General features: G+C 46.5%; 4 protein-coding genes, 2 long non-coding RNA genes and 1 pseudogene across 6 annotated transcripts; 5 read left to right on the forward strand and 2 right to left on the reverse strand.

Annotated features, from left to right (window-relative positions):
- Nucleotides 1–2,644: 2,644 nt before the first annotated feature.
- On the forward strand, nucleotides 2,645–5,698 carry LOC123072071 (protein FAR-RED IMPAIRED RESPONSE 1-like). The gene is made up of 4 exons (XM_044495628.1): nucleotides 2,645–2,883; nucleotides 2,971–3,078; nucleotides 3,366–3,514; nucleotides 3,661–5,698. The coding sequence occupies exon 4, from the start codon at nucleotides 4,248–4,250 to the stop codon at nucleotides 5,172–5,174; it is 927 nt and encodes a 308-aa protein (XP_044351563.1). The 5' UTR covers nucleotides 2,645–2,883; nucleotides 2,971–3,078; nucleotides 3,366–3,514; nucleotides 3,661–4,247; the 3' UTR covers nucleotides 5,175–5,698.
- A 1,885-nt stretch (nucleotides 5,699–7,583) lies between these two features.
- On the forward strand, nucleotides 7,584–12,571 carry LOC123072070 (uncharacterized). Its single transcript, XM_044495627.1, has one exon. It carries the CDS (start codon nucleotides 7,760–7,762, stop codon nucleotides 12,215–12,217), a length of 4,458 nt encoding a protein of 1,485 aa, XP_044351562.1. The 5' UTR covers nucleotides 7,584–7,759; the 3' UTR covers nucleotides 12,218–12,571.
- Nucleotides 12,572–14,423: 1,852 nt separating this feature from the next.
- On the forward strand, nucleotides 14,424–19,394 carry LOC123072069 (uncharacterized; annotated as a pseudogene).
- A 61-nt stretch (nucleotides 19,395–19,455) lies between these two features.
- LOC123072073 (uncharacterized) lies at nucleotides 19,456–20,174 on the reverse strand. Its single transcript, XR_006434827.1, has 2 exons — nucleotides 19,964–20,174; nucleotides 19,456–19,844 (listed from the first exon to the last, which is right to left on the reverse strand). It is a non-coding gene; the product is annotated as an uncharacterized lncRNA (long non-coding RNA).
- A 648-nt stretch (nucleotides 20,175–20,822) lies between these two features.
- Nucleotides 20,823–22,503, forward strand: LOC123066251 (uncharacterized). The gene is made up of 2 exons (XR_006431285.1): nucleotides 20,823–21,383; nucleotides 21,474–22,503. It is a non-coding gene; the product is annotated as an uncharacterized lncRNA (long non-coding RNA).
- Nucleotides 22,504–23,956: 1,453 nt separating this feature from the next.
- Nucleotides 23,957–27,453, reverse strand: LOC123072074 (probable protein S-acyltransferase 7). The gene is made up of 5 exons (XM_044495629.1): nucleotides 27,161–27,453; nucleotides 26,366–26,548; nucleotides 25,365–25,661; nucleotides 24,811–25,044; nucleotides 23,957–24,717 (listed from the first exon to the last, which is right to left on the reverse strand). The coding sequence occupies exons 1-5, from the start codon at nucleotides 27,233–27,235 to the stop codon at nucleotides 24,286–24,288; spliced, it is 1,221 nt and encodes a 406-aa protein (XP_044351564.1). The 5' UTR covers nucleotides 27,236–27,453; the 3' UTR covers nucleotides 23,957–24,285.
- A 12,071-nt stretch (nucleotides 27,454–39,524) lies between these two features.
- On the forward strand, nucleotides 39,525–41,516 carry LOC123066252 (uncharacterized). Its single transcript, XM_044489372.1, has 2 exons — nucleotides 39,525–39,667; nucleotides 40,066–41,516. Exon 2 carries the CDS (start codon nucleotides 40,073–40,075, stop codon nucleotides 41,339–41,341), a length of 1,269 nt encoding a protein of 422 aa, XP_044345307.1. The 5' UTR covers nucleotides 39,525–39,667; nucleotides 40,066–40,072; the 3' UTR covers nucleotides 41,342–41,516.
- Nucleotides 41,517–71,313: the final 29,797 nt, after the last annotated feature.

Raw genomic sequence — 71,313 nt, forward strand, 5'->3', positions numbered from 1 at the left:
GTAGCTCTTGATGCCCAATATATAAGCAGCTTCACCAAGGTCTTTCATTGAAAAATTCTTATTCAAGTATCATTTTATGCTATCTAGAAATTTTGTATTATTTCCAATCAACAATATGTCATCCACATATAATATTAGAAATGCTACAGAGCTCCCACTCACTTTCTTGTAAATACAGGCTTCTCCAAAAGTCTGTATAAAACCATATGATCTGATCACATTATCAAAGCGTATATTCCAACTCCGAGAGGCTTGCACTAGTCCATAAATGGATCGCTGGATCTTGCACACTTTGTTAGCACCTTTTGGATCGACAAAACTTTCTGGTTGCATCATATACAACTCTTCTTTAAGAAATCCATTAAGGAATGCAGTTTTGACATCCATTTGCCAAATTTCATAATCATAAAACGCGACAATTGCTAACATGATTCAGATAGACTTAAGCATCGCTACGGATAAGAATGTCTCATCGTAGTCAACTCCTTGAATTTGTCGAAAACCTTTCGCAACAAGTCGAGCTTTATAGACAGTAACATTATCGTCAATGTCAATCTTCTTCTTGAAGATCCATTTATTTTCTATTGCTTGCCGATCATCAGGCAAGTCCACTAAAGCCACACTTTGTTCTCATACATGGATCCCATCTCAGATTTCATGGCCTCAAGCCATTTCGCGGAATCTGGGCTCATCATCGCTTCCTCATAGTTTGTAGGTTCATCATGGTCTAGTAACATGACTTCCAGAATAGGATTATCGTACCACTCTGGTGCGGACCGTACTCTGGTTAACCTACAAGGTTTGGTAGTAACTTGATCTGAAGTTTCATGATCATCATCATGAGCTTCTTCACTAATTGGTGTAGGAATCATTGGAACTAATTTCTGTGATGAACTACTTTCCAATTCGGAAGAAGGTACAATTACCTCATCAAGTTCTACTTTCCTCCCACTCACTTCTTTCGAGAGAAACTCCTTTTCTAAAAAGGATCCATTCTTAGCAACGAATATCTTGCCTTCGGATCTGTGATAGAAGATGTGCCCAACAGTTTCTTTTGGGTATCCTATGAAGACGCATTTCTCCTATTTGGATTCGAGTTTATCAGGTTGAAGCTTTTTCACATAAGCACCGCAGCCCCAAACTTTAAGAAACGACAGCTTAGGTTTCTTGCCAAAACACAGTTCATATGGTGTCGTCTCAACGGATTTAGATGGTGCCCTATTTAACGTGAGTGTAGCCGTCTCTAAAGCATAACCCCAAAATGATAGCGGTAATCAGTAAGAGACACCATAGATCGCACCATATCTAATAAAGTATGGTTACGACACCATTACGCTGTGGTGTTCCAAGTGGCGTGAGTTGCGAAACTATTCCGCATTGTTTCAAATGAAGACCAAACTCATAACTCAAATATTCGCCTGCGCGATTAGATCGTAGAAAACCTTATTTTCTTGTTACGATGATTTTTCACTTCACTCTGAAATTCTTTGAACTTTTCAAATGTTTCAGGCATGTTTCATTAAGTAGACATACCCATATCTGCTCAAATCATCTGTGAAGGTCATAAAATAATGACACCCGCCGCGAGCCTCAACACTCATCGCCCGCAAGCGCAGGAATGACGACGAGGCAGGCGGCTCTAGCTTCCGCCCTGCCATGTCGGACATGCAGAGGGAGGCGGCGCGCAAGCGCGACTCCAAGTCCCGCAACGCTGGCGCTCCAGCTTGGGCCAGCTTCCATCACCTCGACGACATCTTCGATCCGGCCCTGCAGCGTCGTAGGGAGGCGGAGGTTGTGTGGTTCAACGCGAAGGAGGCCACCACAGCCGGAGATAGCTGCGGCTGCGCGTGTGCCATCACTCCTAGAGGAGTTCCAACTGCAAGCGACCATCTGCTCCACGCTAATCTACAACACTCTGCACGGCAACTAGCCTCCGCCCAATCACGGCAGCGACAGCAGCTCCGACGAGGCCTCCGGTGACGAGTAGATCTTTAAAACTATGTGTTTTTAAATTTTGGTTATGTTTAATTATGGTTTGTACTAAAAATTCCGCTATGCTATGCGTGTGAACTCCCGTATGCGTGTGAATTCGGGTTGTGCATCAGAAGCATCGGAGCAAACATGGAAAATAAGCTTGTAGTATTGTTCAAGAAGCAATTACTTTGGCCAAGTGGAATGGTATAGCGCAAATTAATTAAACCCATTAAGAGCATGGCTAATAACATAGTCGGGTGCTGGCTATATACTAATGCCATGTCACTTAAAGCTTTCTTAAAAGCCCACTAGTATAATAGATTGACTACTACTATAAGCTAGCTATTAGATTGAATGTAGCAATTAATGCTTGCATGCAAAGGAATGCAATGAAACACATCTGATTGGAAGAGAGGAAGTAACGCCGGCCTTTTAGCTCTCACGCCGCTACATGCAACGAGTACATATCTGGTGGAAACCGTATATTCAGCGAAAACATGGAAACTTGGTCTTGTGCCGTTGGATAGAAAATGTGTGCTGCGAGATGGAAGGATGTACAAATTGCAAATATAACCCCGCAAGAATTCTGCACCTCGGTACAGACCCTGAGCCCTTATGTACCTTTCCCCGTAGCAGTAATGCCAATCCCCATTCTATTTCCTACCGTGAGAAGCTAGGGTTAGGAGACGAGCCGGCCAGACCCTTTCTTTTGGCGCTGGGCGGCGGGCGACGAGCGGCGCCGGTGATTTCTCTACTCCTGGTGATTATCCCGCTAACAGTGGCGGCCCTATTCCGAGCGTTCCGTGCTGGGCCGGCGGTCAGCGAGCGCCACGGCTGATTCCTCTCCGGCGATTGTGCAGCCAACCGTGCTCAATCCCCAACTATCCCCAATTGGATTTGGGTCCCTAGGTATGAGGATTTGTACCCTTCATATTTTCTTCTTTGCCCCATTCTCCTTTGTCCCAATTGCTCATCTAGTGGGTTCCTCTACTCTAGATTGGACTAGATTTGCAAAGCAAACAGAGGAGGCGACTAGCTCGTGGCTCATTGGGTTGTCTCCTCCAAGTTCAGCACATCTAAAAAGGAAATAGGAGAGGGGATGAGGTAGTGGCATCTTGCCAGCAACTGCTTATTTTCTTAGAGGTCACTGTCCAGATTTTTGTCTTGAAGAAATTGGCAAGATATAATGTACTTGCTCCTAATTAAGTGTTATATACATCTATGACTATACGTGTGTTGCTGCTTGGCATGTGTGCTGTGTGTGACAGTAATCTAATCAAAATTGATATCTGTATAAACTGCTACTGCTACTGTATAGATGGAATTTAGATGACGATAAGTATGTCCGTCCTATGATTCCACTTACAAACTGTATATCTTGTTTTGTGCAGTAACTATGGAATGCCAAAGTGAAGTGAGCAAGGCTCCTTTTTTGGCTATTTGTGATATCCAGTCTGATGCAGAATCAGCCGTCCACACTAGGCCAACTCTGGACATTGGGTTTACTACACCACAGAAATCTTATAGTGCACCTTTCTGTGTAAGTACTTGCCTAACTAATATGTACTCCCTCACTAATTTAGTGATCTATAAACGATCTTATATTTCTTTACAGAGAGAGTACATCTCTACAATTTCCTGTATTCCAACAAAGTAAATCTGTTCTGCCTTTCGTTCAAATTGTAGGGCTCATATTGTACTCCAGAGTGTGATGATGCCATCAGACTAGCCATAGGGATGACTTTTGCTGATTTGAACGCAGCCAAGGAGTTCTATGAAGCTTATGCACATCATGTTGGTTTTTCAGTACGTGTGGGGCACCAAAAGACTGTCAATGGTGTCGTTACTCACAAGTGTTTCTGCTGTGACCGTGAAGGTTTCCGTGAAGAGCGGAAAGGTAAGGAAACTTTGGTAGCTAGCACTGGTAGTAAGAGGAGATATGAGAGGAAAATCACTAGATGTGGGTGTGAAGCTAAACTTGCGGTCAAACGCACGGTCGAGAATAAGTACGTTGTGACACTTTTCACAAAGGAGCACACACACACACACTTGTATCGCCCAGTAAAAAATAATTCATTAGATCAAACAGGAAAGTCAGCCAACAAGCAAAAACTACATTATGGAACTGTCATAAAGCTAGCATTGGCACATCCCTAGCATACAGGTTCCTTTGTGTAGACTTGGGGGGGTTTGAGAATGTTGGCTGTACAAAGAGAGACTTGCAAAATCACCACCGAAACCTTAGGTGCCTCATCAAGTCATCCGATGCTCAAATGTTTGTTGACCAGCTTGCTAGAAAACATCTTGCAAATTCAGGATTTTATTTTGATTATGTTCTTGATGATAAGGGCAGACTAGTACATGTGTTCTGGGCGGATGCCACATGTAGGAAAAATTATGCTTTATTTGGAGAGCTTGTGTCCTTTGACTCAACGTATAGCACCAATCAATATAACATGATATTCACCCCCTTTACTGGAATCAATCACCATAAGGCAAGTGTTTGTTTTGGTGCTGCAATGTTACATGATGAGAAGGCAGATTCCTATAAGTGGTTGTTTTGCACTTTCTTGAAAGCTATGGGAGGGGCTGCACCTAGGTTTATAATAACCGACGAATGTAGTAGCATGGACAATGCAATAAGGGAAGTTTTCCCAGCAGCCGCACATAGGCTATGCATGTGGCATATTATGAATAAGATTCCGCAGAAGGTTGGCCCTGATTTGAAGACCGATGAGGATTTCCATGAACGATTAGGTCGGTGCGTGTGGTCTTCTGAAACTCCTACTGAATTTGAGGAACGATGGAAAGAAATTATGTCAGAGTATGGGTTGGAAGATGATGAATGGTTCAGTAAAAGATTCAACCTTCGAGAATCATGGATACCAGCTTATTTCAAAGAAATAGCTTTGTCAGGGCTTATGCGGACCACCTCAAGGTCAGAGAGTGCCAATTCTTTTTTCTCACGTATTATTGGTTACAAACATGCTTTGCTTGAGTTTTGGCTTAGATTTGACACGGCTTTGGAAGAACAACATCATAAGGAGTTGCAAGAGGACCATGTGAGCCTACATACGATGCCTGTGTTGAAGACATCGTGGGCGATTGAAAAGCATGGCAGCGAGGTGTTCACGCATGAGATATTCAGGATTTTCAACATGAGTTGCTTGCTGATAGGGATCGTTGCCTTGTTGAGATGATGGCACATGATGGTGAGGTTAAAACAGTAACTATACATGATGGCTATAAGAAATTAAGGGTGGTAACTTACAACACAACAACCATGGTAGGTTCTTGCACATGTAAGTTGTTTGAGACGCATGGTATCCCATGTCGTCATCTGATCCATGTCCTAAGAACAGCCCAGCTAAATGAACTACCAAAGCATTATGTACTCAAAAGGTTTAGAAAGGATTGCAAAACCGAGCCAGTCTTTGACGAGGATGGCATTCTATTGGAAGGCAATGAGAGCAGTTCAGTTGATCCGGAGATACAAAAATTAGCTTCAGAAACATTTAAGAAGATGGAAGACCTTTTAGTACAAGCGAAGCAATCTCAGGTCAGCATGCAATTCTTGAGAGATCACATTTTTGCACTTGGAGAGCAATTGTCTACCCAAGTTCCAGCGAAAAAACAAACTCAAACAGAAGAATTTGAGGAATTTTTAGGTTGTTCTATTCCAAGTGAGGTTCATATCCATCCTCCAAATGATATTCGATCAAGGGGTAGAATCAAAAGACTAAAGGGGTACAGGGATAAGGGTGGAAAGCAAAGACAGAAAGAGAAGAACAAGAACAAGGACAAGCAAATGCAGCAGAAATGATCACGGTACATTCCTCTGGACTTAGTTTAGAGAATAGTTCTAAAATTGTGCTTGATAATAAATATAACACACACTGATGTAACTATATTCATAGATTAGTATTAAAAATTTGTTTATAAAATTTTTGTATAATTTCCAGTGATGTTTCCTACTGCTTGACCAATTAAACTTTTTTGTTTCAGGTTGCTTGGTGGCCCTACCGACTTCTGCAAGTTATTAGGAATAATGGAGGTATTAGCTAGTGTACTGGAGCTATGTGCTAAATGACTGATGTATATAAAGGTGTAGATCTGCTATCACTATTAATGATGCGTCTATTTTGTAAGTGCGTACTGGAGTGAGGCATTATCTCTGAGTGACTGAATCAGATTGATATTGCATAATCACACTATGTGCAGCTATACTATTTGCCTTACTTAAGTCTATTCTAGGCAATGGTTTCAATTGCTAGAAGAGAATGTGCTATGTGAAGCGCAGGAGTTCTTGAACTGGGCAATGGTTTGGTTGTGGTTTCGGCATTGATCTAGGCAATGGTTTAAGCTGTTCTATTTAAATTTACAAGGAACTGGGCAGACTTCGATGTTTATGGCAGAGCTTTGTTGGACATGGACGAGGAGCTAGCTGTGACACTTGTAAGCATCAGGGGGTTATGTGTAGAACAACTTCACTGGGAGCGGGCGTTTTTCTGCAAAACTGCATGTAGCAGTTATGGGTGAATCTTGTCTATACATACAAGATCCAACAGCCTGTGGTAGGGTTTCCACGCTTCCACTGAAAGCTGGGTTTTCACCTGATATTGTCTCACATGCAACTTCCTTTTTCTCTTTTGTTGCGCTGCAGCCCGGCGACTAGAGAAGCGCCCGCTGCCTTCTCTTTCATGCTTTCTCTCTCCTCCACCTGGGATTTTGATGACCTGTGATGTCTTATAGCCTGCTGACTGTGTACTATTGTACTTGCTCTAAGAGGCGCTAGAATGATGGCCAACCAGCCACACCATGTGGCACATACTGGTTGGTCACGATGAGAAAGGTATTTTTAGAGTTTTTTAAATAGTAGGGAGACTTTTCTCTCTAGAAAAGTTTTTCTAGTTTTTTTTTTCTTTTGAGATGGTTGTGATGTCCACGTAAGGCGAAAGTATTTTTTAAAATTTTTTACATGATGATGAGATACGCATAGCTTCCTCTCAAGCGGCCCGCAATGGCGGCCCCAACCACTAGTGATCCTCAAAAGAGGTGCCCATGGCAGCCCCAACTGCTCATTGTCAGTGATCATCATGAATTCATGTGCCAGGGTCCCAGATCATTGCAAACCCCATCAATTTCTCTGTCCACCGACAAGATTTGTCGCGTACTATATCTTGGGTACCTTTGGGCTACGGAGGCAGCAAATGCAACTAGCTACAATGTTCATCACGATGCATGCTAGTTGGTGACGGTGAGAAAGGTATTTTTAGATTTTTTTAAATAGTAGGGAGACTTTTCTTTTTACAAAAGTTTTTTTAGGTTTTTTTTAAGATGATTGTGATGTCCACGTGATGCGAAATATTTTTAAAAAAATTTAACATGATGGTGAGGTGCGCATAGCTTCCTATCAAACGGCCCTGTAATGGGGGCCCCAACCACTAGTGATTGTCAAAAGAGGTGCCCATGGCAGCCTCAACTGCTCATTGTCATTGATTTACATCAGTGACAGAAGGTGCCCACCGTTCGTCAAGTCAAGTCAAGATTTACATCAGTGCGTGACCCGTGAGGGCATCAGGCCATCTTGAAACCTGTTCGGCTCGTGCACTGAACCCCATCAATTACAGAGGCGCGCCCTATTCCTTTGAACCGATTCAACACTCGTACATCCTCCTCTGGCCCTCCCAGACGAGAAGAATATGTGCGTCCTCGCCACCACCCTCACCCAGCTCAGCTAGCCTCCACCAGAACCACTAGCCGGCCGGCGCAAGGAGAGGGAGCCATGTCCGAGCTCGCGGCGGGCGCCGTGAGCTCCCTGCTGGTTGTCATCCGCAGCGAGGCGCTGCTGCTGCGCGGCGTCCGGGACGACGTGCAGTTCATCAAGGAGGAGATGGAGAGCATGAAGAGCTTCCTGACGCACCTGACCAGGTGGGCGCCCCCTGGCGGCGAGCACGACGACCAGGTACGCACCTGGATGAACCAGGTGCGGCTGCTCGCCCAGGACTGCAACAACTCCATCGGCCTCTACCTCTACAGGGGGAACCCCGACATCCGCCGCGCCAGGGGCGGACTCCGAGGCTACCTCTGGTGGGCAACATGGTTCTTCCACAAGTTGGCCGCGCAGCACCGCGCGGCCGAGGAGCTGCGCCTGCTCAAGGAGCGGGCGCGCGACGTCGGCGAGCGGCGGTTGAGGTACGGCGTGGAGGTCCCGACCATGTCAGGCAAGGGGCAATCGCCTTCAAGGGCATCGTCGTCGTCCTCCTGGGCTGCTGCGGCAGGTGGCTATGCTGCTGCTGGGGACGACGAAGAAGAAGAAGAAGGTGACGATCAACTCGTGGGGGTGATGGCGGTCCGCGGCCATTCTGCTAGAAGAGCCTTCACCGAATCTCGCAGCCTGGACGACTACGCCAAGGCAAAGCTATGGAAATGGGCAGAAGGAGTTCCTGCAGGTGCTGGAGAAACTTTGTCCATGGTCGTTGTGGCACCCTACAAACATCAGGACTTCCTCGCACTTGTACAAGAAATTTGGGTTTTGAAAAGGCCAGAGGACTTAGGGTACCATCGCATTGTCTTGGTCGACATCCTGGCCTTGCACCATGATTCCATGCCGCTACGGCCCAAGGAAGTTCTCTTCTACATTCTGCGCGAGCTCAAGCAGGCCAAATCCAACCCCCAGGAGCAAGGCACGGAAGGCCAAGTGGATCTTGACTCTTGGGAAGTTTATCTAAGAAGATGGCAAATTTACCGTGAAAAGAAAAGGGCTATTGCTCTTCTTGATATCGAGGAGAATATCAAAGAGATGAAGATTTATGAAAAGCTTGACAAAATCAAAAGTGGTATTCAAAGTCGACTAGCAAAGGGCGACGGACTACCCAAGGGCGACAAGCTGCAGGGTGATTTTGACCAGTTGGACCTAGACGTGCAACTTCAGCTGCTGCTCCAGACAGCGTCTCAACAAGATCAAAATGGAAAGAACAAAGACATGCATAGATTACCGGCATGGGACAAGAAGAACATCATCGTCAAGAAGCTTAAGGAGCATATGGAAGCAGAGGAAAAGGGCAAGAAGCTTGAAGAGGAAGAAGTTGCCAAGCATATGGGGGAGGAAGGAGAAGAAGCCACAACCAAGCATATGGAGGAGGAAGGAGGGGAAGGAGTAACATGCAAACATATGGATGATGGAGGAGGAGAAGATGCCGCGGCCAAGCATATGGAGGAGGAAGGAAGAGGAGCAGTAACATGCAAACACATGGAGGATGGGGGAGGAGAAGTAGCCATACATAGGAAGAAGGAAATGGAGGGGGGAGGAGAAGTAACCATACATACGGAGGAGGATAGGGAGGAAGAGGAAGAAGGAGGCGGGGGAGGAGGAGAAACAACCGAGCATATGAAGCGGGGAGGAGAAGTGGCCATACATAGGGAGAAAGGTATGGAGGAGGGAGAAGAAGAAGTAACCATACATATGGAGGAGGAGGAGGAGGACGACGACAAAGGCGAAGACGGAAAAAAAGAAATGCAAAGTCGGCAGACGGCATGGATTGAGCTCGCTGATGCACAATATGCACACATCCTGCGGAAACTGTTCCCCAAGACCAGCAGCAGCAGCAAGCCCCTGCAGGCTCAAGACAGATCCATGGACAAGCAAGCTACAAAGACCACGACGGCTACATTGGGTGAGGATCAAATAAAAAAACTCATCCATGCCGCAAAGGAAGATATCTTACGGGAGCTGAAGCAAGGAAAATATGACAAGAGTGAAGGGACAGGTGAACCTGGTGCTCCGGATCAAAACCCAGAAACTGTTTCTGAAAATATATTTGCCTGTTTCGTGGATGAGATGATGGACAAAATGAAGCATGAGTTCAAAGAGCAGCTCAAGATCAAAGGTCTAGTGGATGAGATTAAACATAACTTGAATTATGTTCCGTACCTGGATAATTATGAATGTCCCTTGTTTATCCTCAAAGTTGATGAGTTGATGGATGTTTCCGCATGGGAGGATATCAGAAATTCTTTAAGCCTGTTAAACTGCAGCGCTGATTTAATGATCATCACCGCCACAAAGGACACCCAGCTGGCTAAAGAATATTGCTATCCACCGCGGGAACCTATAGACTATTCTCTTGCTGGGCTCTACCATGATACAGTGCTCGAGTTTATTGGCCAGCAGAAGAATGAAAACAGCTACAACCCCCAAATTTTCCAAGATATCTTGTACAAATGTGAGCCACATGAATTCTGCATGAAGATCTTTACTCATGCTTTGTATGCTAACCCCAAGAGGAGCAATGAGGAGTTGCTCAAGCTGCACAGCACCCTGCAGGCTTTACCAACAACATCATTCAACAGCATCGCTAAGGTGATGTTCAAGTTCTCTTACAATGACCTGCCTAAAGAATACAAGTCCTGCTTGTTGTACCTAGCTATCTTCTCTCCTGGACAAAAGATCAGGCGGTCAACATTGATTGCACGATGGGTTACAGAAGGGCTGACATCCAAGGAAGATTGGCCCAGTTCTGTGCGTCAGGCCAACCGATGTTTTGTCACGCTCGTTGGCCGGTGCCTTGTTGATCCTGCTGACATTGATGTCATGGGAAATGTAAAGAGCTGTGTCGTAAGTGATCCAGTTCATGGATTCATTACCACCATCGCCAGAAAACAACACATTGTGGAGACACGCCTGTCACATCACTTGGCTCGCCACTTCTCCATTTTCAACCATCTCCAACTCCGCAGCTCTGATAGAATTGATCAATTCTTCAAGGGGCTCTCTAAATCATCTCAAGTGTCCCTGCTCAAGGTGCTAGATCTAGAAGGTTGTCTGTGCTTTCTTAAGAAGAAACATCAATACCTCAAGGAAATCTGCAGCAAGATGTTACTGCTCAAGTATCTGAGCCTAAGGAGAACAGATATTACCCAGCTACCCAGTGAAATCAACAACCTCCGTGAGCTAGAGGTACTAGATATCCGAGAGACTAAGGTGCCTCCACATGCAACAGCACATATCCTGCTATTGAAGCTGAAGCTTCTGCTTGCTGGTCACATTGATCCAAGCAATTTTGAATCTAATCCCCGGATTCCTCATAGGATCGACAAAATGGTAAACGTGGAGGTACTATCCAATGTCAAGGCCAAGCAGAGTCATGATTTAAAAGATATTGGAAGGCTATGGCAGCTGAGGAAGCTAGGTGTGGTTATCGATGATAAGGATAGTCACCTCAAGAATTTGCTTAAGGCGATCAGTGACCTACATGAGTGTCTCTGTTCTCTGTCAATCACTACTCCCATAGCCACACCACATGAGGCAGAGTTGCCAGAAGTCAATGTACCTTACCTAAAAAAACATCCCAAGATTCTTGAGTCTCTAAGCATCAAGGGAACCACACAGAAGGGGCGTCTTCTTCCATTGTTCATAAAAGGTGATAACAACAAACTTGCCAAGATAACTCTATGTCAAACTCTGCTGAGAAAAGATGATATGGAAGTCCTCGCCAAGCTGCCCAAGTTAAGGTGTGTCAAGCTCCAACACATTGTATGCACCGAGCACATGCTGAACTTCAAGGGCGGTGAATTCAGATGCCTCAAGTACCTTGTTGTTGAGGACTCGGACTTGACTAATATCAATTTTGAGGATGGTTCAGCCAGTGAGCTCGAGAAGATGGTTTTGTCTATCAGCAGCGAATGCTCTATTTCTGGAGTTGACTGTCTTCCTAAACTGAAAGAGCTTGAGTTGAACAGCAGCTTATGCGTCAGTTTGCTTCACGATGCCGAACAGATAGCCAAGCTGACTCTTCGTGATACATTGTTAGAGCAAGCTGCTCTACAACTGCTCACCAAGAAACCAAATATACGCTGTCTGGTGCTCTTGGACAAGTCTCTTGGTGGAACAAAGAATGAGATTACATTAGAAAAAGATGAGTTCTTATGGCTCAACCTCCTTGTTGTTGACTGCTCAGCCATCACCAAGATTGTCTTCAACAGCGGGTCTGCTCCTAGGCTCGAGAAGATTGTCTGGTCATCTTCCACATCTCTCTCCGGCATCGACAACCTTCCAAGATTGAAGGAGCTTGAGTTCAACGGTGACAAAGTCCCCAATGAGGTGAGTGAGGCCATTGAAAAGCATAAAAACAAGCCTAGTTTTAAACATAATGGACCGGAAACTCAAAACGAAGCAAAAGGAGATGGAGAAGAGGATGACGACGATGCTGCAACATTCTCCTGCTGGAAGAAACAGGTTTGACACCGGAAGGGCCCCTCCTTTCATCCCATGGTATGGTTTGCGTGTGCTAGTGTGGATTGCAATGTGTTCTGCTTGTCTGTTAATTTCCTTGTGTTTATGTTCAGCGTGCATTGCAACTGAAGTATGTCCGTTTACTTGCTCTACGTGAGTGCCCTAGTGGCTCCGATTGAGCATAAACGGTTGTATCTATGCCTGTATTTGAATTCGTGGGGATTTCCTCTGTATCGAACATCATTAGCATTCGTGTACGGTTTCATGTAATAAGTGTGATGTTTGTGCGCACATTTGACTTCTTATTAAAATATGCAGTGTGTATCAATATGCTTTGATTGGGTTCTGCAACTCAAAGATGAACTGGTGTGTCTCATGATATACAGATATATAGTTACCTGTAATGTAGAGCATCCGTTGCTTCAAACTAGCTGAGTAGCTCTTGCAGTAATGGCTGACGATGTACTTGAAGCAGAACCTTGTGCAGATTAAGAATGTGTGATCCACAATCTGTCTGCATCTCCTGATTGCCAGACAAGCATTAGTGAAGAATCGACATTGTTTTCAGCTGTATGTTGGCATGTATTTGGTTGGTAGCTCGCGTAGTTTCTCCCGCTGTTTGCTGGTGAAGAAGCCAGTATGCTGACAAGTTCCTCTGCTCGCGTAGAGGATGTGTCCATCTGCTGCAATTCATTCAGAAAAAAACTTGTGTAACGATCTGCAGCGATGGAGAGGAGCACTAGCAGTCTATCACCTACCAATCCACTTGAAATGTGCAGATGCATGCAGCAATCATGGCTCTTCACTTGAAATGTGTAACTGTAAGCATAAGACCTGCAGAAATGTGTAACTGTAACGGGAAAAATTCAGCAATAAAATGTAGTAATGTCTGTTTCTCTTATTCCTCTTTGAGATCAGCAGATCGGAAGGAGTTGGAGGAGGCGCAGTGCCCCCACCTTACCTCCAATCCGTGAACGGCGATGAGCAGCAAAAGACGACACTGACGGTTTGTCCTTCCTCCTCGTTGGTACTGGGCGATCTTTTCGATATCGATCGAGGCTGCGACGAAGGAGGGGGAGGGAGGGCAGCAGGGAGTCAGAGGCGACGGCGAGGGTGCGGCCGCCGGCCCTGGCGGAGGAAGAGAGAGAAGGGGGTTGCGCTTGCGGGGGCGGCGTGGATACGGATGAGACGAGGAAGTGCATTTTCTTTTAATGGAGAAATTTAATTTTGCTACCGAAATAATTCACTCTCTTTTTTGGAATAATTCACTTTTTCTGTTCACACAGACCCTTATACGTACGCACATACACTCATTTCTATACACGCACACACCCGAGAGACTTGAACCGACGCATTATTGACGAAGTCGCCACATACGTGTCTCCTCCCACTAAACGCACATTACCAAAAGACCTAAAAAAGATTTAGAAAAATGCGAGCACCATTGTCAAGCCTGGAACTTGAATTCTTGTGGGCAGGGTATACCATTGTCCTCCTAACTATCCAATCACAAATTGATTCGCCCCTAACAGCTTTTTTGGCGCGATCCAGTGTCATAAAGTAATTCATTTATCAGTAAACAACTACAATTATGGCTAAGGTTGCAGAAAACGGTGATTTTTGTTTGGGCAGTGTCAGGCGTGTGCCGGTCACCTGCCAAGGCGCGGTCCAGAAAAAAAATTCCCCACACATCCATCCCGAGAAGGCGCTGGTTGTCGGCTCCTCTGACCTGGATACACCACCTGTTTCTACCTAGTACAACAGGTCTAAGAGGCAATGCATTTTGGATGATTGTCTATTAATTTTTTTTCGCTATGATGTGTATATACGTGGTATGATTCTACCTAGTACAAGAGGTATAAGAGACAATGCATTTGGATTATTGTCTATGATTTTTTTTTCTTTTCGCTATGATGCGTTAAGAGACAGAAGCGTCGAGCGTCCTTACAGCCCAGGCTGAGTGAACATCAGCCCTCCCGGATGGGGTGAGAGGGCGATTCGTCGAAGAGCTAGCCCTGGACTCGACGATTACAGAGGCACGCTTCGAACCGATTCGTTTCTCGGCGATCTTATAAAGAAGAAAAGGAGATTCGTTTCTGGAAGAGCGTGCACTGGACCCAGCGATTACAGAGGCACGCTTTGAACCGGTTCGTTTCTTTCTTTTCCCTCCTCTGGCTCTCCCATACGAGGGGAAGAATGTGTGCGTCGTCGCCACCGCCCAGCTCAGCTAGCCTCCATCAGTTCAACTAGAAACCGCCAATTCAACTAGAAACCGCCCAACCGGCCGGCGCAAGGAGAGGGAGCCATGGCCGAGCTCGCGGCGGGCGCCGTGAGCTCCCTGCTGGTCGTCATACGCAGTGAGGCGCGGCTACTGCGTGGCGTCCGGGACGACGTACAGTTCATCAAGGAGGAGATGGAGAGCATGAAGAGCTTCCTGACACACCTGGCCAAGTCGGCACCCCCCGGCGGCGAGCACGATGAGCAGGTGCGCACCTGGATGAACCAGGTGCGGCTGCTCGCCCAGGACTGCAACAACTGCATCGACCTCTACCTCTACAGGGGGAACCCCGACATCCACCGTGCCAGAGGCGGGCTCCGTGGCTACCTCTGGTGGGCGACCTGGTTCTTGCACAAGCTGGTCGCACAGCACCGTGCGGCCCAGCAGCTGCGCCTGCTCAAGGAGCGGGCGCGCGACGTTGGCGAGCGGCGGATGAGATATGGCGTGGAGGTTCCAGCCAAGTCAGACAAGGGGAAATCGCCGCTAACAGCAGCATCGTCGTCGCAGGCTGCAGCGGTAGGTGGCTATGCTGCTGTTGGGGACGATGACGAAGAAGAAAACGGTGACGATCAACTCGTGGGGGTGATGGCAGCCGTTGGCCATTCTGCTCAAAGAGCCTTCACTGAGCCTCGCACTCTAGACGACTACGTCAAGGCAAAGCTATGGGAATGGGCACGTGGAGTTCCAGGAGGCGCCGACGAAAGTCTGTCCATAGTCGTTGTGGCACCCTACACATATCAGGACCTCTTCGCTGTTGTACAAGAAATCTGGGGTTTGAGACAAAACTGGGAGTACAGCCCCTACAATCGCATTGTCTTGGTTGACATCCCGGCTGTGCACCTGCATTTTACGCCGCTACGACCCAAGGAAGTTCTCTTCTACATTCTGCGCGAGCTCAAGCATGCCAAATCCCAACCCCGGGATCAAGGCACAGAAGGCCAAGTGGAGGAGAAGCATCTTGACCCTTGGTCAGCTTACATGAGAAGATTGCAAATTTACAATGAAAAGAAGAGGGCTTTTGCTCTTCTTAAAATCGAGGAGAGTATCAAAGAGATGAGGATCTATGAAAAGCTTCACAAAATCAAGAGTGATATTCAAGGTCGACTAAAGAATAAGGGTGGCGGACTACGGAAGGGCGACAAGCTGCTGGGAGATTTTGACCAGCTGGACCTAGATGTACTCCTTCAGCTGCTGCTCCAGGCAGCGTCTCGACAAGATCAAAAGGGGAAGAACATGCATAGAGTGCCAGTGTGGGAAAACAGCAACATCATCGTCAACAAGCTTAAGGAGTATATGGAAGCAAAGGAAAAGGACAAGAAGCTCGAAGCGAAAGAAGCAGCCAAGCATATGGGGGCGGAAGAAGTAGAAGCCTCAGCCAAGCATATGAAGGAGGAAGGGGGAGGAGGAGGAGGAGGAGGAGAAACAGCCATACATAAGGAGGAGGAAAAAGGAGGTCGGGGAGAGGGAGAAACAGCCAAACATATGGCGGCGGAAGAAGTAGAAAAAGCCTCAGGCAAGCATATGAAGGAGGAAGGAGGAGGAGGAGGAGAAACAGCCATACATAAGGAGGAGGAAAAAGGAGGTGGGGGAGGAGGAGAAACAGCCAAGCATATGGCGGCCGAAGAAGTAGCAGAAGCCTCAGCCAAGCATATGAAGGAGGAAGGAGGAGGAGGAGGAGGAGAAACAGCCATACATAAGGAAGAGGAAAAAGGAGGTGGGGGAGGAGGAGAAACAACCAAGCATATGGCGGCGGAAGAAGTAGAAGAAGCCTCAGCCAAGCATATGAAGGAGGGAGGAGGAGGAGGAGAAACAGCCATACATAAGGAGGAGGAAAAAGGAGGTGGGGGAGGAGGAGAAACATCCAAGCATATGGAGAAGGAGGTACGTGGCGGAGAAATCGAAAGTCAGCAGACGGCATGGATTCAGCTTGATGAGGTACAATATGCACACATTCTACGGAAGCTGCTCCCCAAGAGCGTCAGCAAGCCCTTGCAGGCTCAAGACAGATCCTTGGACAGGCAAGCTACGAAGACCACAAAGGCTACATTGGGTGAGGATCAAATCAAACAAATGATCCACGACGCAAAGGAAGACATCTTACGAGAGCTGCAGCAAGGCAAACATGACAAGAGTGAAGGGACAGGTGAACGTGAAGCTATGGGTCAAAACCCAGAAAGTGTTTCTGAAAGAATATTTGCCGGTCTCGTGGACCAGATGATGGAAAAAATGAAGGATGAGTTCAAAGAGCAGTTCAAGATCAAAGGGCTCGTGAACGAGATTAAAAATAACTTGAATCCTCATCCGTTCCGAGATAACAAGTGTGAATGCCCCCTGTTTATCCTCAAAGTTGATGAGCTGATGGATGTTTCCACATGTGAGGATATCAGAAATGCTTTGAGCCTGTTAAACTGCAGCGCCGATTTAATGATCGTCACCACCACAAAGGACATCCAGCTGGCTAAAGAATATTGCTATCCACAGCGACAACCTATAGACTATTCTCTTGCTGGCCTCTACCATGATACAGTGCTCGAGTATACTAGTCAGCAGAAGAATGAAGACAGCTATAACCCCCAAATTTTTCATGATATCTTGTATGAGTGTGAGCCACATGAATTCTGCATGAAGATCTTCACTCATGCTCTGTATGCTAACCCCAAGAGGAGCGGTGACGAGTTACACAAGCTGCACAGCACCCTGCATGCTTTACCAACAACATCATTCTACAGCATCGCTAAGGTGATGTTCAAGTTCTCCTACAATGACCTTCCTAAAGAATACAAGTCCTGCTTGCTGTACCTAGCTATCTTCTCTCCCAGACAAAAGATCAGGCGGTCAACCTTGATTGCAAGGTGGGTTGCAGAAGGGCTGACATCCAAGGAAGACTGGCCCAGTTCTGTGCGTCAGGCCAACCGATGTTTTGACACACTCGTTGGTCGGTGCCTTATTGATCCTGCTGATATTGATGCCATGGGAAAAGTAAAGAGCTGCGTCGTAAGTGATTCAGTTCATGGATTCATTACCACCATCGCAAGAAAACAACACATTGTGGAGACACGCCTGTCACATCACTTGGCTCGCCACTTCTCCATATTCAATGACCTCCAACTCCGCAGCTCTGATAAAATTGATCATTCTTCCATGGGCTCTCTAAATCATCTCAAGTATCCCTGCTCAAGGTGCTAGATCTAGAAGGTTGTCCGTGCTTTCTTGAGAAGAACCATCGGTACCTCAAGGAAATCTGCAGCAAGATGTTACTGCTCAAGTATCTGAGCCTAAGGAAAACAGATATTACCCAGCTACCAAGTGAAATCAACAACCTCCGTGAGCTAGAGGTACTGGATATCCGACAAACTGATATACCTTCACATGCAACAACAAATATCCTGCTCTTGAAGCTGAAGCGTCTGCTAGCTGGCCACGCTGATCCAAGCAATTTTGAATCCAGCCCCCGGATTCCTCATAGTGTCGACAAAATGCTAAACATGGAGGTACTATCCAATGTAAAGGCCCAGAAGAGTCGTGATTTAAAAGATATTGGAAAGCTATGGCAGCTGAGGAAGCTAGGTGTGGTTATCCATGATATGGATAGCCATGTCAGGAATTTGCTTCAGGAGATCGGTGACTTACATGAGTGCCTTCGTTCTCTGTCAATCACTACTACTCCTGTAGCCTCACCACGCAAGGCTACTCCTTCCAGTGCAGAGTTACCCGGCTCTCTCTTAAAACACTTCCCCAAGATCCTTGAGAGTCTAAGCATCAGGGGAACCACACAGAAGGTGCGTCTTCTTCCATTGTTCATAGATGGTGATAAAAACAAACTTGCCAAGGTAACTCTATGTCATACTCCGCTGAGCAAAGATGATCTGGAAGCCCTTGCCAAGCTGCCCAAGTTACGGTGTGTTAGGCTCCAACACATTTCATGCACCGAGCCCATGCTGAACTTCAAGGAGGGTAAATTCAAATGCCTCAAGTACCTTCTTGTTGAGGGCTCGGCCTTGACTAATATCACTTTTGAGCATGGAGCAGCGAGTGAGCTTGAGAAGATGGTTTTGTCTTTCACCGGAATAGGTTCTATTTCTGGAGTTGAGTTTCTTCCAAAATTGGAAGAGCTCGAGTTGAACAGCAGCTTCTGTGGCAGTTTGCTATCATCATTTGACAATGTCAGACAAATAACCAAGCTGACTCTTCGTGGTACATTGCTAGAGCAAGATGCTCTACAACTGCTCACCAAGAAACAAAATATACGTTGTCTGGTGCTCATGGACAAGTCTTTTGGTGGAACACATGAGATTACATTAAAAAAAGATGAGTTCTTATGTCTCAACCTCCTTGTTGTTGACTGCTCAGCCATCACCAAGATTGTCTTCAACAGCGGGTCTACTCCTAGGCTCGAGAAGATTGTCTGGTCATCTTCCACAACTCTCTCCGGCATCGACAAACTTCCCAGATTGAAGGAGCTCGAGTTCAAGGGTGACAAAGTCCCTGATGAGGTGAGAAAGGCCATTGATAAGCATGACAACAAGCCTAGTCTTACTGGACCAGAAACTCAAGACTAAGCAAAAGGAGATTAAGAAGAAGATGAAGATGACGCTGCAACATTCCCTTTCTGCTGGAAGAAACAGGTTTGACGCCGGAAGGGCCTCTCCGTTGATCCCATGGTGTGGTCTGCGTGTGCTAGTGTGGATTGCAATCTGTTCTGCTTATCTGTTGATTTCTTTCTGCTGCGTGTTTATGTTCTGCGTGCATTACAACTGAAGTGTCCATTTATCTGCTCTGCATGAGTGCCCTGGTGGCTCCGACAGAGCATAAATGGTTGTATCTAATTCGTGTGGCTTTCCTATGTATCGAACGTCGTATGCATCCGTGTACGGTTTCATGTAATAAAGTGTGATGTTTGTGGACGCATTCGACTTCTTATTAATGTACAGTGTGATGTGAGTATGCTTTGATTGGGTCCTGCAACTCAAAGATGAACTGGTGTGTGTCATTGATATAGTTACCTGTAATGTACGTAGAATGTAGGCATCCGTTTGCTTCAAATCAGCTGAGTAGCTGTTGCACTAGTACCTGATTATGTACTTGAAGCAGAACTTTATGCAGATTAAGAAGAAAGAATGTGTGACCCAATCTGTCTGCAACTTCTGCATCTTCTGATTGTCAGGCAAGCACTAGCGCCCCGGGAAGAATCGAAAAAATGTTGGCGTGCATTTGGTTGGTAGCTCGCCTAGTTTTTCTCTCATTGTTTGCTGGTGGAGAAGCCGATACAGTTTCAAAATTTAACCGATCCACTTGAATTGTGCAGGCGCACGCGGCAATCACGGCTCTTGTCTTCCTCGTGTAAGAAATCAGATCCACCTGCGGAGACAGAAGCGCGCATCGAGGAGGGGATTTCAGCAAGAAAAAAAAAAGTAGTCTCTGCTGCTCTAATTCCTCTTTGAGATCAGCAAGCAGATCGGAAGGGGGTTGAACCTTACCTAGAATCCGTGAACGACGACGAGCAACAAAACGCGACACTGACGACGGCTTTGCCCTTCCTCTCTTCGTTGGTACTGGGCCTGGGCGGAGATATTTTCGATTTCGATTGACGCCGCGACCAAGGAGGATGAGGACCATCGATGGCAAAGGGAATCGGGGGCCACGGCGAAGGTGCGGCCGCCGACCCAGAGGAAGGGGGGGGGGGGGGGGGGGGGGGGCTCGGCGGTGGCGGCGTGGCCGTTGATACGGACTAGTGGTTCCTGTGGCGCCCCTTGAGACAAAACTTATTTTCATTTTAAAAAAAAAATACATGGAGTCCTCGTGTTCGTCTAAAAAAACATCTCAGAAAAATATCCTCACATTCGTTAAAAAAAGAAGTAAAAAAGAAAAAAAAATTACCACCACAGAGTGCTAACGAGTGCCACTTTGCTTAACCCTTCATTTAAAAAGTACCAGAGGTCCTCACCTTCATCTAAAAAATACATCTATAATACCTAAATAGCTCATCCCACTATCCTATTTCTCTTGACATGCAGCCTATCCACATCAGCAGGACTGCCACATCAGCGTTTATTTAGAGACTTACAAGCGGGACCCAGCACAGTAAAAAACAGACATGTTGGCTTCAGTTACCGCTGTTAGGTCCCAGGACAGAGCCTCCGCACGGACTAATCCAGCCCAACCCATCTCCCCCGCTTTCCCCCCTGACTAAATTCTGGCGGGCCACCCGCCCAGGACCTAGGATGGTCTCACAAGCAGGATCGGTGGGCCGGCCACCTCAGCAAACTAAAATTCGCAACTAATATATTTTATTTCCGCTGAGGCGTTATCGGCTCGAGGACACGCACGCTGGCTCCGTTCATCTCCTCCATTATTTCCCCCTCTTCCTCTCCTAGCTCCACTCATCTAATGTAAACAAATCCTCGCATTGATTCTTTCAGTGGTTCGGTTCGTCTCCCCTCAATCAATAAAATCTCTGCCTCAACTATAACAAGTCACCGACAAAGATGACGGAACTGCCGTTCCATATCGCGCCGCCGCCAGCCAAACCTTCGCGGGCCATCTCCACCGGAGAACGGCGTGATGCTGACCCGGAGTCCAGTGATTGACACCGTCGCACGGCCGAACTGTACCGGAGGACCAGCTGAGCTGCACCAGATCACACCCCAGTAGAGAACTGCGCTGCAACATCCGCTCCCTCGTGCGCATCATCCCACGGATCCAGCGGCCGGGGACGCGATGCTACGTCGGGGTGCTCGCCGATCGGGCCGGCGGCTGCATCGCGGATGGATCGGCTGACCTCGCCGGCGTCAAGGTGTGGGCACGGGCCCAAGACTCACGCCCCGGCATCGAATCTGGCACCCAACGAGGCACACTTCCCAACGCTGACATCCTCCTCCAACATCACTTCGGCCAGAGGTGGGGGGCTCTCCTTCCTTTCTTCACATCCTTAGGTCTGAACGAGTTTTTGAGTTAGCTTGGTTGAAATCTCTAATTTATGCGTTGTAGGAAGCTTTGTTCATCTCCAGCCGTCCCCATTGCATCAAGTCCGGTAGGCCTCTCTACCTCTCATGTTAATTAGTGTAGTACAAATAGCTGCAGTCATGGTCCATACTATCAACTATGCCCAACTACCATCCTGCATCTCTCTCTCTCTCTCTCTCTCTCTCTCTCTCTCTCATGTTAGTTTAGTACAGATTTTATTGGTATTTTAATCCTTTTCTCTGGTTGTTTTGTATGGTCAGAGCATATTCAAGTTCATTTTCAGGTATGTTGTTCCCTGGTACGTAGTACTATTCCACTGAACGGCATGGGATCGATCTAACACCCGAGTGATGAAATATTTTGATTGAGATTTGTGTTCTTCCCCTACTGCAAGGTTTTATTCATCTACTTGCATAAATGAAACAAAATATGAAGTGACTCTTATGAACATACTTGAATTCTCTCTGGGACTGAAGATAACTGTACATGCTTGCCTTGAGTTACTTTGATGTCCTATTGAAGTGGAGAATGCAGTTTCTTTTGGATACGTCTCATCCTGGATGTGTTTGTTTAGCCAGCATACTCCCTGGATATACTAATGTGATGACAAATAAGGGTGCTGATGTGTTTCTGCTTTGTAGGCAGGTGCTACGATTTTTTAATCTATACTAGAATCGGAACTGATGTTCAGTGTTCAACCATGCATGTGTACTTACAATAAAACAATCTTCTCTAAATTAAGCACATGGACATTATCTGTTCAAACCTAAAGCTTCACTTGATAAATGTAAGCGTCTAATTAAATAGTGGCTTGCCAATTATTCAATCAAAATGTTGAATTTAGATCTTAGTAATGAATAGCCCTTTTCTTTAGTTTGAATATCATTATTTGATTGTTCTGATGTAAATTACAACTTGAGCCTAAATGTATATATGTCCTTGCTGAGAGGATCAAACGAAACCTGTTTTGATTGTCCTTCTGTTTTATTGTTCTATGTTTGTTTGCATCCTCTTAAACATAATGCAATAAAAATAGAGTTTGTGTGTTGTCATAGTCAGAAGCAATGTCATTTCTCATACCTTCGGTTATTCTTCCGGTCAAAAATGGACCAAGCTGGGCAATGCAAGCTAATTGCCGTTTGGACGCATTAGCACCACAAAAGGATGTCAAATTAGCGTGAAGTCTCTTTGTCTCTTGCTCAACATATTTATCTAAACTTATTATGAGAAAATCTGATCAAACTATGGTGGTACTCTTTTCTTAACTTACAATATCATTCTGCGAAAAGTTCAAATAAATATATTTTTCATGATTTCATTATCTCTTGCTCCAGAAAACTTAACTCTTACGTAATGCTATAAATTACCGCAGCAACGCGCGGGGTATTATCTAGTTTAAAAAATAATCCACACCTTCATCTAATTTTTTTTTCAAAAGATTTCTCACCGCGGCCAACCAGCTTGCGCCACGTGGCATAGCTGGTTGGCCTCCCTTCATATGTAGCTTAATGGGTTTAATTTTACAAGGAAGTGCATTTTCCTTTAATTATTGGATTGGAGAAATTTAATTTTGCTACCCAAACAATCCACTTCTTTTTTGGAATAATTCACCTTTTAGGGCTCTCTCTTTGCGATGGCCCGTGGCGTTAGGTTTGGCGTGAGGGCGGGGCTCGGGGCTTGCTGAGGCGGCGGCCCTGGATGACGGCCTACACGTCTTGGCTCTCTCGCGAGCAGCGTGTTAGCAGGTGTTGGCAGTGTGCTTCGGCCATGTGGGTGGCGGGATACACGGTTGTTCGTGGTCTTGGTAAAGTTGTCACCGGCGATGGTGGCCTAGCCCTGATCTGAATCTGGAGTTTCCAGCCGCCGCAGTGGTCCCTCGTCAGGGTGGGGTCTGTTGCATGTTCCAGTAGTCTAGAGGATGGAGGAGCCGAGTGAAAGCTTTGCGTCGGGACGCCGGTGGTGGTGACGCCTGCGGGTGTCACATTTCCCTTGGGGCGCTGCTTCGGTCATCTCCCTCCCCTTCGGCACTGTGGGTCAAACTTGCGTCTGCTTTGATGGACACGATGGTGAGGCGCATGGCGGTGTTACCTTCTTAGGGTGTCTGTCGATGAGTGTGGGCAACAAATCTCATGTGCTTCTCCTCCGCAACACTCTAGCGGCGTTTGGTAGTGCACTCATGTGCAATTTTTCACGTCTTTGGTGTGTTCTATTGTGTTTTCCTGTTTTGATCAGCTTTTGAGGATTTGCTCAACACCATGTACCTTTGTTCGGCCAGCAGGGCGAGCATGTTTCTAGTAGTAGTAGAGTAGTAGCACACTGCCATTTCATGAGCAATAACAAGAAGGTGAAGTTTCCTACAAGGAATAAGGTAGCTCCATCAACGTCCAAGTACACAAGTGCGTTCTAAAATGTAAATGTATACAGCAGCAACACGAAATCAACATCTAGAATCTGTCATAAAAAAACATCTCAAATTTAAAAAAGAGGGAGAAATTCAAGCATTGGAGTGGCAGCATAAATTGAAAGGTACAATGCCGTTCACAATCTTTGACAACGGAAGCCAAAGCAAACCAATCCATTTCCGGGTTCACCACTCCAAACTATATACAGACACAATTAAGATTCTACTGAACTGGAGACCTCACACACCAACAATCTGCTTAAAAACCACTGATACATGATGCAAGAATTAACAACCAGGTCATAGGCCTAATAACAACATCACTGACCCCGAGTCTCAACCACGACACCAAACTACGAACAAGCTGGCACTAACATACACCCCTTAGTCCTCCTCCACTATAGCTGCTTAGATGGCCACATTGGCCAGTTACCATCACCTGCCCGCTTCGACTCCCCAGCTCGTCCGTGGTGGGTTCATCACCGAGGAGCCTTGCTCATCCAAGCCACCGACCACGAGGGCGTCACGGCTTAGATCTGGTGATGCGTTGCGGAACCTGCCATCCTTGTCCTCCAGCAAGTTGCCCAGACCGCCCAGGTCGCCTATCTCTGCTGCCATCCTGGGCTCATCCCATGCCACCGGCTTTCTGCCCATCTCGATGTCGCCAACAGCTCTCCCCATGTTTGGGCTCATGAAACCGTTCGTCGAGCGAGGCCTCAGGCCCTGCTCCTGTGGAACTCTGGCGCCGAAGTTGTTCCTGGAAGCAGGGATCGGCGTGAAGAAGATCTCCTTGATGTTCTCCACAACTCCTCTGTTGTATGGGTTGGCCCGTTGGTCATAGCGATACCTGAAGTTCTCATATGTTGTCTACAGAAGTAAATGGCAAAAATGGTTAGCAACTGACAGAATGGAATCACGACGCGAGACTGGAATTATACCATTTCAGGGAACAGTATTTACCTGGTTAGTGCTCATGAGATACAAGTGAAACACTGAGAGGCCACCAACAAACCAAACCGCGATAAATGTGTATACAACCAGAGCGATCGACGCAGGGGTCTTTGCCATTGCCTTCCATATTGTTATCTGCTCCGCATCTCTGATCTTAATAATGTACACCCAGGAGAATCCAAAGACATAGAGGCAGAGAAGAGTCGTTGAGAAGACAAACATATAGAAGAACCTGTAATTCCGCTGCACAATCATATGCAACCTTGTAAGCACTTCAAATTATTTCAGAATCTATCAATCAAACAGAACTGAGCATGTTGAAACAGGCGATGCTATATACCACAATATGAAATGCTAGCATACTATTCTGTCAGCATATGCAAGTGAATCAAACTAACAAGTGTAGAGTACAACAAGAGATGAAATATTGCATAGTAAAGAGCTTAGACCTCTTAGATATTCTCAAGAACCAAAATATGAGTGTGGCCTGCACAAGGCAATGCAAAAAAAAAAGGGGTACAACATGCTATTTATAGGTATGTGTATTCGGTTAATGAACTTACAAGTCCTATGCACTGCCCAACCCATGGGCAGTGATGGTCAAATCGCTCGACGCAGTTGTTGCAGATAGAGCAATGGGAGCATCGAGGAGGCCGGTACAGCATACAGGTGTCACAGTACTTTGTCTTCACAGTGATTCCATTCACAACGACGTCCTTCACTCGGGGCAACCGCAATGGTGGAGTCTGGTTAGCTCCAACTTCAGCATTGCCTTCAAAACCTTCAGGTTCTGGAGGATGTGCATTTCGAGGTATGATTCCTGGATCCCTCCCAGAAGTGAGAAATAGAAGACTCAAATCCTGCAGAGTGACAGATGACAGAAAAGCCAAAGCAGTAAGTGAAGAGTACTGTGGATACATACATTTTTCTGTTTACCAGGAAAAATCACAAACAAAGACAACAACATTGTATTTATATCCAGTTCACAAGGTGTGAGGGGATAGCAGCATTAAAATATGCTGCTGCTACTGGCCAGCAAGTTCAAGGGTACAACAAGCTATGGCCCCCTTCCTTGATATCCACAAACCCAATTGCATTTATACAATCAGGATCAATTGGTCAATAAACACGACAAGCATGACCAAGGAAGGTATTACAGTTCAATTAGCACAATATCATAGTCCAGATCTGTATTATCTGGAACAAATCGGCTAATTAAAAAGCAATTTAAATAAAGGCACATACTCATAGTAGTACAATCTGTACTTCAACTTATATGTTTCTCACTTCCTATTGATTGGACATGTAATCACATAAAACCCAGAGTAGATTCACAGCCTTGTAATCGAACCATATTGGTTCTTTCAATGGAAATTGGAGAGGGAGGCCTCTCTTTAATAAAAAAAAATGGATTCACAGCATGTGCATTATCTGAACTTGCAAAGCAGCTTGTAACTAATGAAAGTCCCACCGACTATCCCCAAACAATAACATGTACTGAGTGCAAGACATATCTGAAAATCAAGGAAGAAGGTGATCCGAAAGGGTTACAAATGGTACTCACATATGCCGTGAATACAACTGCCACAACCATCACCGGTAACCCCAGGCCATAAGAGAAGCTATTCATCAATTCTTTTGCAACGAACACACAGAAGACTGTTACTGGAGCGATAATGAGGAACATGGTGACAAACAAGGATCTCGCATCGGGTCCAAATATAAACCTCCCCTGGAGGAAAAATACCTGCAAATAGACAGTACACTATATCAGTCCCAGTCACATTTTCTCCACTGCTTAGCTGCACAACAACAGTCTGAAGATCTCACACAGACAACTTCTTCCCAAGCTAATGTAGGCACCAATGACACTTTCTCTATGAATAATTCGTTCGGAAAAGAACAAGTGAAGCGAAATATACACTTACAATTTAGCATCATCAAAGTGGAAGGATCATTAATACATTCATTGCTAGAAGCATTAAGTCTCAGCTAAAACTCCATTCCTTACCACATTAACTAGCACCGAATCAAAACTGTCCACTGGCGTTTACTGTCCTTGTCATGAACAAGAACAAGGACACCACTGTCACCACATATGTCCCAGAACCTACACTCCCCTAGCACACGATGCACAAAATCGTACTAGTAAAACGCAAGGAGAAAAAACGAGCAACCATCTACGCGGAGCTCAGCAGAAGAACCCTAGCATGCATTTCCGCAAGCCAATCTAGCGACCACCTCGAGGACGCACAGATCCACGCGCGCGCCCAATAGGGGGGGGGGGGGGGGGGGGGGGGGGGGGGGGGGGGGGGGACATGGAAGGTGGGTTAGAGGAGAGGGGAGGCGGCGGGCTCACATTGTTCCCTTTCCAGGCCTGGTACACCAGCGGCCCCTCGCCGCCGGAGCCGGCGCCGGCGCTCGGCCCGTTCATCGCCGCGGCGCTCCCGGGCCAGCAATCCCCTGCGGGATCACGCCCCGGATCGCGGCATGGCCGCCGGAGAGCTCCCTCCCTTGCTCCCGCGCCCGCTCCGCCGCCCGCCGCCGGGGCCGTGAGCTCCCTCCCAATGCCCGCCCGCCGCCGCGCCGCCGCCGATGCCGGGAGCCCAGACAGAGAAACCTGACACCCCGAGAGAGAGAGAGAGAGCGCAGCAGATGGAGGGGGGCTCGCTAGCTGGGGACGCGTAGTAATAACCGGGTCCGTGCCTTTTGGTTTTGCATCTACGCCCCTGGAGTTTTAGGATTTTTTTGTTTTCCTCCTCCTAGCTCATTTGAATATGATTAAGTAGCTTCGCACCTTTCTACTAGTCTCCATGTGTTTTGTTTTGTTTAATGGACGTTGGTGTGCTGTGATCTGTGTTGCTAAAAGTTGCTGGAGTGGGGGTTAGTACAACTGAACTGTGGCACCACTTCGTAATTCAAATACACCCATTGAGCAGTTGAGCTGGAAAAGAGAAGAAACATGGTGCCTGTCTTTCGGATGGATTGTCAGGTATAAATGAGAGAGGAGCTGAGGAAAATTGATAGCAATGCTGGTTAAAATGTTCTACTCCCTCCTGTCCATATAAATTGTGGCTACTCTAATTAATACAGTACAACTTTGTACTAAATTAACGAAAATTAATATCAATCGGAGGGAACACTGTAGTTTTTTGGACGGTGCTATGCGTCAACCGGCCAACGCCGGAGAAAATCAACCGCCTCCAGAGTTGTTGAATCTGCATTGCGACCCATTTGTGTGCAACATATGCCAGATTGTGCTCGTGGTTTGCAAAATAGGACATGTTGCGTTCACTGATCCATGTCGCATCACCTCGTCCAACAGACTGAACGAACATGTTGCAAACACAACAATCCCCACTTCCACTATCCCCCATCCCCAACAGAGTTGCGTCTAGTGCGGCGCCGCCGACCGTCGCAGCAATAGCTACCGCCCGCCGTCGGGAACACGTCCTCCCTCTATTCTTGCCCTCTACAACAACATGGCACACCATATCGTGCAGGATATGCTCGATCCGGCGTGGATCGAGTGTAACATGGAACCCCAGTCCGTGCACCGTCGTCGTCGAGGACCCGTATCGTTGTCGTCGATGCGGTATCCAGCCACCACTGCCCTCCCTCGTACTGGTCACTCTGCAACAGAGCTTGTGTTGCACTTAAAAGGGTTGTAACAAGGCTCGGGTTGCAAAGCTGGACTATGCGGGGGCGGTCATGGTAATCAGTCGAATGAGCACTAGGGGTTTCCTAGATTTTTCCATCAATGCTCACAAAAGAAAGAAGGGTAGAAATGCTAAGTGAGTAGTAGTACTAGCGCCTCAAGCAATAAACGGACGGCCGAGTTCGTTGGCACCACGCACATCAATTTGCAGTCCATCACTCACTATGAATGAGGCCGGATCTGAAAGTCAGCACAGACTGCCGAGCTAGCATCACTGGAAGTAGAAAAAACCAAGGTGGGTTTGCTTCCACAGCAAGAGCAACGGGAAAAGCAGATGCCGGGTCTGCATACGATACGAGAAAGCAAAGCAAAAGATGGATGGAAGAGATCGGAAGGCGACGAGATCGGTCGGCACTCGGCAGGGTCAGGGATCCTCTCTTCTTTATTTACACTACTGCTAGTTGAAAAAAGAAAGGTGGGCAAGTGTCGGGGGTGGAACGCAAGAACAGCCTGAAAAGCGTCCCTCGTTGGACCCCCGCGTTGCACATTCTCTTTCAGCCCGCTTTTTCCCGAAAGCGCTGTCGACGACGCCCCGCCGTGGCGCCAATCATTCGCGTCGCCGCCGTACGTGGTTCCGTCCGTATGCTTTCCTTCGGGCGCACGGGCGCACCACCACTACGTGCCGGCTATGCGCGTACGCGTGCGCCTTCCATGTACTACTAGTCTACTACAATGTACTGTATGTATGAGTGTCGTTTGAAGTTATACTCCCTCCGTCCGAAAATACTTGTTATCAAAATGAATAAAAAGTGATGTATCTAGATATATTTTAGTTCGAGATACATCTTTTTTTATCCATTTTGATGACAAGTATTTCTGAACGGAGGGAGTACAATGCATTCGCCTCCTCTCCCTCCGGCTGCTGGTCCAGCGTCAGGAGGGAGGGGGATCTGTTCCTCCGCTCTGTAGTTAGGATTTGAATTTGTAGATCGTGGTGCGTCGTTAGGATGGTGGAGCGGCGCCTAGACGAATAAATCTACTTCAATTTCACTCCCACACAGGCGGTGTCCTTCATGATGGCGTGTGTTTGCTGATCCTTCAGATCGGCGGTGTTAGGATTCATGGATGGTATTGGTGAGGCGGCGGCAGCGGTGACTCCATCAGATGTGTCTCTCCTTCTGCTCCGTCCCCGTTGCTGCAGCGTTGTCTTCGACGTCATGATGGAGCAGAGAGGTTTTGTCGTCTAGAAGTACGCGCAGACGCTTATCTACGCAAGTGATAGCCGAAAGATGGTGCATCTTGTGCTGGGTTTGTGGTTGAAGGCTAACCGTTTTGGTTTTCTCCTTCGACGTTGTAGTCATGCGAGGGTGTCACTTCTTGAGTTTGATGACGTGTCCGGGAACACGTTGCCTTCATCTGATTCTTTGAACGACAATGGTTTTATTTCAGGCAAACTACTTTGGAGGTCCATAAAACTGTTGATCAACGATTGAGCCGCTTTGAGCTCATGTGAAAATGCAATATGTCTCATTTTTCTTGGCGGTAAGGGACAGGCGCTGGTTTTTTCATAAGATTATCCTATTTTTTTTCAGTCCTGTAATGCCGATGTTTACGTGGCTTGTAACTGTGTCTTTAGGTTATTAAAGAAGTGCCAAGTTCCACTGCGTCATCTCAATCTCGGTACCACGGGATCTATAATGGCGGTGAAAAAAATCAACCGAAACGTACGAAAGAACTGGTCTGCAACGGTTGTTGACCATAAAGTCAGCAGACGAGACATCTCGCCGACTTGCACACTATAAAAATTTCTTCTTCTCCACACCGGAAACCAACAATGTTCAAATTAGGTAGTAAGGTAAGCATGCTGAGATTCCACTCTCGACGCAATGATGCAATGCTATTAGAGTCGACTAACCGCTACTTGCGGATGATCACAACATCTTAACCAGCTCCACCAGTGACCACGACGTGCAAGTCCTTGTAGCGTCTGCGTCGCCGAGAGGAAAATGATTTTGTTACGGATATCCGAATGCTAACGCTCACCAAACCGCAATAAAGAGTGCGTGGACCTGGAACTGTGCCACCAAGCGGTGATTGATTAAGCTCCATGTGGGCCCAGCACGAAGTAGGGATCGGTATCATCTGGCCCGGGGCCACATTATGTGGGTCGTGGCACAGAAAGCCCGGTTTGAAAGAGGAGCACCAAAAAGTTAAGAAGCCCGATCTTCTCACTGAGCCGAGCGCACCGGAGGCCATAGGCCTCAAAAGCGATTGTTTTTCGGAATTGCTAATTTTCATCCGGATGAAAATTATTCGTCTTCATCCCTTTTCTGAGCCGTACGTTCTGTCGCGTCGTGATTCGTGTTTTTCCTTTTCTCCTGTCCTCTTTCGGGCGCTGACCTTTCTTTATCGGGCCCGCTGAATTTTTCAATCCGACCCGTTACGCTCTGCTCGCTATCCCGCTTCTGTCGCTTCCTCCCTCCACAGCCTCGTCGTTTCCACTTTGCCACTTCACACACGCATCCCCTGGAAGAGAGGTTGGGAGAGATAGCCATGGCGATTTGGATCTCCCTCTCGGCGATCGACGCAGTTTGTTGTTGGTGACTCGCCTGCGCTCTCTATCCCGCTCCCCTGCTGCCTCCGCGCCCCGCTCGACCTCCCGTCGCCCCCCGCACCAACCCTGGCCCCAATTTCCCCCCTCCCTCCGATTTTTTGTTCGTCTGATTCGGTAATTTCTCTCGATTTCTCTTGTTCCGCAGATTCATAGTCAGATCTGTGTGTATTTTCCCCGCAGCATTCGTATAGTCAGATCCGGATTCTGAGGTTCCGCCGTTTTTCTGGGTTTGAATCTCGTTTGCCATGGCGGATTTCGGCGACGGAGTGCATTGTGGTAGGGGGAGGTAGTTCCAGTTTCTCGTTCGTAGGCCGCTCATCCATGTCCATGGGCAGGGCGAGATGACTAGAGTGGTGCTCCATGAGGGGGTTTAACTGTTAGTTTTCATTGATCTGTAACTGCGGTGTTGTTATGTATTCGGGTGGTTGTTTGATTAGATTGGCTTGTTTTACTTGTACTAATATGCGATGGTGATCTATCCCTAGGTTGTGCATGCAGGTTTCCCCTTAGGCTGACATCCACTTGGTTGCGTGGTTGTAGTTTTTACAATACAGTTCACACACATCCACCTACATTGTGGATACAGGACTATAGGAATGAGTTAGTAGATTTTGTTGTGTTTCTGAATTTGTTGTGGTTCTGTTCTTTGTCACTGGATATTTCCCATTTGTTTTTACAATGTAATTTCTAGTGCATTTACAGTGTAATTCGCTATGGACTTACAGTGTAATTGTCATTGATTTTACACTTTTATTCCTAGTAGATTTTGCAGTGTATTTTCTTAGGCGGCTTACACTGTATGTCCTTTTGGATTTGGGATTGGTGATGATTGGGTGAATGAATTAGCACTACCACTGCCACTGCCATGCTACTACTAGTAATCATAACCACCACCATGAAAAACTAATGTGTATTTTTGCACTGTATCTCATCAGTATATTTACACTATAATCATTAGTGCTTTTTACAATGTATCTTTAGTGGATTTACAGTGTATTTCTCAGTGTATTCACACTGTAATTCTTAGTGTGTTTTACTATGTAATTCTTAGTGTCATTGTACTGTTTTTTGCTTATCTTATCATTGATTTTTACACTGTATATCATATAGGAATTATGTTGCAACTACTGACTGCATTTAGATCATTCTATTTGTTTTCATAGGTTTGTTTTGTCATGCTTTGATGCTAATCCTTGTTTAATTTTTTTGCAGGGTGTTGTACAGTTAGTTGCTGGATAAAGTGTAATTTATTTTCATTTTATTTTTTGTAATCCAGTGATGATTTTTTATTGTAATTGTATTCTTTTTAATTCCTCATTTGGTCCCTTTCCAGCTCAGTTGTTGTAATTAATCGCATGCCCTCGTGTTCTTTTGATTTAGTTCGTGTGTTCTTTTTTCTTATTTGCATGATCCATTATATGCATCTGACAATGTGTATGTACTAAACATCTGTATGATCAGTTTATTTTTTATGTTTCTCATGAGGTTTATTTTTTCTTTGTGGTTGAATCCAGGTAGCCCTTTGAAAAGGCACAAGCCTAATGTTGATATCATATATGACAGAAGACCTTCCATGGCTAGCTTCAATTTTGATTGCGAATCAAAGGATGCTCGTCCTGTTACCAAGGCGGATCAGAATATCGGTTCAGCTGATGTTGATTTTGAATTTCACCCAACTAGAAACAAACTTTCACCTATTGTTCCAGTGAGGCTATCCCAGCGTTTTATAGATGAGGTTGGATTCTCTTTTTTTGTCATTTATGTGTGGGGTTTGTTTCTAGTGCATCTCTGCCATGGTATGTCTTTTTTAATGGAGAGAAATGAATTGTTTCTAGTGTATTTGATTGGTTCCATTTTTTTGTTTCTGCTTGCAGGTCGACCAAGTTCAGTGTTCGCAATATGTGTCTGAAAGGCTTCTTAACTCTCATGTGTCTCCTTTTGAACAGGTTATTTTCTCAGCTTTTTAGTTTAGTTTCTTTTTCCAGTTCCTTTATATATCTATTTATCTTAGTTATTTCTCCCCATTTGCTTATTAGTTTTTGTTCTATATCAGGACTGTGTTTAACTGGTGACGATTCCTCATTCCAACATTTCAAAGTCAGTTCAGGCATCCCAATCAAATCATGTTGATCTCAGCTCTCCAGAAGCATTAAATGAGTTCTTTAACAGAGGAGATGATGTAATTTCATGTGTTCTTTATTTTCGATTCTTAACTTCCTTTTCTCCGGATTATTTGTGATTGTTCCTCATTTTGTTTTCTTCTCTAGCTGGTCGGTCTTGATGAAGTTCAAGTAGTTGGCACCTCCACATTTTCTGACCGTTGTGTTAATTTCGCAAAGAAGACGAATGAAGCTTATAACCGGCTGAACAATTTAGCATCATCTTCTTCCGTTAGACCGGTGCGTTTTTTCTTTGTGCTTTTTCACTCATTCTTATTTTTATTTTATTGTATTTCTGTTGCTATCTTTTTTATCATTTGATTTTTACGGTTTAATTCGTAGTAGTTTTTCATTGTAATTTTCCTATCTCGTCAGTGTAATTACAATGTAGTTCTTAGTGGATTTCTGTAATATCACTATTTTCTATTTCATATTTCCTAGGTTATGGGACTTCTTATTTATTTTCTTGACAATCCCTATTTTTTTTCACAGGGTGTTTCAAACAGTCCTGAAGTCCTTATCATCTCTGATCCTGAAGGTGTTGTAGAATTAAATGCTGCTCAAAAGCGCAATGAGCTCGCTATTTCCAAATTTTCTAATTGTTCAACAGCGACGACCCAGCACGTTCCTCGTAGGATTGTCGGAGCTGCTAGGTTCAACTCAGATCCTTATGTTCAGCAGTTGAATCGTTTTCCTGTTACTTTGCAAGAAAGGAAGCATTATTTTGCAATGAATCGCATTGGCAGCGACAAAGTTTGGTGCAAGTATGTTCTTCTTTTCTTCTCCTTGTACCTTTCATGCTTTTCTTTCGATTTTGTTGCTGATTGTGTACTCCATGTTTTTTAATTTTTTTGTCACTGATTTATCTTTCATTTTCTTCCTTTTTGTGTAGATATGAAGCTATTAGATATGATAGAGCGTTCTGCTCGTATCGCTCTCTTTCATCCCTATGCCCAGGTGGTCATCTAGATAACTTCCTCATTCTGTGTTTTTGTCGATTCCTTTTCAACAAGTGTCATCCTTCAAAATCAAAGAAACATTTCTTCTTCAGTTATATTGGGGTATGCTAGCTTGAACATTTTTCTTTAATTTCTTTGGATTATGAAGTTATGTCCCTTTCATGTTTCCCTTTTTTTTACTGTTCTGCTTTTTATTTTTTGTTTGCTGTAGGAGTGCATTCTGAATAACAACAATCCATTGACCCGTAATCCAAATATTGTCCGAAATGCTTTTGAGGGTGCTTGCAGCGCGTTTGTTTTGTGGAGATCAGACTTTGTAAGTCCATGTTCATTCTCTTCTCATTTTTATTTGTTTATTTCCTGCATTTCTAGATGTTGTTTTACTGATTTGATTCTTAATTTCAGTTGTACTTCCCTATTGGTCACGATGAGCATTGGTTCTCATTTGTCGTCTGTATCAAAGATAGAGCTTTTGTGTTTCTCGATTCGGCTTATGGAGAGAACTCATCATACCACAGAGATATCCGTAATGAGCTGGTAATTTTTCTTTACTACACAGATAGTTTCCCCACTGTATCTCACTGGTAATTCACAAAAGATTTTGCACTCTAATTCCTTAGTGAGTTCTCTCAAAGTTTTACAGTGTGATTATCAAAAGATTTTATAGTGTAATTCTCAAAGTATTTTTACACTGTAGTATCTTTTGTTTTACAGTGTAATTCTCAAAGGATTTTTGCACTCATTAGTCGGTTGTGGACTTTTTACATTGTAATTATCAAAAGAGTTACAGTGTAATTCTTAAAGTATTTTTACACTGCAATTATCTTTTCGTTTACAGTGTAATTCTCGTTGTGGACTTTTTACAGTGTAATTATCAAAAGATTTACAGTGTAATTATCTTTTGTTTTACAGTGTAATTTTCAAGGGATTTTGATTTTTTACAGTGTAATTTCTCACAAGATTTACACTGTAAATATCTTTTCTTTTACAGTGTAATTCTCGTTGTGGACTTTTTACAGTGTAATTATCAAAAGATTTACAGTGTAATTCTCAAAGTATTTTTACACTGTTTATAGTGTAATTCTCAAGGGATTTTGATTTTTTACAGTGTAATTTCTCACAAGATTTACACTGTAACTCTCTTGGCGTTATAGTGTAATTCTCAAGGGATTTTAATTTTTTATTAGCGTTTTGCCCACCTCTTTCCTTGACCAGCAAGGCGATCCCCATGTGTTTGTGGCTGTTAGCTTGGGGGCTTTGTCCTCCTCTTTTTTAGCTGCTTTTTTGACTGACTTTTGGTAAAGTTGGGAGTGTGGTCCCATTTCCAAATTCATGTTTTGCTGGCATGCTTAATAGAGTTCATGTTTTTACTGTGTCTTTGTTTGTAATTGACTTTATCATTTATTTCTGGATTATTGTTGGATTTTTTAAAGTACCAGTCTTTTTAGTGGATTTACAATGTCATTTTAGTGGTTCTTTACAGTGTCATTTTTCAATTGCCATCTTACACTCTAATTCTTAGTGGGGCATGGTAGAAATTAGTGTCTATTTTAGTGGGTTTTACACTCAGTTTTCTTGATGGTAATATCATTGTAATTTTATCTCTTTCTTGTCAATGTATTTTTTGTAGGTTGGAAAAGTGCATGTGTGGACCCGTTAGTCTACTGAAAAGGGCAAACAGAGGACAAGGGGCTGTCTGTCTGTTGCTCCGGGTTGGAAAAGTGCATGTGTGGACCCGTTAGTCTACTGAAAAGGACAAACAGAGGACAAGGGGCTGCCTATCTATTCGCTCCGGGTTGAAAACGTGCATGTGTGGACCCGTTAGTCTGCTTACGAGGACATACATATGACAAGGGACAGTGGACAGTTGTCATCCTGTAATTGGATGAAAAATATGGATGAAGGCCAATTGAATTTCATCCGGATGGACAATAGACAGTCCCTTGTTTTTTATACTTTCACTATTTTTCAATGTTTTCAAACTTTTTAGTTTTAGATTTTTGATTTCTCTTTTAGTTTTTTATACTTTTAAATATTATAAATATTGCAAAAAACACTTTATATATATTTTCGAAGTATATGTAGCCATTTGAAATACGAAAAACACTTTACAAAAATATTATAAATATTACAAAAAACAAAGGCAGCGGTAACCAGTTTTGAAAACTATATTTTGTTATGTCTATTATTTCCATACACATTGTATATTTTTTGTATGCACCAGGATTTTTTTTAATTTACACATTTAACATTTTGGAAATACATGTAAAAATCATGCATTTAAAAAATGGTAGCTCTGTATAGAAAATGTATAGAAAAAAGTATGATATATATGATAAAAAGTAGAAAATAATAAAAATATAAGTTTAAAAAAATGTTAATCATGTATTTGAAAAAAAATGTAAAACATGTATATAAAAATTATTCATGATGTATACAAAAAATATACAATGTGTATGAAAAAGTAGACATATTTTTTTGGAAGGTCTTAATCATGTATTTGGAAAATGTTAAACATGTATATAAAAATTGTTCCTGATGCATACAATTAATATGCAATGTGTATGAAAAAATAGACATAAGAAATTTATGTTTATTTTTTTAATTCCAAATTGTTAAATGTGTACATAAAAATTGTTCTTGGTGCATAAAAAAATGTACAATTTGTATGGAAAAAATAGACATAACAAAATATAAGTTGTTAAAAATATTAATTATGTATTTGGAAAACGTTAAACATGTATACAAGAAATGTTCCTTATGTATAGAAAATATAAAAAACAAAGAGAACCAATAAAAACCTAAAAGGCTAAATCCGACTAATAAACATCATAGTCGAACTCTTGCAAGTATACAATGGTGGTCGAATAATCCCAAATTTACTATTGCCGATTATGACGTTGGCTAGCGCCGTAGCACAGGGAGGCGATCAACCAGGAATACCTACCCTTGCTTATGTTGCTCTTCACAATGTTGACAATATCAAAATTTCTACATGGTGTGGTTGGTGTATTAAAGGAAGACTGGATTGTGGAATGTTAGAGATGAAAAACACAAGGGAAAGCTTAAAAAGAACAGTTTAGCTGCGCGTCAGTCCTCTGAAAATTATTTTAGGGTTAGTCGATTTCTGTTTGGAAAGAAATAGGCATGCAGAGGTGCAGCAGTTGCCAGCTCGCTGAGAACCGGCAGCCTCTGGGTCTATCTTAAGGGTTGCCGGGGCTGCAGGTTCGCCGGGGAAATACGGTAGTTAGCCGGCTTGAGAGGGATGGTTTGGGGTGGTGGAAATCCCGGCGGTGGGGGGTGGGTGGGGGAGCGTGGCGAGGCGGTCACTGAGCGCCGCGGCCACGGGCAGTGGAGGCAGGCGGCCAAAGAAACAAGCGGAACAGTGTGTGTCGGGTTAGAGCTGGAAGACAATTATGGATCCGTTGGATCTTGTCAGAAAAAAAAGATCCAGTCATTCCCAAAAGTTGGCTGGATGACTGGATCTTGGGAATGACTCGGAACAGTGTGTGAGCAACGTGAAGGACCAAAAGTTGGCTGGATGTTTAGTATGGTTCAATGTCGAGCGGCGAGGCCGGTCCAATGCAAAGGCTTGTAGGAACCATGACTGTGCACATGCACCAAGGTCCGATTTTTCTCCATCTTGTAATTAGGCAGTCAGTTAAAAGAAAACTAGACTGTGCACCACCATGATGATCCAAAGCACGATAGTAAAGAGGCCCCGTACGATCGAGTGAACCCTGTTCGATCTCAATCTAGCTTGGCCTGGTGGCTGTATCCTTTGCGTGTTTCCCTCCGCATGTGTACTGTCCAAGAATTACTCGGACTAAGCATTAGGAAGAACCACGTACGGGTCGAAGAAACTTGCATCTTGTTTAATCATTGCTGCACACTTACACGACCCTAGCTAGGTTCTGGAAAACTTGACGCGGATAGTGTGTGAGATCGACGTCCCTTTCCCAAGGCTGAGCTATTTTACAATGTGGAAGGAGACGAAGAAGGCACGCGGAGCAAGCAGTGATAGTGGCGTGTGACTAGTGACATTTTGTGTGTGTATGGAACCTGCTTCTTGTTAATCATCGCTACGCACTTACACGACCCAATGTCGTGGAAAACTCGACGCGGATACTACGAGACACCCCAAGGCTGAGCTGTCTTACACTTGCTACACCTGGTCCCTGTGCAACACAGTTCAGTTCACAAGTGGATGGTACCATCGATCGTTTACAACTACAAGTGGGCAATCTTGGCCGCCGATTCCCGGGCCCCATGCACGTACTAGCAGACGACTCGATCCACGACTTGCGCGGGTGGCGCCGGAGCAAACGACCCCATCTACCGACGACTTGTATCATTGTGTGGGTGGCGCCGAAGCAATGCCGTGACCCGGCCGGCAGTGTGACTTGCATGCCATGCCGTACGTGCTGAAGTGAGGTGAGGTCCCATGGGCACGATTTAGGCCAACTCCACCACATGATCCAAATTTACCTCAAATGTCCGTTTAGGGTAAAGTGCACCCAACCGGCAGACCCAAACGGACAAAGTCGTCCGCGGACGTCCGTTTTTGTCCGGCCCAACCCCAAACATGGAGTAAATTGGAGCAAGAAATGGGGCAAACCGGACATGAGCGTCCGCTGGCGCTGGTTCCTCTCGTCCGTTGCGTCCGCTAACTGGCCCACAAATCAGCCTCTACCTCCCTGCTACCCTGTCCAACGCGCACGCCCGCCCGCCCCACGCTCGTGCTACCGCCCCGGTGCCCCGTTCTGCTCCCGCGCTGCTCGCCCGGCCCGCCGCCGTCTGCCACGCCCGCCCGCTCTGCTTCCGCTCGTCTGTCGCGTGCTCGCCGCGCTGCTCCCGGTCCCCTGCCGCGCTGCTCACGGTCCCCTGTCGCGCGCCAGCCCGCCGCGGTGCTCCCGCGCGTCCGCCCCTAGCGCTGCTCCCGCTCGCCTGCCACGCGCCCGCGCGCTCTGCTTCCCGCGCTGCTCCCGCGTGCCCGCTCTGGTTCCTCTCGTCCACGCGCATCTTGTCGCCGCGGGCGGAGCGGGCAGCACAGCGAGGCGGGGCGAGCTGCGCATCCGGGACGGACCGTTTGGGGTCTAGGGCTTCTTTTGTGCGTTGGGCGCAGATACGTCCGTCGACCGTCCCCCCCCCCCCCCCCCCCCCCACACACCCTTTTCGCTACCCAAACGGACGCGGTGGAGTTGGCCTCACGGGCATGTACGTACTTTGGATTGCTACTGCTCTTATCATCACGCGCTCCCCCACTTTCCTTGCTGTTTCACGGGCCACTATATTATAAGTAAAGGATTATTGTTCCGCGGGCATCACCACATCCACACTACAACCCCCTTCACTCTGTTCCAGTCCCATTTGCATTTGCAGTCACTCAGTTGGCAGCTCTGTCTCATCCATCCCGTACTCCTGTGCCCATCTCGTTTCACCGCCCCAACTGAAGCCGGACACCCACTAGGACAAGGTGATCATCTCCCCCCGGCCCCCTCTATACGAATTTTTTTCACTATGCGATTCTCTATCAGTATACGCCGCTACCTATGGATCTACATCCTATCATGCGTTCATCAGTACCCCTCCTGTTCTTTTTAGTTTGTATATCAGTCTTGTCTGAAGTCAAAGTATCTCCACTTTGATCAAACTTATGAAAAAAAGTACCCACATTCATAATGCCGAATCAATATTGTTAGGTTCATTATGAAATGTAGTTTCATAATATATATGTTGTATTATAGATGTTGATATTTTTAATATAAATTTGATCAAACTTTGTAAAGTTTAACTAGGCACAAACCTAATACGCAGAGTAAAAAGGACCGAAGGGAGTAACAGTCAACAGATCTCACTCGTATTTCTTTGCAGGGAGAAAATGATGACAATGGTGGAGAAAATGCCGGAGATGGTGGTCTCGGCACTTGTGCAGGAGACGGTGAATAAAGCCGTCTCCTTCGTGTTCGGACTCCGCGGGGAGAAGCACTCTCAGGAGGACCTCATGAAGAGGCTGGTGACCGCGCATGACGACCTGGAGCTGAAATTCGATAGGTCCAACAGGCTGCCCATCACTGAGACGGCATTGCTCCGTCGAAGGATGGAGATCAAACAAGTCTTCCAGGAGTGCCATGACTTGCTCTCCAACCTCGAGCTGCAGCAAGACGAAGGGGCACCCTCTCCGCCCAAAAAGACCAAGTCTCTCCTCGCCTTGGGCACAAACAAGAACCTGTTGAGATCCTCGGACGTCGCAAAGTTCGAGCGGTCCGTGGAGAAGGCCGACAGGCTCCTACGCGACTTGAAGGACGGCTTTACACTTGCCCAGTATAGGTTTTATCTCAGCCCTCTCGTCACAAAGCTTCTTCAAGGCAGGGCGCTCTGGTATAAGGAGGAGCAAGGATCCCAGGGCCACTGTCTCATGGTGCACACGTGCCCTTCCGAAGAGCATGGTATGCTGGCAATGCTAGGCTTCAAACACGAAGACCTCAAGAGGCCTATGACATATGTTTACTTCACAGTAACACTGCGGCTAACTGAGAGCACGGACATTATTGGGATTACCGCTGAGTGCCTCAAGTCACTTCAACCACTTGGTCCCCAGTTCACGTCCTTGGCCGATCTAGCGGTTGGGGAAATTGCTCAGATATCTTCACAAGTCCTAGTTTCACCATGGCCGTGGCAATATGCGAAGGTTGATCTCGCCAAGTTCGGCAGAATATGCCGTCAAGACCCATTTTGCTGCAAAGCAGATGGGATCTATTCTTGTGAGAACAAGGTCGTCCCATCGGAATTAACACGGAGATTTCCAGAATCAGTCATCGCCATGGGTTTTAACTGCCATATTTCAGCTCCTCGGAGCAGCTCAACTAGAACTAGAGCGCACAGAAACACCCACCCATATCTAAAGTTGACCATTAGCTGCACACCCCATTGCTCGAACGCATTCCTAAGTGACCGGAGTTTGCAGCAAGCGGAGGAGGCAATACAAACAGAGGCGATCGAGTCTTTCGTCCAACAACCTGATGAGCCGTATAAAATGTATTGGTTCTCCGCACATGGTAGTGCAAGCTTTGTAGTATCAAAGCCTGTCGTTGAAACCAGCACATCAAACACTCGGAGAGTGTCAAAGAGAAACCGTAGAGGTAACTGAGACTTCAGAGTATTAGTCTCTTCTATGTTGCTTAGCCTATACTATGAGAATAAGATGTGTTTACGTAAAATCGCCCTCATGATTCCCAGTTTGTACTAGAAGGAATGGCGTAGCTTGCCTCACCATTTATTGTTTGTCAATGCTCATGGACATGGAGCTTTTTCTTTTACATGAATCAAACACTAGTAATGTTTAGAAAACTTGCAACCTCACATTTGATCAGAAACGAAAATTCATAACGACCACATTGAGGGCATCTCTAATGCGGACCCGTAACGTTCAGACCGCGGAAGCCATCCAACGCCGACTTGTATCGGCCTACGGAGTGGCCCGACGCGATTTCTCCTGTAAATCGGAGACAAACGTTGGGAGGGGGGTTGCGGGAGCCCGGACCGATCCCAAGCCCGTTTTTTGACCATCCTGGCCCACCAAAAACACCTCCCACCTCCCCCGCGTGTTCCCGCCTGGCGCCAGCTGCCCGCATTCAAGCCGCTGTAGAGCGCGACGCTCAACATACAAGACGGCTCAGAGCGGACCTGACCTCTCACCGCCTCCGCCATTGAAGCGGCGCGCCGGCCGAGGGCGCCGCCCGTAACGCGTCTCCGGTGTTCGCACATGTTCAACGCCGGAGACGCGTGACTGGACGGGACGAGACACATATCTACCGCGCATGTTCAATGCCGTTGTCCATCCATCTGCAGCCCTTAAGCAGGCTCCCCGGCCGAGAAACCCACTGCAGCGCCGCGCATTGATGCACCCGGAAGCCTGATACGTCTCTAACATATCTATAAATTGTGAAGTATTCATGTCATATTTGCAAAAAATTTATATGGATATGGTATGATTTTATTAGAACTAATCCGGACTGACGCTGTTTTTAGCAGAACTACCGTGGTGTCGTTTTTTGTGCAGAAATAAAAGTTCTCAGAATGGGCTGAAAATTTATGGTGTTTTTTTATGAACCAAAAGAGACCCTAGGAGCATCGGAGCTGGGCCAGGGAGTGACCGAGGAGGCCACAAGTCCAGGGGCGCCCCCCCTAGGGCGTGCCCCCTGGCTTGTGGGCTCCTCGGGAACCCCCTAACGTGAAACCGACGCCAATTTTTTTATAAATCCCGTAACCTCCAAAAAGAAACCTAGATCGGAAGTTCCGTCGCCGCAAGCCTCTGTAGCCACGAAAAACCAACCGGGAGCCCGTTCCGGCACCCTACCAGAGGGGGAAACCATCACAGGAGGCCATCTTCATCATCCCGGCGGTCTTCATGATGAGGAGGGAGTAGTTCAACCTCGGGGCTGAGGGTATGTACCAGTAGCTATATTTTTGATCTCTCTCTCTCTCTCTCTCTCTCTCTCTCTCTCTCTATCTGGTGTTCTTGATTTGGCACGATCTTGATGTACCGCGAGCTTTGTTACTATAGTTGGATCATATGGTGTTTCTCCCCCTCTACCTTCTTGTGATGAATTGAGTCTTGCTCTCTGAGGTTTCGTTATGTTGGATTGAGTATTGGATTTGAGAACACTTGATGTATGTCTTGCGATGGGATATCTGTGGTGACAATGGGATGTTCTATTGATTCACTTGATGTATGTTTTGGCACTCAACTTGCGGATTCCCGAGGTGACATTGGGGTAATCTATGCATAGGGGTTGATGCAGGTTTTCTTCCTATGTTCTCCGATAGAAACTTTGGAGTGATTCTTTCTTGCATGTTGAGAGATTGTTATATGATCCAGTTATGTTATCATTGTTGGGAGACTTTGCACTAGTGAAAGTATGAACCCCAGGCCTTATTTTCAAGCATTGCAATACCGTTTTTGCTCACTTTCGTTACTTGTTACCTTTCTGTTTTTATATTTTCAGATTACAAAAACCTATATCTACTATCCATATTACACTTGTATCACCATCTCTTCGCCGAACTAGTGCATCTATACAATTTACCATTGTATTGGGTGTGTTGGGGACACAAGAGACTCTTTGTTATTTGGTTGTAGGGTTATTTGAGAGAGACCATCTTCATCCTATGCCTCCCACAGGTTGATAAACCTTAGGTCATCCACCTGAGGGAAAATTGCTACTGTCCTACAAAACTCCGCACTTGGAGGCCCAACAACGTCTACAAGAAGAAATGTTGCATTATAGACATCAAGCTCTTTTCTGCCGCCGTTGCCGGGGAGGTGAGTGCTTGAAGGTATATCTTTAGATATTGCAATTGAATCTTTTAGTTTCTTGTTTTATCAATAGTTTAGTCTATAAAAGAAAAGTACAAAAAAATTGAAGCCTCGTATGCTTCATCTTCTTAGTGTCTTTCATGAAAATGATGGAAAGGAAATTGTGCTCAAGTGTTAGAATAAGAATGCAATAATATGTTTGGCACTAAATTTTTGAATGATGAGCATGATTGCAATGTTGTTAGTATGAATTCTTTGAATATCCATGATGCCAATGACAAGCAAAGCCTTAAGCTTGGGGATGCTATGTTTGATGGAGATGATATTTTTAGTCCCCTAAGTTTTGATGAGCAAATTTATTATGACGAAAGCGTGCCAAGTAAAGCCTTTAGGATAGTGTGGATGATAGTTGACTTGATTCCGTGTAAAAACAAAAACTTTTGCTCTCAGTCCAGGAATTTTGAAAATTCACCGGAACATGCTTTTGATCTGATTTTTGATACATGATTGATCTACAAATTCCCTAAGTTGTCCTAATTTTTAAAAAAATTTAAAGTTGCAGAAGTATGGTGGTTGTTCAGATCATTACAGACTGTTTTTTTTGACAGATTCTGTTTTCAATGCATAGTTTGCTTGTTTTATGGTATCTATGGCTTGTATTGCTCAATATAAATTGTAGAAATGATAGGGTACAGTAGGCATCATGTCAGGAAAAAAATTAATCTTGCCTTGATAGTACCTAAAAGTGGAGATTTATTTTATCATACTAACACATCTCACGAAGTTCCGTCAAATTTTGTGTGATTGAAGTTTTCAAGTTTTGGGTGAGATATCGATATGAGGAGAATAAGGAGTGACAAGACCCTAAGCTTGGGGATGCCCAAGGCACCTCAAGGTAATATTCAAGGAAGATCCAAGCAACCAAGCTTGGGGATGCCCCGGAAGGCATCCCCTCTTTTGCCTTCAACATTATCGGTAATCTCACTTGGAGCTTATTTTTATTCGTCACATGGTATGTGTTTTGCTTGGAGCGTCATTTTATTTTTTTAGATTTGCTTGCTGATATTTAGAATAAGGTTTTGTTTCTATTTCAATGAAATTGTCAAGAATAGCCTTCACCATGCTCAATTTGCAAGTATATGAGTTGCTGTTTCAAAATAGAAAGTTTGTCGCTATTGCAAAAATTCCCTAGAAAAGCCAGAATGTGATAAAAACTTGAAATTTTGACACAATATGCAATGATAAATTCTCAACAGTGTGCTAAATTTTCAAAAAATTTTGAGTTAAATAAGTATGGATCTTCTTGCATTCTTTATAGATTGTTCTGTTTAGACAGATTGTTGTTATGTTTGCATTGTTTGCATATCTTTGCTTGTTTAATGATTCTATTTGAGGATACGAGTATTAAATATGAAGAGGCATTTAGTATGAAATGTTAAATTATAATTTCAGTGATTTTCTACAGTAGAGAATGATAAGGTATTGCATGGATTTATACTAACTTATCTCACGAGTTCTTGTTGAGTTTTGTGTGGATGAAGTTTTTAAGAATAAAGGAAACCATGATATGAGAGGAATTAAGGAGACAAAAGAGCTCAATCTTGGGGATGCCCGAGGCATCCCTAATTAATATTTCAAGAAGTCTCAAGCATCTAAGCTTGGGGATGCCCCGGTTGGCATCCCACCTTTCTTCTTCAACAATGACCAGTCAGTTTTGGTTTAGCCTAAATTTTTGCTTCTTCACATGATATGTGCTATCCTTGGAATGCTATTCTATTTTATTTTGCTTGATGTTTGAATAAAATACTTAATATCTGAAATTCTTAGCTAAGAGAGAGTCTTCACATAGTTACTTAATTTTTTGACTAATTGATCTTCGCTTATATCTTTTTGGAGTAGTTTGTCAGTTGCTCTAGTGCTTCACTTATATATTTTTAGAGCACGGCGGTGGTTTTATTTTATAGAAATTGATGAACTCTCATGCTTAACTTATATTATTTTTAGAGTCTTTAAACAACATGATAATTTTCTTAGGTTATGAATTTAGTCCTAATATGATGGGCATCCAAGAGAGATATAGTAAAAACTTTCATATAAAGAGCATTGAATACTATGAGAAGTTTGATTCTTGCATATTGTTTTGAGATATAAAGATGGTGATATTAGAGTCATGCTAGTGAGTAATTGTGAATTGGTAGAAATACTTGTGTAAAGGTTTGTGATTCCCGAAGCATGCACATATGATGAACCGTTATGTGATAAAGTTGGAGCATGCTTTATTATTTGATTGTATTCCTTATGAGTGGCGGTCGGGGCCGAGCGATGGTCTTTTCCTACCAATCTACCCCCCTAGGAGCATGCATATTCGTACTTTGGTTCGATGGCTAATAGTTTTTTGCAAATAAGTATGTGAGTTCTTTATGACTAATGTTGAGTCCATGGATTATATGCACTCTTACCATTCCACCATTGCTAGCCTCTCTAGTACCGCGCAACTTTCACCAGTGCACTAAACCTACCATATACCCTTCCTCAACACAACCACCATACCTACCTATTATGTCATTTCCATAGTCATTTCGAGATATATTGCCATGCAACTTCCACCGTTCCGTTTATTGTTACACACACCATCATGGTCATATTGTTCTCATATGCATGAGGCATGCATATACAGTCATATCTTTGTTCTAGCATCGAGTTGTAATTCTTGAGTTGTAAGTAAATAAAACTATGATCATCATCATTATTAGAGCATTGTCCCATGTGAGAAAAGGATGATAGAGGCTATGATTGTCCCATAAGTAGAGATGAGACTTCCGACTTAAAAATAAAAGAAGCCAAAGAGACCAAAATAAATAAAAAGAGGCCAAAGAGCCCAAAATAAAATAAAAAGAGGCCAAAGAGTCCAAAAATGAGATAAAAAGAGAGAAGGGACAATGTTACTATCCTTTTTCCACACTTGTGCTTCAAAAATAGCACCATGTTCTTCATGATAGAGAGTCTCCTATTTTGTCAGTTTCATATACTAGTGGGAATTTTTCATTATAGAACTTGGCTTGTATATTCGAATGATGGGCTTCCTCAAATTCCCCTAGGTCTTCATGAGCAAGCAAGTTGGATGCACACCCACTTAGTTTTCATTTTGAGCTTTCATACACTTATAGCTCTAGAGCATCCGTTGCATGGCAATCCCTACTCACTTGCATCAATATCAATTTGCCTAGTTGATGTGAGACTTTCTCCTTTTAGTCTTCTCCTCACAACCTCCACCATACTCTATTCCACCTATAGTGCTATATCCATGGCTCACACTCATGTATTGTGTGAAAGTTGAAAAAGTTTGAGAACATTAAAAGCATGAAACAATTGCTTGGCTAGTCATCGAGGTTGTGCATGATGAAATATTTTGTGTGATGAAGATAGAGCATAGCCAGACTATATTATTTTGTAGGTATAACTTTCTTTGGCCATGATATTTTGAGAAGACATAATTGATTTATTACTATGCTTGAAGTATTATTATTTTTATGTCAATATTAAACTTTTGTTTTGAATCTTATGGATCTGAACATTCATGCCACAATAAAGAAGATTACATTGATAAATATGTTATGTAGCATTCGCACTTCATAAATTCTTTCTTTATTATTTACCTACTCGAGGACGAGAAGGAATTAAGCTTGGGGACACTGATACGTCTCCAACGTATCTATTATTTATGAAGTATTCATGTCATGTTTGCAATTGTTGGGGAATGTTGCAGAAAATTAAATTTTTTCCTACGGTTTCACCAAGATCCATCTATGAGTTCATCTAAGCAACGAGTCATGGGAGAGAGATTGCATCTACATACCACTTGTAGATCGCGTGCGGAAGCGTTCAAGGGAACAGTGATGATGGAGTCGTACTCGCCGTGATTCAAATCACCAATGACCAAGTGCTGAATGGACAACACCTCCGCATTCAACACACGCACGGTACGAACGACGTCTCCTCCTTCTTGATCCAACAAGGGGGAAGGAGAGGTTGAGGAAGAAGGCTCCAGCAGCAGCATGACGGCGTGATGATGGTGGAGAGGCAGTACTCCGACAGGGCTTCGCCAAGCGCTCAACGGAGGAGGAGAGGTGTTGGGGAGGGGAGGGGCTGCGCCTTGGATCAGGTGATCAGCCCTCCCCTCGCCCCTCTATTTATAGGGGAAGGGGAAAGGGGGCCGGCCCCCTCTAGATGAGATCTAGAGGGGGGCGGCGGCCAGGGAGGGGGGCTTGCCCCCCAAGCAAGGGGGGCGCCCCCACTAGGGTTCCCCCCCCAACCCTAGGCGCATGGGCCCAGGGGGGGGGGGCGCCCAGCCCTCCAGGGGCTGGTTCCCTGCCCCTTGCGGCCCATGTGGCCCTCCGAGAGGGGTGGCCCCTCCCGGTGGACCCCCGAAACCCCTCCGGTGGCCCCGCTACAATACCGATATGCCCCCGAAACTTTCCGGTGTCCATATGACAACTTCCCATATATAAATCTTCACCTCCGGACCATTCCGGAACTCCTCGTGACGTTCGGGATCTCATCCGGGACTCCGAACAACATTCGGTAATCACATACAAGTCTTCCTAATAACCCTAGCGTCACCGAACCTTAAGTGTGTAGACCCTACGGGTTTGGGAGACACGCAGACATGACCGAGACGGCTCTCCGGTCAATAACCAACAGCGGGATCTGGATACCCATGTTGGCTCCCACATGCTCCTCGATGATTTCATCAGATGAACCACGATGTCGAGGATTCAAGCAACCCTGTATACTATTCCCTTTGTCAGACGGTATGTTACTTGCCCAAGACTCGATCGTTGGTATCCCAATACCTCGTTCAGTCTCGTTACCGGCAAGTCACTTTACTCGTACCGTAATGCATGATCCCGTGACCAGACACTTGGTCACTTTGAGCTCATTATGATGATGCACTACCGAGTGGGCCCAGTGATACCTCTCCGTCATACGGAGTGAAAAATCCCAGTCTCGATCCGTGTCAACCCAACAGATACTTTTGGAGATACCTGTAGTGCACCTTTATAGTCACCCAGTTACGTTGTGACGTTTGGTACACCCAAAGCACTCCTACGGTATCCGGGAGTTACACGATCTCATGGTCTAAGGAAGAGATACTTGACATTGGAAAAGCTCTAGCAAAACGAACTACACGATCTTGTGCTATGCTTAGGATTGGGTCTTGTCCATCACATCATTCTCCTAATGATGTGATCCCGTTATCAACGACATCCAAATGTCCATAGTCAGGAAACCATGACTATCTGTTGATCAACGAGCTAGTCAACTAGAGGCTTACTAGGGACGTATTGTGGTCTATGTATTCACACGTGTATTACGATTTCCGGATAATACAATTATAGCATGAATAAAAGACAATTATCATGAACAAGGAAATATAATAATAATCCTTTTATTATTGCCTCTAGGGCATATTTCCAACAGTCTCCCACTTGCACTAGAGTCAATAATCTAGTTACATTGTGATGAATCGAACACCCATAGAGTTCTGGTGTTGATCATGTTTTGCTCGCGAGAGAGGTTTAGTCAACGGATCTGCGACATTCAGATCCGTATGTACTTTGCAAATATCTATGTCTCCATCTTGAACATTTTCACGGATGGAGTTGAAACGACGCTTGATGTGCCTGGTCTTCTTGTGAAACCTGGGCTCCTTGGCAAGGGCAATAGCTCCAGTGTTGTCACAGAAGAGTTTGATCGGCCCCGACGCATTGGGTATGACTCCTAGGTCGGTGATGAACTCCTTCACCCAAATTGCTTCATGCGCTGCCTCCGAGGCTGCCATGTACTCCGCTTCACATGTAGATCCCGCCACGACGCTCTGCTTGCAGCTGCACCAGCTTACTGCTCCACCATTCAACATATACACGTATCCGGTTTGTGACTTAGAGTCATCCAGATCTGTGTCGAAGCTAGCATCGACGTAACCCTTTACGACGAGCTCTTCGTCACCTCCATAAACGAGAAACATGTCCTTTGTCCTTTTCAGGTACTTCAGGATATTCTTGACCGCTGTCCAGTGTTCCTTGCCGGGATTACTTTGGTACCTTCCTACCAAACTTACGGCAAGGTTTACATCAGGTCTGGTACACAGCATGGCATACATAATAGATCCTATGGCTGAGGCATAGGGGATGACACTCATCTCTTCTTTATCTTTTGCCGTGGTCGGGCATTGAGCCGAGCTCAATCTCACACCTTGCAGTACAGGCAAGAACCCTTTCTTGGACTGATCCATTTTGAACTTCTTCAAAATCTTATCAAGGTATGTGCTTTGTGAAAGACCTATGAGGCGTCTCGATCTATCCCTATAGATCTTGATGCCTAATATGTAAGCAGCTTCTCCAAGGTCCTTCATTGAAAAACACTTATTCAAGTAGGCCTTAATGCTGTCCAAGAATTCTATATCATTTCCCATCAAAAGTATGTCATCTACATATAATATGAGAAATGCTACAGAGCTCCCACTCACTTTCTTGTAAACGCAGGCTTCTCCATAAGTCTGCATAAACCCAAACGCTTTGATCATCTCATCAAAGCGAATGTTCCAACTCCGAGATGCTTGCACCAGCCCATAAATGGATCGCTGGAGCTTGCATACTTTGTTAGCATTCTTAGGATCGACAAAACCCTCCGGCTGCATCATATACAGTTCTTCCTTAAGATGCCCGTTAAGGAATGCCGTTTTGACGTCCATCTGCCATATCTCATAATCATAGTATGCGGCAATTGCTAACATGATTCGGACGGACTTAAGCTTCGCTACGGGAGAGAAAGTCTCATCGTAGTCAATCCCTTGAACTTGCCGATAACCCTTAGCGACAAGTCGAGCTTTATAGATGGTGACATTACCATCCGCGTCCGTCTTCTTCTTAAAGATCCATTTGTTTTCTATCGCTCGCCGATCATCGGGCAAGTCAGTCAAAGTCCATACTTTGTTTTCATACATGGATTCTATCTCGGATTTCATGGCTTCTAGCCATTTGTTGGAATCTGGGCCCGCCATCGCTTCTTCATAGTTCGAAGGTTCACCGTTGTCTAACAACATGATTTCCAGGACAGGGTTGCCATACCACTCTGGTGTGGAACGTGTCCTTGTGGACCTACGAAGTTCAGTAGCAACTTGATCAGAAGTACCTTGATCATCATCATTAATTTCCTCTCCAGTTCGGTGTAGGCACCACAGGAACGTTTTCCTGAGCTGCACTACTTTCCGGTTCAAGAGGTAGTACTTCATCGAGTTCTACTTTCCTCCCACTTACTCCTTTCGAGAGAAACTCTTTTTCCAGAAAGGATCCGTTCTTGGCAACAAAGATCTTGCCCTCGGATCTTAAGTAGAAGGTATACCCAATGGTTTCCTTAGGGTATCCTATGAAGACGCATTTTTCCGACTTGGGTTCGAGCTTTTCAGGTTGAAGTTTCTTGACATAAGCATCGCATCCCCAAACTTTTAGAAACGACAGCTTAGGTTTCTTCCCAAACCATAATTCATACGGTGTCGTCTCAACGGATTTAGACGGTGCCCTATTTAAAGTGAATGTAGCTGTCTCTAGAGCGTATCCCCAAAATGATAGCGGTAAATCGGTAAGAGACATCATAGATCGCACCATATCCAATAGAGTGCGATTACGACGTTCGGACACACCGTTACGCTGAGGTGTTCCAGGCGGCGTGAGTTGTGAAACGATTCCACATTTTCTTAAGTGTGTACCAAATTCGTGACTTAAATATTCTCCTCCACGATCCGATCGTAAGAACTTTATCTTTCGGTCACGTTGATTCTCTACTTCATTCTGAAATTCCTTGAACTTTTCAAAGGTCTCAGACTTGTGTTTCATCAAGTAGACATACCCATATCTACTCAAGTCATCAGTGAGAGTGAGAACATAACGATATCCTCCGCGAGCCTCAACGCTCATTGGACCACACACATCAGTATGTATGATTTCCAATAAGTTGGTTGCTCGCTCCATTGTTCCGGAGAACGGGGTCTTGGTCATTTTGCCCATGAGGCATGGTTCGCATGTGTCAAATGATTCATAATCTAGAGACTCTAAAAGTCCATCAGCATGGAGCTTCTTCATGCGCTTGACACCAATGTGACCAAGGCGGCAGTGCCACAAGTATGTGGGACTATCGTTATCAACTTTACATCTTTTGGTATTCACACTATGAATATGTGTAACATTACGTTCGAGATTCATTAAGAATAAACCATTGACCATCGGGGCATGACCATAAAACATATCTCTCATATAAATAGAACAACCATTATTCTCGGATTTAAATGAGTAGCCATCTCGTATCAAACGAGATCCAGATACAATGTTCATGCTCAAACTTGGCACTAAATAACAATTATTGAGGTTTAAAACTAATCCCGTAGGTAAATGTAGAGGTAGCGTGCCGACGGCGATCACATCGACCTTGGAACCATTCCCGACGCGCATCGTCACCTCGTCCTTCGCCAGTCTCCGCTTATTCCGCAGCTCCTGCTGTGAGTTACAAATGTGAGCAACGGCACCGGTATCAAATACCCAGGAGTTACTACGAGTACTGGTAAGGTACACATCAATTACATGTATATCAAATATACCTTTAGTGTTGCCGGCCTTCTTGTCCGCTAAGTATTTGGGGCAGTTCCGCTTCCAGTGACCCTTCCCCTTGCAATAAAAGCACTCAGTCTCAGGCTTGGGTCCATTCTTTGACTTCTTCCCGGCAACTGGCTTACCGGGCGCGGCAACATCTTTGCCGTCCTTCTTGAAGTTCTTCTTACCCTTGCCCTTCTTGAACTTAGTGGTCTTATTGACCATCAACACTTGATGTTCTTTCTTGATTTCAACCTCTGCTGACTTCAGCATTGAGAATACTTCAGGAATGGTCTTCACCATCCCCTGCATATTGTAGTTCAACACAAAGCTCTTGTAGCTCGGTGGGAGCGACTGAAGGATTCTGTCAATGACCGCCTCTTCCGGGAGGTTGATCTCCAACTGGGACAGGCGGTTGTGCAACCCAGACATTTTGAGTATGTGCTCACTGACAGAACTGTTTTCCTCCATCTTACAACTATAGAACTTGTCGGAGACTTCATATCTCTCGACCCGGGCATGAGCTTGGAAAACCATTTTCAGCTCCTCGAACATCTCATATGCTCCGTGCTTCTCAAAACGCTTTTGGAGCCCCGGTTCTAAGCTGTAAAGCATGCCGCACTGAACGAGGGAGTAATCATCAGCACGTGATTGCCAAGTGTTCATAACGTCTTGGTTCTCTGGGATGGGTGCTTCACCTAGCGGTGCATCTAGGACATAATCTTTCTTGGCTGCTATGAGGATGATCCTCAGGTTCCGGACCCAGTCCGAATAGTTGCTGCCATCATCTTTCAGCTTGGTTTTCTCTAGGAACGCGTTGAAGTTCATGTTGACATGAGCGTTGGCCATTTGATCTACAAGACATATTTTGCAAAAGTTTTAGACTAAGTTCATGATAATTAAGTTCATCTAATCAAATTATTTAATGAACTCCCACTCAGATTAGACATCCCTCTAGTCATCTAAGTGTTACACGATCCGAGTCGACTAGGCCGTGTCCGATCATCACGTGAGACGGACTAGTCATCATCGGTGAACATCTCCATGTTGATCGTATCTTCCATACGACTCATGTTCGACCTTTCGGTCTCTGTGTTCCGAGGCCATGTCTGTACATGCTAGGCTCGTCAAGTTAACCCTAAGTGTTCTGCATGTGTAAATCTGTCTTACACCCGTTGTATGTGAACGTAAGGATCTATCACACCCGATCATCACGTGGTGCTTCGAAACGACGAACTTTAGCAACGGTGCACAGTTAGGGGGAACACTTTCTTGAAATTATTATAAGGGATCATCTTATTTACTACCGCCGTTCTAAGTAAACAAGATGCATAAAACATAATAAACATCACATGCAATTATATAGTAGTGACATGATATGGCCAATATCATATAGCTCCTTCGATCTCCATCTTCGGGGCTCCATGATCATCTTCGTCACCGGCATGACACCATGATCTCCATCATTGTGTCTTCATGAAGTTGTCACGCCAACGACTACTTCTACTTCTATGGCTAACGCGTTTAGCAATAAAGTAAAGTAATTTACATGGCGTTCTTCAATGACACGCAGGTCATACAAAAAATAAAGACAACTCCTATGGCTCCTGCCGGTTGTCATACTCATCGACATGCAAGTCGTGATTCCTATTACAAGAACATGATCTCATACATCACAATATATCATTCATCATTCATCACAACTTCTGGCCATATCACATCACATGACAATTGCTGCAAAAACAAGTTAGACGTCCTCTAATTGTTGTTGCATCTTTTACGTGGCTGCAATTGGGTTCTAGCAAGAACGTTTTCTTACCTACGAATAACCACAACGTGATTTTGTCAACTTCTATTTACCCTTCATAAGGACCCTTTTCATCTAATCCGCTCCAACTAAAGTAGGAGAGACAGACACCCGCTAGCCACCTTATGCAACTAGTGCATGTCAGTCGGTGGAACCTGTCTCACGTAAGCGTACGTGTAAGGTCGGTCCGGGCCGCTTCATCCCACAATACCGCTGAAGCAAGAAAAGACTAGTAGCGGCAAGCAAGTTGACAAGATCTACGCCCACAACAAAATTGTGTTCTACTCGTGCAATAGAGAACTACGCATAGACCTAGCTCATGATGCCACTGTTGGGGAACGTTGCAGAAAATTAAAATTTTTCCTACGGTTTCACCAAGATCCATCTATGAGTTCATCTAAGCAAGAGTCATGGGAGAGAAATTGCATCTACATACCACTTGTAGATCGCGTGCGGAACCGTTCAAGGGAACGGTGATGATGGAGTCGTACTCGCCGTGATTCAAATCACCGATGACCAAGTGCTGAACGGACAACACCTCCGCGTTCAACACACGTACGGTACGGACGACGTCTCCTTCTTGATCCAGCAAGGGGGAATGAGAGGTTGAGGAAGAAGGCTCCAGCAGCAGCACGACGGCGTGATGATGGTGGAGAGGCAGTACTCCGATAGGGCTTCGCCAAGCGCTCAACGGAGGAGGAGAGGTGTTGGGGAGGGGAGGGGCTGCGCCTTGGATCAGGTGATCAGCCCTCCCCTCGCCCCTCTATTTATAGGGGAAGGGGAAAGGGGGCCGGCCCCCTCTAGATGAGATCTAGAGGGGGGCGGCGGCCAGGGAGGGGGCTTGCCCCCCAAGCAAGGGGGCGCCCCCACTAGGGTTCCCCCAAACCCTAGGTGCATGGGCCCAAGGGGGGGGGCGCCCAGCCCTCCAGGGGCTGGTTCCCTGCCCCTTGCGGCCCATGTGGCCCTCCGAGAGGGGTGGCCCCTCCCGGTGGACCCCCGGAACCCCTCCGGTGGCGCCGGTACAATACCGATATGCCCCCGAAACTTTTCGGTGTCCGTATGACAACTTCCCATATATAAATCTTCACCTCCGGACCATTCCGGAACTCCTCGTGACGTCCGGGATCTCATCCGGGACTCCGAACAACATTCGGTAATCACATACAAGTCTTCCTAATAACCCTAGCGTCACCGAACCTTAAGTGTGTAGACCCTACGGGTTCGGGAGCCACGCAGACATGACCGAGACGGCTCTCCTGTCAATAACCAACAGCGGGATCTGGATACCCATATTGGCTCCCACATGCTCCTCGATGATTTCATCGGATGAACCACGATGTTGAGGATTCAAGCAACCCTGTATACTATTCCCTTTGTCAGACAGTATGTTACTTGCCCGAGACTCGATCGTTGGTATCCCAATACCTCGTTCAGTCTCGTTACCGGCAAGTCACTTTACTCGTACCGTAATGCATGATCCCGTGACCAGACACTTGGTCACTTTGAGCTCATTATGATGATGCACTACCGAGTGGGCCCAGTGATACCTCTCCGTCATACGGAGTGAAAAATCCCAGTCTCGATCCGTGTCAACCCAACAGATACTTTCGGAGATACCTGTAGTGCACCTTTATATTCACCCAGTTACGTTGTGATGTTTGGTACACCCAAAGCACTCCTACGGTATCCGGGAGTTACACGATCTCATGGTCTAAGGAAGAGATACTTGACATTGGAAAAGCTCTAGCAAAACGAACTACACGATCTTATGCTATGCTTAGGATTGGGTCTTGTCCATCACATCATTCTCCTAATGATGTGATCCCGTTATCAACGACATCCAGATGTCCATAGTCAGGAAACCATGACTATCTGTTGATCAACGAGCTAGTCAACTAGAGGCTTACTAGGGACGTATTGTGGTCTATGTATTCACATGTGTATTACGATTTCCGGAATACAATTATAGCATGAATAAAAGACAATTATCATGAACAAGGAAATATAATAATAATCCTTTTATTATTGCCTCTAGGGCATATTTCCAACAGCAATAATTTTATTTGGGGTTGTTATGATTTTATTAGAACAAACGCAGACTGACGCTGTTTTCAGCAGAACTACCGTGGTGTCGTTTTTTGTGCAGAAATAAAAATTCTCGGAATGGGCTGAAAAATTTACAACAATTTTTTATGGACCAAAAGAGACCATAGGAGCACCGGAGCTGGGCTAGGGAGTGACTGAGGAGGCCACAAGCCCAGGGGCGCCCCCCTAGGGTGCGCCCCTGGCTTGTGGGCTCCTCGGGAACCCCCTAACGTGAAACTGACACCAAAAATTCTTTTAAATCCTGTAACTGAGGGAGTCCTATATTATGGGGTCCTCGGACAACCGGACTATATACGTGGTCCGAACTGTTGGGCTATGAAGACACAAGATAGAAGACTTCGTCCCGTGTCTAGATGGGACTATCCTTTGCGTGGAAGGCAAGCTTGGCGATTCGGATATGTAGATTCCTTTCTCTGTAACCAACCTTGTGTAACCCTAGCCCCCTCCGGTGTCTATATAAACCGGAGGGTTCAGTCCGTAGGACAACAACAATCATAACCATAGGCTAGCTTATAGGGTTTAGCCATTACAATCTCGTGGTAGATCAACTCTTGTAATACTCATATTCGTCAAGATCAATCAAGTAGGAAGTAGGGTATTACCTCCATAGAGAGGGCCCGAACCTGGGTAAACATTGTGTCCCCCGCCTCCTGTTACCATCAGCCTTAGACGCATAGTTCGGAACCCCGTACCCGAGATCCGCCGGTTTTGACACCGACATTAGTGCTTTCATTAAGAGTTCCACTGTGACGTCTAAGATAGGGTTGATGGATCGCCCTGTTATCAAGGACAACATCACCTCCGGAGGAGCCCTGGCCTCAGGGCAAACCCTCCGGTTGGGCGGCTTCACTATGACCGCCCATTCGGCCGTCGGGCCGACGATGACTTCTCGGGTCATCGAAAATCGCCTCCGTGTCAGCACACAATACTCCAAATAGATGGATCCAACGAAGTTATCGTCTTTCAACGAACTCCTCGATCGCATCGCCGCCCTTGGAGTCGCTACAGACTACGATCGGATTGGGCTTAAACCCGATCAGAGAGAAATTGAATCTCCACCGATCACCCATCAGGTAGCGGTAGTAGAGGAGCAATGCAACTCTTCCCCTATATTGAGGACGAACTATGTTCAGATTTCTGAGCTCACTGAGCCGGATACCCGCCCACGGGAAGACATGCCCCGAACTCGGAACTTAGAATCGGACTGTGGGCCAGAAAAATTGGTCGACATCCTGAAACCCGAACTATTAATCTCGGAAACTCCTTAAGCTCCGGGTCCCAGATGGGGTCAGGGTTCGGACTTAAATCCACCCACCCACCCAGATACAAGCGATCTTACCCACATCAGACAACAGTCCCAAGAGACGGTCCATCACTTTTGGGCCAGATTCCTCTTTGTCAAGAACAAGGTCAAGGACTGTCGCGATGAAGACGCAATCTCATTATTTTGCAAAAATTGCACGGACAAGGGAATCCTCAACGCCATAAATCGCCGTCACGTATCACACTTTGCTGACTTGGTGACAATAGTACAGAAGTACTGCGCGATGGAAAGCACCTGGAAGACTCAGGCAGCCTTTTGGGATCCACTGGCTCTCACTAAACCCCTCGTCCGAACAAAAAGGGTGTACCTTCATAGGTCGTCCGATCCAATAGCGAAAAAATTGAAGCCCATTATAGGGCGCGGAACCGTTTTGGGGGGATGGCTCGATAGGCCATGTAAAATACACACCACACCGGATACCGTACCAACACACAGCCTTAGAGCATGTTGGATACTTCGGCAGGTGACCAAGAGCGGCGATGATATCCTCATCAAAAACACCGCACAACAACATCCCACGGAAAGCAACAACACTACAGTATTGACAGTCTTCAAGACTTTCGCCTCAAATAACAGGGGCAAGAGAGCACTCCGCGGCCTCGCCGAAGTTTGCCAAGTTGCATCAATAAACCCCTGGAATGACACAACCATAACTTTCAATTCCAGTGACGAACCGCAATTCAGAATAGTCCGGGCACCGGCCGCATTGGTCCTCAGTCCAATCGTAGACGGCTTTCGGCTTACCCAAGTGCTCATGGATGGCAGCCCCGGACTAAACCTCATTTACGAGGAAACTCTCAACAAAATGGAAATAGGCAGGAGTCGCATTGAACAAAGCAACACGACCTTCCGAGGAATTAACCCCAGTCGGGAGGCGCGATGTGCGGGAAAACTCACACTCGATGTGGTATTCGGCACGCCGTAGAATTATCGGTCCGAAGAGATAACCTTCCAAGTGGCCCCCTTTGTCGGTGTCAAAACCGGCGGATCTCGGGTAGGGGGTCCCGAACTGTGCGTCTAAGGCTAATGGTAATAGGAGGCAGGGGACACGATGTTTACCCAGGTTTGGGCCCTCTCTATGGAGGTAATACCCTACTTCGTGCTTGATTGATCTTGATGATATGAGTATTACAAGAGTTGATCTACCACAAGAACGTAGAGGCTAACCCTAGAAGCTAGCCTATGATTATGATTGTTGTTCTTGTCCTACAGACTAAACCCTCCAGTTTATATAGACACTGGAGGGGGCTAGGGTTACACAGAGTCGGTTACAGAGAAGGAAATCTACATATCCGAATCACCAAGCTTGCCTTCCATGCAAAGGAGAGTCCTACCCGGACACGGGACGAAGTCTTCTATCTTGTATCTTCATAGTCCAACAGTCCAGCTAAAGTACATAGTCCGGCTGTCCGAGGACCCCTTAATCCAGGACTCCCTCAGTAGCCCCTGAACCAGGCTTCAATGACGATGAGTCCGGCGCGCAGATTGTCTTCGACATTGCAAGGCGGGTTCCTTCTCCGAATACTCCAAAGTAGACCTTGAACACAAGAATCATGTCCGGCTCTGCAAAACAAATTCCACATACCACCGTAGAGAGTATAATATTTCAAGAATCTAATCTGCTGAATTTTTTTTCATAGCGTGACATCACGCCGCGGCCCCGCTATTATTCGAACCGTTTTATCAACCTGCCGCTACATGTTTCACGAGGCGGTTTTATTGGCACGTCTTGTCAAAGCAGAGATCGTGTCCCCTTATCACGGGATTCTCATCAATACGGGCATGGGTAACCCAACCGTGCCATTAGCATGACACTTGGGGAATAAGCGAGTTTTAGGGCATGTGGGGAGGCGCATGATCTTACTGCCTTTATAAAGGGATACGGATTTCCTCTTTCATCCCCGCCTTCTTCTTCCTCTACTCATCCATTCTCGAGCTCCAACGCCCAAGCTTTCGCCTTCTCCGCAAAAACATTCCGAACATGTCCGGCGCGGGAGGCAAGTGGATGGCCTCCTCTGTTAAGAAGGAGCACATCAAGAAGCTCCGGGAGGCCGGATGCTTGTCCAAGGACATCACGCATCGGCTTCCGGCCAAGGGGCAGGTCGTCCCTACCCCGGAGCCCAGGAAAGGGTAGTGTTCCTCTCACACTTCGTCCGCGGGCTGGGATTCCCCCTCCACCCGTTCGTCCGCGGACTAATGTTCTACTATGGGATAGACTTCCGTGATTTAGCCCCCAACTCCATCCCCAACATCTCGGCATTTATTGTTGTTGTGAGGCCTTTCTCCGCATCCCACCTCACTTCGGCCTATGGCTGAAGACTTTCAATGTGAAGCCAAAGGTGGTGAGCGGCCAACAAGCGGGGTGCAGAGGCCATTGTGGGCAAGGTGCCCAATGTCACTTGCCCCGAAGGCTCCTTTGTGGAGACTGTGAAGGGGTGGCAATCGGGGTGGTTCTACATCACCGAGCTGCGCGACACCAACCGGGCGGTGATCCCCTAATTTCGATCTGGCGACCCCATGCGGCTCACCCCCTGGCAAGAGAAGGGCCTAGCCTGGGGCTCAGCGGAAGAACTGACCAGACTCCAGACATGTGTCCAAAATATGGTGAGCAAGAAAATCAAGCTCATCAACATGATCCAAGTCATGCTCTTCCGCCGGATTCTTCCGTGCCAGAGACGATTATGTAATTTGTGGGAGTTCGACTTGGCCAAACACCAGACACTGATAGAGCTCTTCGGCATGACACAGGAAGACATCTGGAATGTGCTCTTCAAGGCCAACGAGGTACCACCACCCACGACCGAAGATCGCGGGCTCAACACAAAATGCCGAGCTAATCCGATAAGTTTTCATATTTACAAGACATGCCTTTTTACTAACATATCCGCGGGAGGAATCTAAGCCTCCACGCCAATCTTTCAGGCCTGGGTAATGATAGCGGAGCAGATCAACTGATCCAGAATCATCTCTCCTGATGAGGATGCTATTTCCGGCGCCCTACGAAGTGCCGGAGAAGAAGGCCAAGAAGACAGCTACAGGGACCAGAGATGGTCTCTGTCGGTGTCAAAACCGGCGGATCTTGGGTAGGGGGTCCCGAACTGTGCGTCTAGGCGGATGGTAATAGGAGACAAGGGACATGATGTTTTTACCCAGGTTCGGGCCCTCTCGGTGGAGGTAAAACCCTACTCCTGCTTGATTAAAATTGATGGTATGGGTATTACAAGAGTTGATCTACCACGAGATCAGAGAGGCTAAACCCTAGAAGCTAACCTATGGTATGATTGTTGTTTGTCCTACGGACTAAAACTCTCCGGTTTATATAGACACCGGAGAGGGCTAGGGTTACACAGAGTCGGTTACAATGGGAGGATATCTTCATATCGTATCGCCAAGCCTGCCTTCCACGCCAAGGAAAGTCCCATCCGGACACGGGACGACGTCTTCAATCTTGTATCTTCATAGTCCGGGAGTCCGGCCAAAGGTCATAGTCCGGCCATACGGACACCCCCTAATACAGGACTCCCTCAGTCTCTGATGCAAGGGTGCTCCGGACATGACTGAGGGAGTCCTAGATTAGGGGGTATCCGGACAACCGGACTATATACTTTGGCCGGACTGTTGGACTATGAAGATACAAGATTGAATACTTCGTCCCGTGTCCGGATGGGACTCTCCTTTGCATGGAAGGCAAGCTTGGCGATTCGGATGTTAGATCTCCTTCTCTGTAACCGACTCTGCTAACCCTAGCCCCCTCTAGTGTCTATATAAACCGGAGGGTTTAGTCCATAGGACAACAACAATCATAATCATAGGCTAGCTCCTAGGGTTTAGCCTCTACGATCTCGTGGTAGATCAAATCTTATAATACTCATATCATCAAGATCAATCAAGTAGGAAGTAGGGTTTTACCTCCATCGAGAGGGCCCGAACCTGGGTAAACATCATGTCCCCAGTCTCCTGTCACCATTGGCCTAAGACGCATAGTTCGGGACCCCCTACCCGAGATCCGCCGGTTTTGACACCGACATTGGTGCTTTCATTGAGAGTTCCTCTGTGTCATCACTATAAGGCTCGATGGCTCCTTCAATCTTCAACAACAACGCAGTCTAGGGTGAGACCTTTCTCCCTGGACAGATCTTCATGTTCGGCGGCTTCGCACTGCGGGCCAACTCACTTGGCCATCTGGAGCAGATCGACATCTACGCCCCTGGCCATCAGGTCAGGTTTGGAAACTTGAATTACATGGCCGATATCCGCGGGGACTTGATCTTCGACGTGTTCGGGCCTATGCCAGGAGCGCCGAACAGTCACGACGAGCACGACTTAGATCTGTTGTCGGATAGTATTCGGAATATCGCACCTAAGATAGCTCCGGACCTAAATCCGGGGCAGATAGCATCATCCAAGGACGGGTGGATGGACCCCGCCAAGAGGCCACATACGGCGGTAGAGCCGAACACATATTCCACCGTTAAGGAAATCTTTGCCAACGGACCCCCGGACTTGTGTCCGGATGTGGGTTCCGAACCACGCACGCCCGGGCCCATCGAGTCCAATTGGGCTCCGGTAATGGAGTTCACCGCCGCGGATATCTTTCAACACTCCCCCTTTGGCGACGCGCTGAATTCGTTAAGGTCTCTCTCTTTGTCAGGAGACTCTTGGCCGAACTATGTCCTGCTCGAGTGGGAAGCAGGCGATGAAGAAATTCGTTACCCACCCACCACCCACTTCATTGCCACTATCGATGATTTAACCGACGTGCTTGACTTCGACTCCGAGGACATCGACTGTATGGACGACGATGCAGGAGAAGAACAGGATCCACCGCCCACAGGGCGCTGGACAGCCACCTCCTCATATGATATATATATATGGTGGACACTCCCAAAGAAAACAATGGCGATGAGGCAATAGAAGATAACTCCTTAGGGAAGAAATCAAAGCATGAGCGTCATCAGCGCCGCTCTAAGCCCCACCATAGCAATACCGGCACAGGAGATGAAAACAATCCGGACGATGCCGAAGAAGAATACAATCCCGATCAGCCTACCTTCAAGCAGGCCGAACAGGAATATGGGCAGGTTAGCCCAGATGAATAGGCGATGGATGGATACTTGGAGGATGACAACTATATGCCTCCCCCCGAAGACGAGGTGTGCCTCGGTGATGATGAATTCGGCATGCCTGAGGATCCCATAGAGCAGGAGCGCTTCAAGCGCTGGCTTATAGCTACGGCTAGAAACCTGAAAAAGAAGCAGCAACAACTCCAAGCTGATCAAGATCTGCTAACAGACAGATGGACCGAAGTCCTGGCAGCCGAGGAATACGGACTCGGACGCCCTACCAAAGGTTACCCAAAGCACAAGTTGCTACCTCAACTCGAGGAGGAGGCTGTAGATCCTACACTACCAGCACATGATGAGGTTGACCGTCCACCTCGTGGCCGAGATAAAACGGCGCATCAGCCCGAATACCAGCCCGCAGCCCCATGCCAATTCACTATGGCCCGTGGGCAATACGCAGGACCTGCGAGATCTATTGAAAAACTCAGCAAGACAGCCAAGATCGATCTACGGATCACGGGGGCGCGCCCCAACACGTGACGATGACCGTCATGCCGGATACACTAACAACAAGTCCGGCCGGGCCGAACATAACTGTCCAGACTTAGTCGCATTGCGTAGAGACATAGCCCGACACAGAGGCGCAACACCCCCCCTCTGCTTCACTGATGAAGTAATGGATCACAAATTCCCAGAACGGTTTAAATCCGTAAACATCGAATCATATGATGGCACAGCAGACCCCGCGGTGTGGATCGAAGACTTCCTTCTCCACATTCACATGGCCCGCGGTGATGACCTACACGCCATCAAGTATCTTCCCCTAAAACTCAAAGGACCAGCCTGACACTAGCTGAATAGCCTACCGGTGAACTCCATCGGCAGTTGGGAAAACCTAGAGGACGCGTTCCTCAACAACTTCCAAGGCACCTACGTGCGACCACCGGTTGCTGATTACTTAGGTCACATTACCCAACAGCCCGGTGAGTCAGCCAGGAAGTTCTGGACTCGGTTCCTAACCAAAAAGAATCAAATTGCCGACTGTCCGGATACCGAAGCCATAGCAGCCTTCAAACATAATATACGGGACGAGTGGCTCACCCGATACCTTGGCCAAGATAAACCGAAGTCCATGGCGGCCCTAACGACACTCATTACCCACTTTTGTGCGGGCGAAGATAGCTGGCTGGCTCGTAACAACAACACAGCAAACACCCCTGGCACATCAGAGGACAGAGACAACATCCATAAACCTCGAAGCAACAAACATAAGCGTCACAAGAACAATGATGACGCCCGAGACACGGTAGTCAATGCCGAATTCCACGGCTCCCAGTCTGGTCAGCGGAGAAAGATACCTCAAAAAAGCAAGTCGGGCACATCCGACCTGGACCGCATACTTGACCGCCCATCTCAAATTCATGGTACCCCAGGAAAGACAGCTAATCATACCAATAGAGAATGCCGGGTCTTCAAACAAGCCGGCCGGTCACGCACCAAACACAATAAAGGGGTCTCAAAGCAATGAAGACAACGAACAACCCAGACCATCAAGTAGTATAGGACAAAATAAACTTCTCTGCAAACCAACACGGTAAACATGATAAACACCACCCCGGAGGTTGTCTTCGGATCAACAAACAATCACCATACCGAAAAGTCAGTCTTCGACACTATCCCCCTATATAGTAATTATTACATACTGCTGGGACGAACCGCGTAGGATCAACTCAATGCGGTACCCCACCATCTGGCAAGCTTAAAATACCAGGCCCACGCGACATAGTCACAATTATGGGCAAAACCGAACTCCACCTCGGCACCGAAGAGTGTACCGCCACTGAAGCAACGCGTTGTGCCTCTTTATCGAACCTTGATTCGAGAGCCAACCTTCCGGACATCAACAAAGGAGTCCGAACTACTTCTCGGCAGGATAGCTCCGCTCGACCAGGCGTCAATCAAGCACTCCGGCATAGGTAGGGAAGGGCCACACCCCACGGTTCAACCGCTCCATAGCACAAAAATGTCTCTAAGAATTTTTCTTTGCAGGCTCGCATTTGCGCAGAACAGGACTGGCGACGTGGAATCAGCTCGGATACACAAGTAGGGAATATATAAATACTCCCCCAGAAGACAATCCGAATATACTTCGGATCCGAACCAAGCTTCTTCCTGCCCGGTCTCAACAGGTTCCGCCATCATACCTCTTACTATAGCATTAACTGCACTCATACGCATAAACATGTCACTCAGCATACAGAGTTACATGATGCTCACCTGCTGTCATTTCTCATTGACACCTTTTCACCAAAACGACATCCACACATTGTGTCATGCCTTAATAGCCAGGGGCTTCATTATACCCATACTATGGCAACAAAGTCCGGCCACCCTCCTGGTCGCTCGGCACCCCGAACTTATAGCATTATATGCATCAGCTCCGAATCATGTCTTGGGTCATTAGTTGGTTTACCCGGCTCCCATGTTTTGGTACCTTACGTTCCTCTATATCAGCTAAGGTAGCGCTGGGAGAACTACTGCGATTGTGTCCCGGTTCTTCCGGATGAGCACCTCAGTAGAGAAAGCCGGAAACTGACTATCATGATAAGGCGAGAGCTGGTCAGCTGTTCGAGAGGTTGTAAAATCTTTAAGGATTTATTCCGCATAATGCCATAATAAATGCAGAGTGCGACGGATTGGTCTTCTGATAAGGTGCTGTTAGAGCCCCTCGTGCGGTCTTCCGAACACCAGGGGCTGCGCCTACCATACTTGAATTCCTATGGCTAAGTGAGAGTGATAAAGCCCTATAGTCCGATTGCCTGGTTCGCCATGCTGAACACCTCCTTCAAGGACCCAAAAATGGGATAAAGAGTGTTCACGTTTATCCCGAACATCCCCGTACTTCCTACGTGGGGGAAGAAGCCGACGACTGGCCAACTCTCAAGATTAATACATAAAACGGCCGTGCAGGAGTAAATTTTTTCATATAACAGGCAATTCATAAATAAAGGTGACTTGGTTCCGTCCTACAAAGGACAACATGATTGTCTTCATGGAAATATAATGTCTTTGGTGCATTGCTCTGCCACAAGGCGGGTTCCTTTCAGGACACCATCATAATATAGTTCGGGCTTGCAGTGCTCCTTCCCCTCGGGCGGACCTTCGGTCATCAACTTTTCAGCATCTCGCTTTCCCCAATGAACTTTCGCGCGGGCAAATGCCATTCGCGCATCTTCTATATAGACCGACCGCTTAATGACTTAGAGCCGAGGACAAGCACTCACAATTCGCTTCACGAGCCCAAAGTAACTTCTTGGAATTGTCTTGGCGGGCCATAGCCGAACAATCAAGTCCTTCATGGCTAGTTAGGCCGCCTGGTGCAGTTCGACCAGCTGCTTCAGCTGATTGACAAATGGCACCGGATAATTCGGCGCCAAATATTGCGACCAGAAGAGCTTTTCTGTAGTCTTCTTCTGCTCAGCTCGATAGAATTGAGAAGCATCAGATATGCTGTGTGGAAGATCCGCAAACACCCCTGGAGAAATCAGAATTCAATTTGTCACTTTGAATTTCTCCTCTTACTGCATATAAATCACTTTGAATAAGAAAAAAGCCTTACTAGTTGCAATCTTCCTCGCCTCCTGAATGTCCTTCAGAGCACCTTGGGCTTCCCCCCGAGCATCATTTGCGGCTTGGAGAGCTTGGGCAAGTTCTGATTCTTTGATTGATAGACTCTGCTCCAAAGTCTCGCTTTTCTTCATGGCCTCCTGAAGCTCTCGTTTAGCTTCAATGACCCTGGCCCCATGTTTCTCGCGAAGAGCCTGCTCTGTGGCTGCCTTCTTTTCGGCTAAAGCCATAGCCTTCTTCAGCACCTCAATTTCGGCATTCGTCCCTAGAGAGCGCAATATAAATACTTTCATTAGGCACACCTACTTATTTGTGCTAAACTTAATAAGGTTTTGACATACCTTGATTGTCCTCCAACTACTTCTTTACCCGTCCAAGTTCTTCTTCGGCCCGCTCCAGACTCTGCTTCAGTCCGGATACTTCCGCAGTATGCGAGGCGGCAGTCGCTGTAGACGCCTGTTTATAAAGGAAGAGATATATGTCATGCACTGAGTCTCTTGTGGACGAAAAGTTGATCCCCTATCTGGTTCTCTCTTTCACCGGATAGTGTATCAGGGGCTACTATCTATACTATGACAAATCTTCTAAAAACTCCTAAAACATACCTCCAAGCCTTTTATAAGGATCATGCAGGATTCATTTAGTCCACTTTCAGTGGCCTGAACCTTCTCAATCACCACGCCCATAAGGGCGCGATGTTCATCGATGATGGAAGCACTCTTTAGCGCTGTCGATAAGCTGCCCTGCACCTCTGGTTGGACAGAGGTTGTTGGCAGAGCAGGATCGCCCCCTCTAGTCAAGGGGTGCTGCCTGCCTAATCCCGGAGCCTCAAAGGTCTCTGGGACTGTGTCCGGCTGTGGGCCGAAACCAAGATCGCCCCCGCCGTCAACACTCATAGGAGCCGCCGCTCCCGTATATCCGGCCCCTGAGGTATGCCCCTACTGGTCTAGGTCCTTCTGGGACGACACCTTGGTGTCATGCCCGAGCTTCGGGGAAGGGGCCTTCGGAGGCGTCTCGCTCTCTAGGGCATCTGAGCTCAACGAATCCTCCAATGAGGACTGTTCTGCGCGAGACCTAGCCGGGTTGCAAAAAGTGTGGCACCAATTAATTCATTATGCCTCAATAGTCCTGGACGCGTTTTGGACTTCATGTACTCACGAGTTTTCCAGGGGCTGGCCCCTGGATCCCACTCCGGGATGCTGTCGGTAGCCGTAGTGGACGCCTTTGGCAAGGGAGTTTTTCCCCTCTTATGCAATTCGACCTCCAGAGATGAGGAGGCCGTCCTCCCCCCCCCCCCGTGGGGGACTCATCTTCTTCCTCCTCTTCTTCCTCTTTAGAGGAGAGATGTGTATTCGAGTCTTCGGATTTTGTGTCCGAAGCACCGCGACGATGGAGGCTGCTCCTGGTCTCCTTGGCCTCTTTATGAGCCTCTTTCTTCGGCGCCTCGTAAGGCGCCAGGACCAGCATCTTCGTCAGAAGTGGTCCGACTGGTTCTTCTGGTAGAGGGGCTGGATAGTGTATCTGCCCCGCCTTCTTCATCCATCCCTAGGATGATTATTGGAAGCACGTTAGAGCATCTTCCTCGAGATATTCCAATGAAACATATGGTTGGACGAAACATAATCATAACTTACCAGACTGGCAGGGTGGGATAGTTGGTACCCGCGGTCCGCGGTAGAGTCCGGCCATGATTTGCCGGATTTAAAAAGCACCTTCTAGATGTCCTTGTGTGAGGAGCCATAAAGCTCTCGTAGGGTCTGGTGCTCGGCCGGGTCATACTCCCACAAATTACAGGCTCGGTGCTGACAAGGAAGGACCAGGCGGACCAACATCACCTGAACTACATCAACAAGCTTGATGACCTTGTCTTCCATACCCTTGACGCGTGTCTGGAGCACCCACAGTTCGTCGGACGAAGACCAATTCAAGCCCTTTTTGGGCCAGGATGTGAGCCGCAAGGGGGCTCCGGATCAGAATTCAGGAGCAGTAGCCAACTTTTTGCCGCACAGTTCAGTGATGTAGAACCATTATTGCTGCCACTCCTTGACGGAATCATTGAAAGTCTCTATTGGCCATGTGACCTTGGGCATCCTGCTCACCATGGCGCCTCCGCACTCGGTGTGCTCGCCGTTCACCACCTTGGACTTCACATTGAAGATCTTCAGCCATAAGCCGAAGTGTGGCGAGATGCGGAGAAAGGCCTCACACACGACGATAAACGTCAAGATATTCAGGAAGGATTTAGGGGATAGATCGTGAAAATCGATCCCATAATAATACATGGTGCCGTGAACAAATGGGTGAAGGGGAAACCCGAGCCCGCGGACAAAATGAGGGAGTAACACGATCCTCTCATGGGGCTCCGGAGTGGGGACGATCTGTCCCACCGTCGGAAGATGGTGGCTGATTTTCTTGGCCAGGTACCCGGCCTCCTGAAGCTTTTTGATATCCTTCTCCTGGACAGTAGAGGCCATCCATTTGCCTCCTGCTCCGGATTCGGACATTTTCGGAGAACCTTTGTTGGTGGATAAGATGGACGCTCGGGCGTTAAGGCTCAAGCATAAGGGAATGGACGAGCAGGAGGAGAAGAAGGCGTGGGTAGAAAGGAAGAGGCCTTTCCTCTTTATAGAGGCAATAAAACTTTGTGCCTCCCCGCTTGCCTAGTAAAAACTGCTCGTTCCCCACTCGCCGCGATTGGTGGTGCGGTTGCGTTACCCACACCCGTATTGATGAGAATCCCGCAATAAGGGGACACGATCACTGCTTCGACAAGACGTGCCGAGGAAACCACCTCGCAATATGTGCGGTGGCTGGCTGTGAGAAAACAGCTCGAATAATGACTTGGCCATGGTGTGATGTCATGTTGTCAGCAGATCAGATTTGTGGAATATTGTTATCTCTACGGTGGTATGTGAAATTTGTCTTGTGGAGTCGGACACGATCCTTGTGTTCGGAATTTATCTTGAAGTATTCGGAGATGCAACCCGCCTTGCAATGTCGAAGACAAACTGCGCGCCAGACTCATCATCATTGAAGCCTAGTTCAGGGGCTACTGAGGGAATTCTGGATTAGGGGGTATCCGTACAGCCGGACTATATACTTTGGCCAGACTGTTGGACTATGAAGATACAAGATTGAAGACTTTGTCCCGTGTCCGAATGGGACTCTCCTTTGCGTGGAAGGCAAGATTGGCGATTCGGATGTTAGATCTCCTTCTCTGTAACCGACTCTGTGTAACCCTAGCCTCCTCCGATGTCTATATAAACCGGAGAGTTTAGTCCGTAGGACAACAATAATCATAATCATAGGCTAGCTCCTAGGGTTTAGCCTCTACGATCTCGTGGTAGATCAACTCTTATATTACTCATATCATCGAGATCAATCAAGCAGGAAGTAGGGTTTTACCTCCATCGAGAGGGCCCGAACCTGGGTAAACATCGTGTCCCCAGTCTCCTATTACCATTGGCCTAAGACACACAGTTTGGGATCCCCTACCCGAGATCCTCCGGTTTTGACACTGACAATGACGTCCGAAGACACCGAGGCAAACTCCTCCACCGAAGACGACGACGAGGAGGAGGAAATCCATCCCCCCCTACTAGGGGGAGGAAGAAGAGGAAGGCCTCCACACATGAGGAGGCAGAGACGTCCAAGAAGGGGTAAACTTTCTTTCCGGACTACTTCGCTGCAGCTACCAACAACAGCGAGGAGTGGGAGCCCAGGGTCAAGCCCCTGGCCAAATCATAAGAATCCGGACACACTAGTATTTCCGATCTATTTACTTTATCGCTTCTTACTGCGCTAGACATGCACCTGCAGTCCGGCCAAATCCAACATCGAGATATCCTCCTCTTCAGAGGGATCGGAGGACCTGGTGGCGATGAACAACAAGTCTCTTCCGACAGCCTCCTCCCCCAAGGCTGCGGATAACACTGAGTTGTTGTCTCAAAGGATACCAGGCCAAGGGGAGACTGTTCCAGAGACGCCGGAGGGTGAGACCCCGGCTGCTGAACACATGGGGGGCAAGGCCCCCATGGACACCGAGAATGGGGGCCGCAGCCAGTTTGGCCCCCAGCCGAATATGGCTCCAGAAACCCAAGTGGTTCCGGATTCAGGAAAGCGGGTCCTCCCTAACAAGGGGGGCGAGCCGTCTGTACCGATGACCTCTGTCCATCCAGAGGCACCAGACAGCTTGCTGGAAGCGCTTCGTGGCGCTTCCATTGATGAAGAACACCGTACTCTTATGAGTATGGTGATTGAGAAGATCCAGTCCGCCAAGAGCGGACTGACCGAAGCCTGTGCTAGCCTTCTAACAGGCTTTGAGGTAAGTAATAAAATTATGAGAAAATATCGCAATATAGACAGTAGCCCCTGATGCTCTATTGGGTGTTCGGAAAGAAAAGCCGAACAGAGGATCAAATAATATTCATAGGAGTCTAACATAAGTTGTCTATGTGAATAAGCAGGCATCAGTGCTGGCCGCTACCACTCGTACTGCGAAGGTCTCTGGACTAAAGCAGAGCCTGGAGCGGACCGAGGGAGAGCTCGGCCTTGTGAAGAGGCAGCTGGAGGAAAGCCAAGGTATGTAGTACCCTGCCTGCATATTTATGAATGATAAATGGTTCGTGCTGATTAAAGCGGTATGAATTTTTGTAGGGGCCGCGATTGAGGTGGCGGCCCTTAAGAAGGTGTTAGCCGAGGCTGAAGACAAAGCAGACAAGGAGCGAGCCGCGTGCGAGAAGCAGGAGGCCCGGGTCAGCGAGGTCCAGCAAGAGCTCCAGGATGCCGTCAAGAAGTACAAATCCTTAGAGCGTGACTCTAAGACTCAAGAGTCCGAGCTTGCCAAGGCCTTCCAGAGCGTGCAGGACGCCAAAGCCGAAGCCCAGAGGGCCCTCCTAGAAGTCCAAGCGGCCAAAAAGATTGCAGCGGGTAAGGCTTTTCTTATGCAAAGCAAGCATGTGAAGGAAACATTCTTTTTACTTACTCGAATTCGGAGTTCTCCAGGAGCGTTTGCGGATCTACCGCGCAGCATACCAGATTCCGCAGAGTTCTACCAAGCTGAAGAAGGGAGTTCAACGGAGAAGCTGTTCTGGTCTCAGTACCTTGGGCCAGAACATCTGACGCCCTTGAGCGACCAGCTGAAACAGCTAGTTGAGCTGCACAATGCGGCCGAACTGACCATGAAGGACCTCATAGTCCGGTTATGGCCTGTCGAGCCCCTGCTGAGCAGG

Source organism: Triticum aestivum, chromosome 3B (genome assembly GCF_018294505.1).
Source record: "Triticum aestivum cultivar Chinese Spring chromosome 3B, IWGSC CS RefSeq v2.1, whole genome shotgun sequence".
In the NCBI taxonomy this organism is placed as follows: Eukaryota; Viridiplantae; Streptophyta; class Magnoliopsida; order Poales; family Poaceae; genus Triticum; species Triticum aestivum.

What these genes read in the sequence shown, in the direction of transcription:
- LOC123072074 (XM_044495629.1), bottom strand. Translation starts at nt 27,235, where the DNA reads ATGAACGGGCCGAGCGCCGGCGCCGGCTCCGGCGGCGAGGGGCCGCTG. An exon ending in CAGTTGTATTCACGGCATAT is followed by an intron (nt 25,662 to 26,365) that starts GTGAGTACCATT and finishes GTCACTCTGCAG; the next exon opens with GATTTGAGTCTTCTATTTCT. An exon ending in TTGGGCAGTGCATAGGACTT is followed by an intron (nt 25,045 to 25,364) that starts GTAAGTTCATTA and finishes ATGATTGTGCAG; the next exon opens with CGGAATTACAGGTTCTTCTA.
- LOC123072070 (XM_044495627.1), top strand. Translation starts at nt 7,760, where the DNA reads ATGTCCGAGCTCGCGGCGGGCGCCGTGAGCTCCCTGCTGGTTGTCATC.
- LOC123066252 (XM_044489372.1), top strand. Translation starts at nt 40,073, where the DNA reads ATGATGACAATGGTGGAGAAAATGCCGGAGATGGTGGTCTCGGCACTT.
- LOC123072071 (XM_044495628.1), top strand. Translation starts at nt 4,248, where the DNA reads ATGTTTGTTGACCAGCTTGCTAGAAAACATCTTGCAAATTCAGGATTT.